Source organism: Scyliorhinus torazame, chromosome 12, assembly GCF_047496885.1.
Source record: "Scyliorhinus torazame isolate Kashiwa2021f chromosome 12, sScyTor2.1, whole genome shotgun sequence".
Classification (NCBI taxonomy): Eukaryota; Metazoa; Chordata; class Chondrichthyes; order Carcharhiniformes; family Scyliorhinidae; genus Scyliorhinus; species Scyliorhinus torazame.
This window is the reverse complement of record NC_092718.1, coordinates 224100772-224172860: the sequence shown is the minus strand read 5'-3', so window position 1 is coordinate 224172860 and position 72089 is coordinate 224100772. Positions and strand designations below refer to the sequence as shown.

General features: G+C 51.3%; 1 long non-coding RNA gene across 1 annotated transcript; it reads left to right on the top strand.

Annotated features, from left to right (window-relative positions):
- The first annotated feature begins 25885 nt into the window (after positions 1-25885).
- On the top strand, positions 25886-58618 carry LOC140387295 (uncharacterized). Its single transcript, XR_011933839.1, has 2 exons — positions 25886-26044; positions 56548-58618. It is a non-coding gene; the product is annotated as an uncharacterized lncRNA (long non-coding RNA).
- The last annotated feature ends 13471 nt before the right edge of the window (positions 58619-72089 follow it).

The window sequence follows — 72089 nt, the reverse complement described above, 5'->3', positions numbered from 1 at the left end:
AATCGCAAAGTAACAACCGCAAAGTAACAACCGCAAAGTAACAATCGCAAAGTAACAACCACAAAGTAACAACCACAAAGTAACAATCGCAAAGTAACAATCGCAAAGTAACAACCACAAAGTAACAATCGCAAAGTAACAATCGCAAAGTAACAATCACAAAGTAACAATCACAAAGTAACAATCGCAAAGTAACAACCGCAAAGTAAGAACCGCAAAGTAACAATCACAAAGCAAATACTCAGCTCTATTGGCAAAACAGACAGTGAAAGACCTGATGGGCCGAATGGCCTCCTTCTGCACTGTAAATTCTACGAAAGCACCAACTTGCATTTCTATAGCGTCTTTCACAGCCCCAGGACTTCGCAAATCTTTGACAGCCAGTGAAACGTTATTTGAAATGTTGGCACTGTTGTAATGTGGGAAACATGCAACCAATTGACACACAGCAAGATCCAACAAACAGAAACGGCAAGAAAATCTGGGTCTTCTTTGCGACATTGACCAGTCAGAGGAGATCATAATGAAACTCAACTGTGCTCTCATCAGACAGGACCTCGAACTCTGGGTCCCAGAGCAATTTCAGAGTTAAACCCTTCAAAGATTATCACAGAGGTGACATTGGAGAAGTGTGGACTAGTAAACAGAGAATACACTTTTACATTGTAGTGATAGAAAAGTAAGTCTGATCTCTGGAGACTCCAACAAGGACTGGGTTAGGCGGAAAATCACTCTGGGAGCTGGAGCACATTGTTCCCTAACGACGGCCACAGGACCTAGTGAGATCATTCACGAAATGGGATGCGAGGAGGGCAGTCAGGAGAATGTAGGCTGTCCACGCCACTCATTTAAAAAAAGATTCAACCATTCTATCTTTCAGCGCCTGCACGCCAGCTGTAATTTCACCTGTTCACCACCCTCCCTCTGCTGAACCGGTTGGCATCAATCCCCAGTTTGCCATTCACTACTTTCAACTCTTTTGAAGTCCTGCCCTAATCTAATCCCAACCTTGCAACATAGCTTAGATTAATTTGGCTAATCGGTCTTTTGGTTACTTTCTTCCTTCCTTCAAAACTGTAAACTTTCTGTAATGCAGGAAATGCAGCAGCGAATTTACACCCAGCTTGTGAGCAGGGATTGTGAGCAGGGATTGTGAGCAGGGATTGTGAGCAGGCAGTCAGCCTTCGTCACCTTGTTGAGGGATAAACACTGGCCAGGAGACGTGATGAATTTGTTTGTTGCTGTAATAACCCTCACAAGACCCACAGGGACACGCGAATCGACCCCGGTGGGACCCAGGGAATACAAGCCCCACCCACCCATTTAGTGGGCAGAGGTCCGTCAGCTGGGGTTTGTGGGAATCGTCCTATAAAAGCAGGCCTGGATTGGGGCTGGCTAAAACCGGGAGTCCCGATCGGGACGTTGGAGCTGTAAGCCGCGTGGCAACCTTTACTTTTGATGTCAAAGTAAATCTCTTTTGGATTTACCTTCTGAGGCCCCTGAGCTTTTACACTGGCGATGAGGAAAACAGCAGCTGTGGTGCTGGGAATCCTGACCAGCACAAGAATGGGGTTGGGTGAAAATTTTAAAATGACACTTTTCGGAACGTCTTTGATTTGATGCAGGGTGTGGAAGTCTGGGCCCAGTAAACTGAACTGATGCGGTATTTATTCCAGACAAATGGGATTGTTGGAGATGGTGGCAAAAGGTGATAGCCCTGACCGCCTGTGGGCCCTGACCTGAGGCGTAATTAACAGCCTCACCTACCCGACAGTTCCGCACTCAAAAACCTTTAATAAACTCGCAGAACATGTTGCGAATCATTATGCCCCAAAACTGTCGGTAATCATGCAGCGATACCGCTTAAACACGCCAGGTGAACACTTGGGGAAGCGGTTACGGAGTTTTGACGCATTTTCACAGGTTAGCCAAACATTGTGACTTTGGCTCATCCCTCCCTGAGACGTTACGAGATCGGTTGGTGTGTGGCATGAACAATATGGTGTCCCAAAGAAATCTATTAGCGGAATAAGTTTTAGATCTAAAAATGGCCAGAGTTGTCGCTCTCCCACGAGAACGTGGAAAAGGGGGTTCAGGAATTCCAGGGTTCCATAGACTACGACATGCACAGCGTTGGTCGGTCCCCACTCTGACGAGTGACACCCCCCCCCCCCCCCCAAAGACAGGACTCGCACAACCCAGTCCCCTCCAAAACAGCGCCATGGTCAGGCCCGATAGCCAAGGCCCACCACAGCCTGATGGGACATCTTCCCAGAGGATAATGAGGATTACCCACAGCTTATATCCGGGGTGTCATCGGCATGTGTAATTTTCCAGCGAGTGATGAAAAATATCCTCCAAGAGCTCCCAGGGTGACTGTCCACCTGGACGATGTACTTAGAACATAGAACATACAGTGCAGAAGGAGGCCATTCGGCCCATCGAGTCTGCATCGACCCACTTAAGCCCTCACTCACTTCCACCCTATCCCCGTAACCCAACAACCCCACCTAAACGTTTTGGTCACGAAGGGTAATTTATCACAGCCAATCCACCTAACCTGCATGTCTTCAGACTGTGGGAGGAAACCGGAGCACCCGGAGGAAACCCACGCAGTCATGGGGAGAACGTGCAGACTCCGCACAGACAGTGACCCAGCGGGGAATCGAACCTGGGACCCTGGCGCTGTGAAGCCACAGTGCTAATCACTGTGCTACCGTGCTTATCACAGGAGCCACCGAGAAAGAGCACTTTGGCAACCTAGAAGAGATCCTTTGACAGTTTTCCGATGTGGATGTTCACCTGAAAAGAGGCAAGTACGTCTTCCAGGTGAAAGAGGTCACATATTTGGGATACTGTGTCGCTAAGGCGGGTTGCACCCAGGAGAGGAAAACGTCTGGCCCATCAAGGAAGATCCGACACCTGAGAGAGTGACAGAGCCGACGTCGTTCCTGGTACTTGTGAACTATTACGGGAAGTTAATCCCAAACCTGGCTGTGGAGCCTCTTCACGCGTTCCGAAAAAAGAACCAGAAATGGGTGTGGAAAGCATCACATGTGGAAACATTTATCAGGGTGAAGCAGCGACTGTTATCTTCAAAATGGTTCACACATTACAACCTGCCAAAGCCACACATCCTCATGTGTGACATCTCTCCACATGGCGTTGGGGCAGTGGATAAGCCGATAGCCTCCGCGCCCAGAACCCTGGCCGACGCGGGCACCATTTGCGCAGATTGAAAAAGTCTGCCCGTGGTTTTGCAGGTTAAGAAATTCCACCAGTCGATGGGCGTTATTTTACTGCAATCATGGACCACAATCTCCTGCTCGGCCTAATCAAGGAGTATAAACTGATACCGCCAATCGCCTTGGCCAGGATCCGACAGTGCGCTTTGCTGTGCCCAGGTGCACAGATTGAGCATGTGGACGCTGCCCTTAGCCGGCCCCGCTGCCTGTAAGCCTCCTGTTCCCGCCTGTAGTGGATGAAGTTGTGCTAGCATTATACTTCAACACATTCCCTGTCACAGTCACTCAAATCCGTGGCTGGACCCAAAAGGACATGACATTGCCGAATCTGCGCCACATCGTCCTACATGGCGGATTGCAGGGGAAGCTCCCGGAGCAACTGCGGGCCCACGAGGCAAAACAGCAGGAGCTCAGCGTGGAGGCCAGCAGCAACCTGGTTGTCCCGAGGCCCAGGTCAGTGAACCATCGCGCGGGACTTGCATAGCGGACACCCAGGGGTTTCTCGAATGAACATACTCACCAGGAGCTTTGTGTGGTGGCCCAGGACTCGACGGCGACATCGAGGGGCTGGTACAGCAATGCACAGCTGGCCAGGAGCAACAAAAACCCCCTCCATCAGCCTCGCTCCACCCGAGGCAGTGGCCAGGAGCACCAGAAACCCCCTCCATCAGCCTCGCTCCACCCGAGGCAGTGGCCAGGAGCACCAGAAACCCCCTCCATCAGCCTCGCTCCACCCGAGGCAGTGGCCAGGAGCACCAGAAACCCCCTCCATCAGCCTCGCTCCACCCGAGGCAGTGGCCAGGAGCACCTCTGGGTGTGGTTACAGGCCGACTTAGCAGGACCCTACTTGGGATCAATGTTTCTGCCCCTGGTCAACGCCCACTCAAAGTACACAGGCGTACACCGAATGCCTCCCACCACTTAGCGAGGCACCATGGAGACATACCGCCAATCCTTTAGCACCCACGGGATTCCAGAGGGGATTACCACTGACAATGGGACCCGCTTTACCAATGAGAGATTTCAAGAATGTATTCGCACTAATGTTGTGAAACACATCCGAACCGCCCCATTTCACCCGTCCTCCAACAGTCTGCCAATCCAGACATTTATCCAGGACATGAAAAAACAGAATGCAGGGCCCACGGCCACAAAGTCAGCATGGTTCCTGTTTACATACAGGACTACGTCACACACTGCAGCTGGGGTAGCGTCAGCAGAGTTGATGATGGGCCAACGGCTCTGGACCCGCCTAAGTTTGACCTTCCCAATCCTTGGCAGGAGGGTGGAAAGGCAGAACCTCCAGAAGAAATATCACAATCAATGAATGCGTGACAGAGGATTTAAACCTGGGGCCGTGGTCCACATTTGGAATTTCGGGGACGGTGCCCAGTGGATCCCAGGGAGCATTGAGATATGAACAGGACCGGTCTCTTACAAGGTCAACACGGAAGATCGGGGGCGCTCAACGGCGCAGTGGTTAGCACTGCTGCCTCACGACGCCGAGGACCCGGGTTCAATCCCAGCCCCGGGTCACTGTCCGTGTGGAGTTTGCACATTCTTCCCGTGTTTGCGTGGGTTTAACCCCCACAACTCAAAGATGCGAAGGTAGGTGGATTGGCCACGCTAAATTGCCCCTTAATTGGAAAAAGGGAAAAGGAACACTGGAGGTTGAACTGTGCAAAAACACGTGGATCAGCTCAAGGCAGGGTGCCCACCACAGAGCAAACCACACTGGATGGATAGCCTCGCCCCTCCGTCTGCCTTCCTCGAACCAAGGGGCACCCTCCCCCACCAGAGACCTGTGCCCAGGGCAGCAGGATGCAGACAATTCAGCATCTCAGATGCACACTGAATCATCAGTACTTTTGGAGCACATTATGGTCGGATACAGATCTCCAACCGGGCCCCCTCATTGTTCCCTGCGAAAAGATGCTCCGTGACATCCTGCACCTGTCCTGGGAGTGTTTGATGGGGCCAGTGTAGAGGGAGCTTTACTCTGTATCTAAGCCCGTGCTGTACCTGTCCTGGGAGTGTTTAATGGGGACAGTGTAGAGGGAGCTTTACTCTGTATCTAACACCGTGCTGTACCTGTCCTGGGAGTGTTTGATGGGGACAGTGTAGAGGGAGCTTTACTCTGTATCTAACACCGTGCTGTACCTGTCCTGGGAGTGTTTGATGGGGACAGTGTAGAGGGAGCTTTACTCTGTATCTAACCCCGTGCTGTACCTGTCCTGGGAGCGTTTGATGGGGACAGTTTACAGGGAGCTTTACTCTGTATCTAACCCTGTGCTGTCCTTGTCCTGGGAGTGTTTGCTGGGGACAGTGTACAGGGACTAGATTTTCCATCTTTTCAGTGCTGTTCCTGCCCTAAACGGCTGCCCGAGATGAAAATTATCCTAATTGGAAACAGACACATGGATTTAAACGCAACAGCATCAGCACATCTGGCAGCCAGACACGTGGACAAGGAAGAAACAGATCAGAGGGTGGAAAGGAAAAAAATCTCCCCACAACTGCTGATTAAGGAATAACTTGAATGTGTGCATGTGTGTGCAGGTGTGCTTTTGTGCTTGGGTGTACATGTTTATATTTGAGAGTGAGAATGGGGGAGGAGGCGAGGCCCCAATATCCAGTCAGCTGAATGCCTGGTTATACAATGACAGACCCGTCCCCACCAGTACTGTACCCCAGTGTTATACGGTGACAGACCCGTCCCCACCAGTACTGTACCCCAGTGTTATACAGTGACAGACCCATCCCCAGCAGTACTGTACCCCAGTGTGATACAGTGACAGACCCGTCCCCACCAGTACTGTGCCCAGTGTTATACAGTGACAGACCCGTCCCCACCAGTACTGTACCCCAGTCTTATAGTGACAGACCTGTCCCCACCAGTACTGTACCCCAGTGTTATACAGTGACAGACCCGTCCCCACTAGTACTGTACCCCAGTGTTATACAGTGACAGACCCGTCCCCACCAGTACTGTACCCCAGTGTTATACAGCGACAGACCCGTCCCCACCAGTACTGTACCCCAGTGTTATACAGCGACAGACCCGTCCCCACCAGTACTGTACCCCAGTGTTATACAGTGACAGACCCATCCCCAGCAGTACTGTACCCCAGTGTGATACAGTGACAGACCCGTCCCCACCAGTACTGTGCCCAGTGTTATACAGTGACAGACCCGTCCCCACCAGTACTGTACCCCAGTGTTATAGTGACAGACCTGTCCCCACCAGTACTGTCCCCCAGTGTTACACAGTGACAGACCCGTCCCCACCAGTACTGTACCCCAGTGTTATACAGTGACAGACCCATCCCCACCAGTACTGTACCCCAGTGTTATAGTGACAGACCCGTCCCCACCAGTACTGTACCCCAGTGTTATACAGTGACTGACCCGTCCCCACCAGTACTGTACCCCAGTGTTATACAGTGACAGACCCGTCCCCACCAGTACTGTACCCCAGTGTTATACAGACAGACCCGTCCCCACCAGTACTGTACCCCAGTGTTATACAGTGACAGACCCGTCCCCACCAGTACTGTACCCCAGTGTTATAGTGACAGACCTGTCCCCACCAGTACTGTCCCCCAGTGTTACACAGTGACAGACCCGTCCCCACCAGTACTGTACCCCAGTGTTATACAGTGACAGACCCATCCCCACCAGTACTGTACCCCAGTGTTATACAGTGACAGACCCATCCCCACCAGTACCGTACCCCAGTGTTATACAGTGACAGACCCGTCCCCACCAGTACTGTACCCCAGTGTTATACAGTGACAGACCCATCCCCACCAGTACTGTACCCCAGTGTTATACAGTGACAGACCCATCCCCACCAGTACCGTACCCCAGTGTTATACAGTGACAGACCCGTCCCCACCAGTACTGTACCCCAGTGTTATACAGTGACAGACCCGTCCCCACCAGTACTGTACCCCAGTGTTATACAGTGACAACCCGTCCCCACCATTACTGTACCCCAGTGTTATACACTGACAGACCCGTCCCCACCAGTACTGTACCCCAGTGTTATACAGTGACAGACCCGTCCCCACCAGTACTGTACCCCAGTGTTATACAGTGACAGACCCGTCCCCACCAGTACTGTCCCCCAGTGTTATACAGTGACAGACCCGTCCCCACCAGTACTGTACCCCAGTGTTATACAGTGACAGACCCGTCCCCACCAGTACTGTACCCCAGTGTTATACAGTGACAGACCCGTCCCCACCAGTACTGTACCCCAGTGTTATACAGTGACAGACCCGTCCCCACCAGTACTGTACCCCAGTGTTATAGTGACAGACCTGTCCCCACCAGTACTGTCCCCCAGTGTTACACAGTGACAGACCCGTCCCCACCAGTACTGTACCCCAGTGTTATACAGTGACAGACCCATCCCCACCAGTACTGTACCCCAGTGTTATACAGTGACAGACCCATCCCCACCAGTACCGTACCCCAGTGTTATACAGTGACAACCCGTCCCCACCATTACTGTACCCCAGTGTTATACAATGACAGACCCGTCCCCACCAGTACTGTACCCCAGTGTTATACAGTGACAGACCCGTCCCCACCAGTACTGTACCCCAGTGTTATACAGTGACAGACCCGTCCCCACCAGTACTGTCCCCCAGTGTTATACAGTGACAGACCCGTCCCCACCAGTACTGTACCCCAGTGTTATACAGTGACAGACCTGTCCCCACCAGTACTGTACCCCAGTGTTATACAGTGACAGACCCGTCCCCACCAGTACTGTACCCCAGTGTTATACAGTGACAACCCGTCCCCACCATTACTGTACCCCAGTGTTATACAGTGACAACCCGTCCCCACCAGTACTGTACCCCAGTGTTATACAGTGACAGACCCGTCCCCACCAGTACTGTACCCCAGTGTTATACAGTGACAGACCTGTCCCCACCAGTACTGTACCCCAGTGTTATACAATGACAGACACGTCCCCACCAGTACTGTACCCCAGTGATATACAGTGACAGACCCATCCCCACCAGTACTGTACCCCAGTGTTATACAGCGACAGACTCCCCCCCACCAGTACTGTGCCCCAGTGTTATACAGTGACAGACCCATCCCCACCAGTACTGTACCACAGTGTTATGCAGTGACGGACCCGTCCCCACCAGTACTATACCCCAGTGTTTATCAGTGACAGACCCGTCCCCACCAGTACTGTACCCCAATATTATAGTGACAGACCCGTCCTCACCAGTACTGTACCCCAGTGTTATACAGCGACAGACCCGTCCCCACCAGTACTGTACCCCAGTGTTATACAGTGACAGACACGTCCCCACCAGTACTGTACCCCAGTGTTATACAGTGACAGACTCCCCCCCACCAGTACTGTGCCCCAGTGTTATACAGCGACAGACCCATCCCCACCAGTACTGTACCCCAGTGTTATACAGTGACAGACACGTCCCCACCAGTACTGTACCACAGTGTTATGCAGTGACGGACCCGTCCCCACCAGTACTGTACCCCAGTGTTTTTCAGTGACAGACCCGTCCCCACCAGTATTGTACCCCAGTGTTATCCAGTGACAGACCTGTCCCCACCAGTACTGTACCCCAGTGTTATACAGTGACAGACACGTCCCCACCAGTACTGTACCCCAGTGTTATACAGTGACAGACTCCCCCCCACCAGTACTGTACCCCAGTGTTATACAGCGACAGACCCATCCCCACCAGTACTGTACCTCAGTGTTATACAGTGACAGACCAATCCCCACCAGTACTGTACCCCAGTGTTATACAGTGACAGACCCATCCCCACCAGTACTGTTCCTCAGTGTTATAGAGTGACACACTCCCCCCCCCCCCAACCAGTACTGTACCCCAGTGTTATACAGCGACAGACCCATCCCCACCTGTACTGTACCTCAGTGTTATACAGCGACAGACCCATCCCCACCAGTACTGTACCTCAGTGTTATACAGTGACAGACCCATCCCCACCAGTACTGTACCCCAGTGTTATACAGCGACAGACCCATCACCACCAGTACTGTACCTCAGTGTTATACAGTGACAGACTCCCCCCCCCCACCAGTACTGTACCCCAGTGTTATACAGCGACAGACCCATCCCCACCAATACTGTACCCCAGTGTTATCCAGTGACAGACCTGTCCCCACCAGTACTGTACCCCAGTGTTATACAGTGACAGACCCGACCCACCAGTACTGTACACCAGTGTTATACAGTGACAGACCCGTCCTCACCAGTACTGTACCCCAGTGTTATACAGTGACAGACCCGTCCCCACCAGTACTGTACCCCAGTGTTATAGTGACAGACCTGTCCCCACCAGTACTGTCCCCCAGTGTTACACAGTGACAGACCCGTCCCCACCAGTACTGTACCCCAGTGTTATACAGTGACAGACCCATCCCCACCAGTACTGTACCCCAGTGTTATACAGTGACAGACCCATCCCCACCAGTACCGTACCCCAGTGTTATACAGTGACAACCCGTCCCCACCATTACTGTACCCCAGTGTTATACAATGACAGACCCGTCCCCACCAGTACTGTACCCCAGTGTTATACAGTGACAGACCCGTCCCCACCAGTACTGTACCCCAGTGTTATACAGTGACAGACCCGTCCCCACCAGTACTGTCCCCCAGTGTTATACAGTGACAGACCCGTCCCCACCAGTACTGTACCCCAGTGTTATACAGTGACAGACCTGTCCCCACCAGTACTGTACCCCAGTGTTATACAGTGACAGACCCGTCCCCACCAGTACTGTACCCCAGTGTTATACAGTGACAACCCGTCCCCACCATTACTGTACCCCAGTGTTATACAGTGACAACCCGTCCCCACCAGTACTGTACCCCAGTGTTATACAGTGACAGACCCGTCCCCACCAGTACTGTACCCCAGTGTTATACAGTGACAGACCTGTCCCCACCAGTACTGTACCCCAGTGTTATACAATGACATACACGTCCCCACCAGTACTGTACCCCAGTGATATACAGTGACAGACCCATCCCCACCAGTACTGTACCCCAGTGTTATACAGCGACAGACTCCCCCCCACCAGTACTGTGCCCCAGTGTTATACAGTGACAGACCCATCCCCACCAGTACTGTACCACAGTGTTATGCAGTGACGGACCCGTCCCCACCAGTACTATACCCCAGTGTTTATCAGTGACAGACCCGTCCCCACCAGTACTGTACCCCAATATTATAGTGACAGACCCGTCCTCACCAGTACTGTACCCCAGTGTTATACAGCGACAGACCCGTCCCCACCAGTACTGTACCCCAGTGTTATACAGTGACAGACACGTCCCCACCAGTACTGTACCCCAGTGTTATACAGTGACAGACTCCCCCCCCACCAGTACTGTGCCCCAGTGTTATACAGCGACAGACCCATCCCCACCAGTACTGTACCCCAGTGTTATACAGTGACAGACACGTCCCCACCAGTACTGTACCACAGTGTTATGCAGTGACGGACCCGTCCCCACCAGTACTGTACCCCAGTGTTTTTCAGTGACAGACCCGTCCCCACCAGTATTGTACCCCAGTGTTATCCAGTGACAGACCTGTCCCCACCAGTACTGTACCCCAGTGTTATACAGTGACAGACACGTCCCCACCAGTACTGTACCCCAGTGTTATACAGTGACAGACTCCCCCCCACCAGTACTGTACCCCAGTGTTATACAGCGACAGACCCATCCCCACCAGTACTGTACCCCAGTGTTATACAGTGACAGACCCATCACCACCAGTACTGTACCTCAGTGTTATACAGTGACAGACTCCCCCCCCCCCCACCAGTACTGTACCCCAGTGTTATACAGCGACAGACCCATCCCCACCAATACTGTACCCCAGTGTTATCCAGTGACAGACCTGTCCCCACCAGTACTGTACCCCAGTGTTATACAGTGACAGGCCCGACCCACCAGTACTGTACCCCAGTGTTATCCAGTGACAGACCTGTCCCCACCAGTACTGTACCCCAGTGTTATACAGTGACAGACTCCCCCCCACCAGTACTGTGCCCCAGTGTTATACAGTGACAGACCCATTCCCACCAGTACTGTACCCCAGTGTTAAACAGTGACAGGCCCGTCCCCACCAGTACTGTACCCCAGTGTTATACAGTGACAGACCCATCCCCACCAGTACTGTACCCCAGTGTTATACCCCAGTGTTATACAGTGACGGACCCGTCATCGCCAGTACTGGGACTTAGTTGCACTGTCTGATGTGTCACTTTTCTGAAGACATGAAACCAGGACCCTGGCAGCACGGTAGCACAATGGTTAGCACTGTTGCTTCACAGCGCCACGCTCCCAGGTTCGATTCCCAGCTTGGGTGACTGTCTGTGCGGCGTCTGCACGTTCTCCCCGTGTCTGCGTGGGTTCCCTCCGGGTGCTCCGGTTTCCTCCCACAAGTCCCGAAAGACGTGCTGTTAGGAGAATTGGACATTCTGAATTCTCCCTCAGTGTACCCGAACAGGCGCCGGAATGTGGCGACTAGGGGCTTTTCACAGTAACTTTATTGCAGTGTTAATGTAAGCCAACTTGTGACAATAATGATGATTATTATATGATCTTTATTGTCAGGGGACAGTAACACTGGGGTACAGTACTGGTTAGGTGAATATAAGGTGCTCTCCGGTGACTATTTCGCAGAAGAGTTAGTGAATTCTCTCCAATGCCCTGCGCGACAATTGTTTAACCATCAATAAAATCTGGTCATTGTCACATTGTTGCTTGTTCCTTCCCCGTGAAAGGAGGATTGGGCTCAGAACCTGCCCTTCCATTTTAAGGAGCAGCCTTGCAGACAGTGTAGAGGGGCTGTGAGAGGCTGAGGAAGAAACACAGGAGTCAATCACAGGGAATAGTGTGTTCAGTGCCGTGGTAACACAGATGGTGCATACTCCCTGATCACCCACACGCAAGAGGGGATGCGGGTTACAAGGGTGATGAAGGGAGAGAGTAAAAAGGAAGAAAGAGAGATGGAAAGAGATAGAGAGGGCAGGAGGGAGGAGGAGATGGGGAAAAGTGAGAATTCATAACTTTGCAAAGAGCGAGAGAGAACAGGAATAGGAAAAGAAAGTGTCGGCTAAGTAAGTGGCCACGCACATGCCAGGGGACGGAGAAAGTGAGTGGGGAGTGAGGCCGAGTTGGGAGAGGAAGGCAGAGAGTGGAATAGGGAGGGGTATAAAGAGGTTTTTCAAAACAAGACATCAGCACTGGTTCCAACAATTGGCTCAGGTTGGAATGGAAATGTTTGTATCAGCAGGGAGAAACTTCAGTTGATACATTTCTGGCAGTGGTCTCTGAAGCTTGGATAGGTGGTTTAATTCGGAAACGCGTTCCCTCTGTTCTAGCTCAGGTTTGCTTCAGTAAGACCTCAGCACATGGTTATTTTAAAATCGTAATTTCCGCACCCCATTTCCTCCCAATGTTCCTACCCTCAGGAACACACCACCAGATATTATTGGCTCCAAATAAGTACAAGGTATTCTTGGACAAGAAATATCACCATTAAAGAGCAAACACCCGGACACCCAGCTGCTATTAGTGAACTCGCACACAAGGAGTTAAATTTTGACGCTGACGGAGAAAGAGTGAAGTGAAATATTTTGGTCACAAGACTATGGAGGCCAAATACTCCTTGGAAAATAAAGGGTTTTAAAAAGGGTGAAGTTGCCAAGGGATCCAGAGATAGATATACAAATCACTAAAAGGCATAACCTCGGTTCATATGGGGAAAAAATTCCATCACAAGAGAGGTAGAGACGATTATTAATCAGTAAGGGAATCAGGCTATGGAGATAAGGAGGGGAAAGTGGAGTTGAGGATTATCAGATCAGTCAACATCTCATTGAATGGTGGAGCAGACTCGATGGGCCGAATGGACTACATCTGCTCCTAAGTCTTATGATATAGATACATTTAGGGGGAAGTTAGATAAAGATATGACAGAGAAAGAAATAGGACAGGGGATAGGGTTAGAGGAATTTGAGTGTGAGGAGGCTCATGTGAGGCATAAACACACATCAGGAGGCGGAGGAGCCATTCAGCCCCTCGAGTCTTGGGGACTTGGCTATTCAATTAGACTGTGGCAGATCCTTGTCGGCACGGTGGCGCAGTGGTTAGCACTGCTGCTCACGGCGCCGAGTATAGGGCCTCACAAAGAGGCAACATGGTAGCACAGTGGTTAGCACAGTTGCTTCACAGCGCCAGGGTCCCAGGTTCGATTCCCGGCTGGGTCACTGTCTGTGTGGAGTCTGCACGTTCTCCCCGTGTCTGCGTGGGTTCCCTCCGGGTGCTCCGGTTTCCTCCCACAGTCCAAAGATGTGCTGGTTAGGTGGATTGGCCGTGATAAATTGCCCTTAGTGTCCAAACAAAAGGTTGGGTGGGGTCACGGGGAATAGGGTGGTGGTGTGGGCTTAGGCAGGGTGCTCTTTCCAAGGGCCGGTGCAAACTTGATGGGCCGAATGGGCACTGTAAATTCTATGAAAACCATGTTGACTCTGCCTTGAATTGTCCCTCTGGCAAATGTTAACCTAACTGGACTATAGGTTCCTGCTTTCTGTCTCTCTCCATTTCTCAATAAAGCAGTTACATTTTCTGTCTTCCAATCTAATGCAGCCTCCCCGAACCTGGGGAATTTTGGCAAGTTAAAACCAATGCATCAACTATCTCATTAAACACTTCGACCCGAGGGGGATGCCACCCAGACCAATGGAATTGACCGGATGGACTGTAAATATTTTGGAATACCACATTGGTTATACCAGACTGCAATCAGTCATTAGTTTTAGTGCTTTCAGGAACAGAGCTGGTCACAAAACTCCACAAACTACCAGTTCCTCGGCCCAGACTCTTCCCGCAGGGTTCGTTTCATTGCATGTGGCTACACCCAGTTACCCACAAGAGCTCAGAACAAGGGCTGCATACAGAGGGAAGGGCCATCTATAAACACATTCATAAAATGGTGCGAATATTTCTCCCACCAGGACCCAGAGCGTTGCACTGGCACAGCATGCAGTCTGACATCATGGTCGACCAAACATTTATCCCTCTATCAACATCATTCAAACAGATGGCCTGGTCACTGCAGTTTGTGGGTGCTTGCTGTGTATGAATCGACTGCCTCGTTTCCTACACTACAGTGAATGAAGTGCTTCTGTAAAGCAAGTCTTTTCATGCATACTTGTCTCTGTTCCCATGGGCGGCAGGGTGGCACAGTGGTTAGCACTGCTGCATCACTGCACCAGGGACCCGGGTTCAATTCCAACCTCGGGTCACTGTCTGTGCGGAGTCTGCACGTTCTCCCCGTGTCTGCGTGGGTTTCCTCCGGGTGCTCCGGTTTCCTCCCACAGACCAAAGATGGGCAGGTTAGGTGGGGTTAGGGTGGGAGAATGGTAGGGTGCTTTTTCAGAGGGTCAGTGCAGACTCAGTGGGCTGATTGGCCTCCTTCGGCACTGTAGGGGTTCTATAATAATCCTATCAACTAGACACACTGAAACCATCAGTAACAGCACTGCAACATCAAAAAGACAGGACACTGAATGGTTCCCTTTCCCCCCATGCACAGGAGCTGACACTGACAATACACAGACAGTACAGTATCAGGCTGGGGTGAATCATTGCCTTTCACTCGCTGTGTAACATCTGTGGATTTTAAATGTAAACGGACTGCAAACTCCCACTGTGGCCCCACCCCAGTCTCTGAACTAGAGTCACGGCAAAAATGTTCAATTCCAAGCCATTTATAGATCTCTCCTTAATATGGCACATTTAAAATCTGCTGGATCTGTGTCAACACTGGAATATTCTGGTTTACAGAAATAACATTGTAAAAAGTATACTTTAACATCTGTGCTTCAGGAAAACAAAAGCAATGGAATGCAGATCACAGTGAGGGAGGATTACATCAGCCTGGGTCACCAAAGCTGAATATTTAGCAATTTCCAAAAAGCGAAATGGCTCTCCCTCCCTGGGACAGTGCAGTCTGGGTCCTCCCTCCCTGGGACAGTGCCGTCTGGGCCCTCCCTCGCTGGGACAGTGCAGTCTGGGCCCTCCCTCCCCGGGACAGTGCCGTCTGGGCCCTCCCTCGCTGGGACAGAGCCGTCTGGCCCTCCCTCGCTGGGACAGTGCCGTCTGGGCCCTCCCTCGCTGGGACAGTGCAGTCTGGGCCCTCCCTTGCTGGGACAGAGCCGTCTGGCCCTCCCTCGCTGGGACAGTGCAGTCTGGGCCCTCCCTTGCTGGGACAGAGCCGTCTGGGCCCTCCCTCCCCGGGACAGTGCCGTCTGGGCCCTCCCTCGCTGGGACAGTGCAGTCTGGGCCCTCCCTCCCCGGGACAGTGCCATCTGGGGCCCCCTCGCTGGGACAGTGCCATCTGGGGCCCCCTCGCTGGGACAGTGCAGTCTGGGCCCTCCCTCCCTGGGACAGTGCCGTCTGGGGCCCCCTCGCTGGGACAGTGCCGTCTGGGCCCCCCTCGCTGGGACAGTGCAGTCTGGGCCCTCCCTCCCTGGGACAGAGCAGTCTGGGCCCTCCCTCGCTGGGACAGAGCAGTCTGGGCCCTCCCTCCCTGGGACAGTGCAGTTGGGCCCCCCCCTCCCTGGGACAGTGCCGTCTGGACCCTCCCTCCCTGGGACAGTGCGGTCTGGACCCTCCCTCCCTGGGACAGTGCGGTCTGGACCCTCCCTCCCTGGGACAGTGCGGTCTGGGCCCCCCCCTCCCTGGGACAGTGCGGTCTGGACCCTCCCTCCCTGGGACAGTGCGGTCTGGGCCCCCCCTCCCTGGGACAGTGCGGTCTGGGCCCCCCCCTCCCTGGGACAGTGCGGTCTGGGCCCCCCCCTCCCTGGGACAGTGCGGTCTGGGCCCCCCCTCCCTGGGACAGTGCGGTCTGGACCCTCCCTCCCTGGGACAGTGCCGTCTGGGGCCCCCCTCCCTGGGACAGTGCCGTCTGGGCCCTCCCTCCCTGGGACAGTGCGGTCTGGACCCTCCCTCCCTGGGACAGTGCCGTCTGGGCCCTCCCTCCCTGGGACAGTGCCGTCTGGGCCCCCCTCGCTGGGACAGTGCCGTCTGGGCCCTCCCTCCCTGGGACAGTGCCGTCTGGGGCCCCCCTCCCCGGGACAGTGCAGTCTGGGCCCTCCCTCCCTGGGACAGTGCCGTCTGGGCCCTCCCTCCCTGGGACAGTGCCGTCTGGGGCCCCCTTGCTGGGACAGTGCAGTCTGGACCCTCCCTCCCCGGGACAGTGCAGTCTGGGCCCTCCCTCCCTGGGACAGTGCCGTCTGGGCCCTCCCTCCCTGGGACAGTGCGGTCTGGGCCCTCCCTCCCTGGGACAGTGCGGTCTGGGCTCTCCCTCCCTGGGACAGTGCCGTCTGGACCCTCCCTCCCTGGGACAGTGCCGTCTGGGCCCTCCCTCCCTGGGACAGTGCCGTCTGGGCCCCCCCTCCCTGGGACAGTGCCGTCTGGGCCCCCCCCTCCCTGGGACAGTGCCGTCTGGACCCTCCCTCCCTGGGACAGTGCGGTCTGGGCTCTCCCTCCCTGGGACAGTGCCGTCTGGACCCTCCCTCCCTGGGACAGTGCCGTCTGGGCCCTCCCTCCCTGGGACAGTGCGGTCTGGGCCCTCCCTCGCTGGGACAGTGCCGTCTGGGCTCTCCCTCCCTGGGACAGTGCGGTCTGGGCCCCCCCTCCCTGGGACAGTGCCGTCTGGGCCCCCCCCTCCCTGGGACAGTGCCGTCTGGACCCTCCCTCCCTGGGACAGTGCCGTCTGGACCCTCCCTCCCTGGGACAGTGCCGTCTGGGCCCCCCCTCCCTGGGACAGTGCCGTCTGGGCTCTTTCCTCTCTGCGGGACAAGCTTTTCTAAAGACCATTTTTCACAAACACACCCACAAAAGGAGACACGAGCAAATTTGGTTATGCTGACACGGAGATACACACAGAGGCAAAGAGGGGGAGACAGGCACTTATAGCCAGAGAGGGAGAGACGGGCATTTATAGACAGAGAGGGGTACAGGCACTTATAGACAGATAGGAGGAGACAGGCACTTATAGCCAGAGAGGGAGAGATGGGCACTTATAGACAGAGAGGGGGAGACAGGCACTTATAGGCAGATAGGAGGAGACAGGCACTTACAGGCAGATAGGAGGAGACAGGCACTTATAGACAGAAAGGGAGAGACAGGCACTTATAGACAGAGAGGGGGAGTCTGGCGCTTATAGACAGAGAGGGGGGAGACAGGCACTTATAGACAGAGAGGGAGAGACGGGCATTTATAGACAGAGAGGGGGAGACAGGCACTTATAGACAGAGAGGGGGAGACAGGCACTTATAGGCAGATAGGAGGAGACAGGCACTTATAGGCAGATAGGAGGAGACAGGCACTTATAGACAGAAAGGGAGAGACAGGCACTTATAGACAGAGGGGGAGACAGGCACTTATAGACAGAGAGGGGGAGACAGGCACTTTTAGACAGAGAGGGAGAGAGAGGCACTTTTAGGCAGAGAGGGAGAGAGAGGCACTTATAGACAGAGAGGGAGAGGCAGGCACTTATAGACAGAGATGGGGAGACAAGCACTTGTAGACAGATTGGAAGAGAGAGGCACTTATAGACAGAGCGGGACAGGCACTTTTAGACAGAGAGAGGGAAACAGGCAGTTATAGACAGAGAGGAAGAGGGAGGCACTTATAGACAGAGAGGGGGAGATGGGCACTTTCATAGAACAATACAGCGCAGTACAGGCCCTTCGGCCCACGATGTTGCACCGAAACAAAAGCCATCTAACCTACACTATGCCATTATCATCCATATGTTTATCCAATAAACTTTTAAATGCCCTCAATGTTGGCGAGTTCACTACTGTAGCAGGTAGGGCATTCCACGGCCTCACTACTCTTTGCGTGAAGAACCTACCTCTGACCTCTGTCCTATATCTATTACCCCTCAGTTTAAAGTTATGTCCCCTCGTGCCAGCCATTTCCATCCGCGGGAGAAGGCTCTCACTGTCCACCCTATCCAACCCCCTGATCATTTTGTATGCCTCTATTAAGTCTCCTCTTAACCTTCTTCTCTCCAACGAAAACAACCTCAAGTCCATCAGCCTTTCCTCATAAGATTTTCCCTCCATACCAGGCAACATCCTGGTAAATCTCCTCTGCACCCGCTCCAAAGCCTCCACGTCCTTCCTATAATGCGGTGACCAGAACTGTACGCAATACTCCAAATGCGGCCGTACCAGAGTTCTGTACAGCTGCAACATGACCTCCCGACTCCGGAACTCAATCCCTCTACCAATAAAGGCCAACACTCCATAGGCCTTCTTCACAACCCTATCAACCTGGGTGGCAACTTTCAGGGATCTATGTACATGGACACCTAGATCCCTCTGCTCATCCACACTTTCAAGAACTTTACCATTAGCCAAATATTCCGCATTCCTGTTATTCCTTCCAAAGTGAATCACCTCACACTTCTCTACATTAAACTCCATTTGCCACCTCTCAGCCCAGCTCTGCAGCTTATCTATATCCCTCTGTAACCTGCTACATCCTTCCACACTATCGACAACACCACCGACTTTAGTATCGTCTGCAAATTTACTCACCCACCCTTCTGCGCCTTCCTCTAGGTCATTGATAAAAATGACAAACAGCAACGGCCCCAGAACAGATCCTTGTGGTACTCCACTTGTGACTGTACTCCATTCTGAACATTTCCCATCAACCACCACCCTCTGTCTTCTTTCAGCCAGCCAATTTCTGATCCACATCTCTAAATCACCCTCAATCCCCAGCCTCCGTATTTTTTGCAATAGCCTACCGTGGGGAACCTTATCAAACGCTTTGCTGAAATCCATATACACCACATCAACTGCTCTACCCTCGTCTACCTGTTCAGTCACCTTCTCAAAGAACTCAATAAGGTTTGTGAGGCATGACCTACCCTTCACAAAGCCATGCTGACTATCCCTGATCATATTATTCCTATCTAGATGATTATAAATCTTGTCTCTTATAATCCCTTCCAAGACTTTACCCACTACAGACGTGAGGCTCACCGGTCTATAGTTGCCAGGGTTGTCTCTGCTCCCCTTTTTGAACAAAGGGACCACATTAGCTGTCCTCCAGTCCTCTGGCACTATTCCTGTAGCCAATGATGACATAAAAATCAAAGCCAAAGGTCCAGCAATCTCTTCCCTGGCCTCCCAGAGAATCCTAGGATAAATCCCATCAGGTCCCGGGGACTTATCTATTTTCAGCCTGTCCAAAATTGCCAACACCTCTTCCCTACGTACCTCAATGCCATCTATTCTATTAGCCTGGGGCTCAGCATTCTCCTCCACAACATTATCTTTTTCCTGAGTGAATACTGACGAAAAATATTCATTTAGTATCTCGCCTATCTCTTCAGACTCCACACACAATTTCCCATCCCTATCCTTGGCTGGTCCTACTCTTTCCCTAGTCATTCGCTTATTCCTGACATACCAATAGAAAGCTTTTGGGTTTTCCTTGATCCTTCCTGCCAAATACTTCTCATGCCCTCTCCTTGCTCGTCTTAGCTCTCTCTTTAGATCCTTCCTCGCTACCTTGTAACTATCCATCGCCCCAACCGAAACTTCACACTTCATCTTCAAATAGGCCTCCTTCTTCCTCTTAACAAGAGATTCCACTTCCTTGGTATACCACGGTTCCCTCGCTCGACGCCTTCCTCCCTGTCCGACCGGTACAGCTCTGCAGCTTATCTATATCCCTCTGTAACCTGCTACATCCTTCCACACTGTCGACAACACCACCGAATTTAGTATTGTCTGCAAATTTACTCACCCACCCTTCTTATAGACAGAGAGAGAGAGACAGGCACTTATAGACAGAGAGAGAGAGACAGGCACTTATAGACAGAGAGGGAGAGACAGGCACCTATAGACAGAGAGGGAGAGACAGGCACTTATAGACAGAGAGCGAGAGACTGGCACTTATAGACAGAGAGAGGGAAACAGGCAGTTATAGACAGAGAGGGGGAGACAGGCACTTATAGACAGAGAGGGAGAGACAGGCACTTATAGACAGAGAGGGAGAGACAGGCACTTATAGACAGAGAGGGAGAGACTGGCACTTATAGACAGAGAGGGAAACAGGCAGTTATAGACAGAGAGGGGGAGACAGGCACTTATAGACAGAGAGGGAGAGACAGGCACTTATAGACAGAGAGGGAGAGACAGGCATTTATAGACAGATTGGGAGAGACAGGCATTTATAGACAGATAGGAAGAGACAGGCACTTATTGACAGATTGGGAGAGAGAGGCACTTATAGACAGAGAGGGAGAGACAGGCACTTATAGACAGAGAGGGGGAGACAGGCACTTATAGACAGAGAGGGAGAGACAGGCATTTATAGACAGATTGGGAGAGACAGGCATTTATAGACAGATAGGAAGAGACAGGCACTTATTGACAGATTGGGAGAGAGAGGCACTTATAGACAGAGAGGGAGAGACAGGCACTTATAGACAGAGATGGGGAGACAAGCACTTGTAGACAGATTGGAAGAGAGAGGCACTTATAGACAGAGAGGGACAGGCACTTTTAAACAGAGAGGGGAAAACAGGCACTTATAGACAGATAGGAGGAGACAGGCACTTGTAGACATTGGAAAAGAGAGGCACTTATAGACAGAGCGGGACAGGCACTTTTAGACAGAGAGAGGGAAACAGGCAGTTATAGACAGAGGAAGAGGGAGGCACTTATAGACAGAGAGAGGGAAACAGGCAGTTATAGACAGAGAGGGGGAGACAGGCACTTATAGACAGAGAGGGAGAGACAGGCACTTATAGACAGAGAGGGAGAGACAGGCACTTATAGACAGAGATGGAGAGACTGGCACTTATAGACAGAGAGAGGGAAACAGGCAGTTATAGACAGAGAGGGGGAGACAGGCACTTATAGACAGAGAGGGAGAGACAGGCACTTATAGACAGAGAGGGACACAACAAGAGACTGATTGAGGTACATAAGAACAGGGACACATGTGATTTCATCAATAATTCAATAATGTTGGTATTTGAACCACATGGGCAGACTCGTGTTTAGGCAACACAACACAGAAAATAACACGGTGCAGGAAAGAAGGCTGTAATATGGAATGCACCGAGAAATACTGGAAGCACAGGCGCAATGAGGCAAATGGTCTCCTTGTATTCTGCAACATCAAAGACCTTATTGCATAAACCCTCACAATTTGTGTAGGGCATCCATCCTTTCTGATGCTTAATAAAATAAATGTCTCGGTACTCCAAATTACTCAGAGGCATCAGTCACCAGAGGAAAACATTTTCCAATGCTGGCCAGGAAGTGGATTAAAAATTGGTAGCAATGGTTTAAGTGCTTCAGGAAATGCTTAGCCAGTTGCACCAAATTGTGACGAAGCCGCTCCGGCCAGGGAACGGCAGGCCAGGGCAGGGCAGGTGAGGGCAGGGCAGGGTAGGGTAGTGTAGGGCAGGGCAGGGCAGAGAAGGCCAGGGCAGGGCAGGCCAGGGCAGGGCAGGCCAGGGCAGGGCAGGGCAGGGCAGGGCAGGACAGGGCAGGACAGGGCAGGGTAGGGTAGAGCAGGGCAGGGTAGGGTAGAGCAGGGCAGGGTAGGGTAGAGCAGGGCAGGGTAGGGTAGGGCAGGGCAGGGCAGGGCAGGGTAGGGCAGGGAAGGGTAGGGCAGGGAAGGGTAGGGCAGGGTAGGGCAGGGCAGGGCAGGGTAGGGCAGGGCAGGGTAGGGCAGGGAAGGGTAGAGCAGGGCAGGGTAGGGCAGGGCAGGGTAGGGCAGGGCCGGGTTGGACAGGGCCGGGTAGGGCAGGGTAGGGCAGGGTAGGAAAGGACAGGGTAGTGAAGGGCAGGGAAGGGCAGGGCAGGGAAGGGCAGGGCAGGGTAGGGAAGGGCAAGGTAGGGTAGGGAAGGGAAGGGCAGGGCAGGGTAGGGCAGGGCAGGGTAGGGCAGGGTAGGGCAGGGTAGGGCAGGGTAGGGCAGGGTAGGGCAGGGTAGGGCAGGGTAGGGCAGGGTAGGGAAGGGTAGGGAAGGGTAGGGAAGGGCAGGGAAGGGCAGGGTAGGGAAGGGCAGGGTAGGGAAGGGCAGGGTAGGGAAGGGCAGGGTAGGGAAGGGCAGGGTAGGGAAGGGCAGGGAAGGGAAGGGCAGGGAAGGGAAGGGCAGGGTAGGGAAGGGCAGGGAAGGGAAGGGCAGGGTAGGGAAGGGCAAGGTAGGGTAGGGAAGGGCAAGGTAGGGTAGGGCAGGGAAGGGTAGGGCAGGGAAGGGTAGGGTAGGGAAGGGCAGGGTAGGGCAGGGTAGGGTAGGGCAGGGCAAGGCAGGGTAGAGCAGGGCAGGGTAGGGAAGGACAGGGTAGGGCAGGGTAGGGTAGGGCAGGGCTGGGCAGGGTAGGGCAGGGCTGGGCAGGGTAGGGCAGGGTAGGGCAGGGAAGGGCAGGGCAGGGCTGGGAAGGGCAGGGCAGGGATGGGCAGGGAAGGGCAGGGCAGGGCTGGGCAGGGAAGGACAGGGCAGGGAAGTGCAGGGCAGGGCTGGGAAGGGCAGGGCTGGGAAGGGCAGGGCTGGGAAGGGCAGGGCAGGGAAGGGCAGGGCAGGGAAGGGCAGGGAAGGGCAGGGCAGAGAAGGGCAGACCAGGCCAGGGCAGCTCAAGCCAGGGCAGGTATTAAGGATGGCAACAGGTAATGGAGGTGATCAGGCGGAACTGGGAACATTATAAAGTTGGGCCAAGGCTCTCAGCATCGGCAATTAAAGTGAAGGCGTTTAACCCGAGAGACTCCATACTGGGATTGATCATTGTTTCTTCCAGTCAGGGAGCAAGAAAGTGATTGATTTATTTATAGGGAGTCGCTCTGCCACCATTTATTGTCCATCCCCAATTGCCCTGGAGAGGATGGTGATGAGCTGCCTTCTTCAACCCCTGCTGTCCCTGGGGTGTAGGTATACCCACTGTGCTGCTAGGGAGGGTTGCAAGCATCTCAGTCTGTAGCTCTCTCTCCATCCCAACTTTACTATTGATATTTTACTAAATTGCCAGTGTTGCTCTGAACCTAATCCACAAACTGCAAACGGTGCTCCCTCCCCACTCTCTCCACCAACCCTTCCCCCACCCTCTCCTCCCACACTTCTGCCCCCCACCCTCTCCAATCCCCCAGCCTCTCCTCCCACTGACCCTCCCCCCGCTCCCCCACTCTGACCCTCCCCCCGCTCTGACCCTCCCCCCATTCTGACCCTCCCCCTGCTCCCCCCACTCTGACCCTCCCCCCACTCTGACCCTCCCCCCACTCTGACCCTCCACCCTCCTCACTCTTCTCCCCGACACTCTTTCCCCCCCCCCCCCTCTCTTAACCCGTGTTATAGCCCGCGTGGGTGATTAACTGCCCCGTGGATCTTGCCGAATACGAACTCTCCCGGTAAGGGGGCGGGGAACCATTAACAATGCTGGCTGTGTATAAATAGAGTCGGCCAGTGAGGCAGCGATTGGTGAAGACGCAGTTGGGAGATTCTGGAGCTGTACATAATATAGTTGTAGGAGATGCTGACGACAGGGGGACTGGAGAAGGGGGTAGTGTCGGCCGTTTACAGAGCTATTTTGGAAGATAAGGCACCAATGGAAGGGATCAAAGCAAAGTGGGAGGAAGAGTTGGGAGAGGATATGGAGGAGTGGTTCTGGTGTGAGGTACCCCGGAGTGTGAATGCCTCCACCTCGTGCGCGAGGTTGGGGCTGATACAGCTGAAGGTGGTAAACAGAGCACGCCTCACGAGGGCGAGGATGAGCCGGCTCTTTGAGGGGATTGAAGATGTGTGTGAACGTTGCCATATTCGGGGTGTCAGACCAGCCAGGTTTGGAAACGGGTGCGGAGGAAGATGTTGTAGCCTTCGTCTCGTTGATTGTCCGAGGATCCTGTTAGGGTGGAGATCAACCTCTCCACCCTGTGTCCTGGCGTGGCGGGTGGACCTGCTGGAATTCTTGACGCTTGAAAAGGTCAAATTTGAATTGAGGGGAAGGATGGAGGGTTTCTACAATTCATGGGCATTATTCATTACGCATAGAACATAACAGCGCAGTACAGGCCCTTCGGCCCTCGATGTTGCGCCGACCTGTGAAACCACTCTAAAGCCCATCTACATTATTCCCTTATCGTCCATATGTCTATCCAATGACCATTTGAAATGCCCTTAGTGTTGGCGAGTCCGCTACTGTTACAGGCAGGGCATTCCCCGCCCTTACTACTCTCTGAGTAAAGAACCTATCTCTGACATCTGTCCTATATCTATCTCCCCTCAATTTAAAGCTATGTCCCCTCGTGCTAGACATCACCATTCGAGGAAAAAGGCTCTCACTGTCCACCCTATCCAATCCTCTGATCATCTTGTATGCCTCAATTAAGTCACCTCTTAACCTTCTTCTCTCTAACGAAAACAGCCTCAAGTCCCTCAGCCTTTCCTCATAAGATCTTCCCTCCATACCAGGCAACATTCTGGTAAATCTCCTCTGCACCCTTTCCAATGCTTCCACATCCTTCTTATAATGCGGCGACCAGAATTGCACGCAATACTCCAAATGCGGCCGCACCAGAGTTTTGTACAGCTGCAACATGACCTCATGGCTCCGGAACTCAATCCCTCTACCAATAAAAGCTAACACACCGTACGCCTTCTTAACAACCCTCTCAACCTGGGTGGCAACTTTCAGGGATCTATGTACATGGACACCGAGATCTCTCTGCTCATCCACACTACCAAGAATCTTACCATTAGCCCAGTACACTTTCGAGAATTGGATCACATCGAACATTTCGGGGGGGGCTTTTTTCAATAAAGGGGCAATTTAGTGTGGCCAATCCACCTAGCCTGCACATTTTCTTTGGGTTGTGGGGGTGAGACCCACGCAAACATGGGGAGAATATGCAAACTCCACACGGACAGTGACCCAGAGCCAGGATCGAACCTGGGACCTCGGCGCCGTGAGGCTGCAGTGCTAACCACTGCGCCACCGTGCTGCCCGGACTGTATTCCGTTTGTCATTTGTTTATGTTAACATGCGGGCTAATGTCTGGGTTTGGTGGGAGGATGGGATCGTTGTTATTAATATGGGGATTGACATTACATTCATTATTGATTATTGTTTATTGCTGGGAGAATTTATTAATTTGGGAGAAAATGTGAAAAAGGAGAATAAAAATATTTTTTTAAATAATAGTAGTTGTAAAATAAAGTAAGATTTTGTTTCTACAAATCTAGTGTGGAGTCTTCCTGGCCTTCTAAAACCTCCTACCCTCTCCCCCTACACTTTACCCCTCATCCTTAACCCGCACTCTGACACCTCACCACTTCCAACCCTCCCGCTCAACCCTCTCCCACCCCCATTCTCACCACCCCACCCTCTATTCCAACCTCCCCCACCCCTCCAATATGGACTGGACCAAATCGACAGGGTGACTCTCACAGCAGTAAAACCTTCCAAACATGTGATCCGCCACTTAAAAGGGCTATAGGTACAAAGGAACAGCTGCACCTTCCTGATTTGGACTTAGATCAGCCATTCGTTCATCATCATTACATCAAAGTTTGGGACTGGGCACATCTTCATAAGATGATAGTGGCTCTGGAAGAAGCTGCCATCGTCTTGCCAAGGAGCAGTGAAGTGGACAATAGATGCTGGCCTTGCCAGTGATGGTCTGTCCGAGAATGAGCTTTCTAATTGCTGGGCTTTCTGGTAAGTGCTACTCGCAATCCAATTGGTCCTGTGCAAGGCCGGTTTGACGTGTTACCTGCGCAAGATATTAACCGGCTTCTACCCTTTCAAAAGTTGACTGACTTGCTGTCGATATTTGCCTTTAAGAGAATTGTACTTTTGTACTCTTACAGTTAGAGTGGCAAAATAATGAACTTGATGCCCCTTAAGCAGTGAAATTTCATTTAAAAGTTTTGATCCTAGGTCTCCTTGTGTCTCTTCTTGTGAATGTCACTGGCAGTTGGAAGCACTCCAGCACAGGTCTGCAATGATCACATCCCCATCTCTGACACCAGATAACCAAATCTCAGACAAATCAGCATTAAACTTGTCATTCTTCAATCTGAGAAATGTAGTGGCTGCAGTAACTAACTGTTCAACAACTAGAAAATAAAAAACGGCCTCACTCAGGAAACAAATTAAGTCTCAGCACAAGTGACTAACTCAGAACAGGTGACAAAGTGCTTAAGTTAACCCCCTTACCCAGGGGAGGGCAATTTTCCAGCAGATCTAGACCAGAGACTGAACCAGCCCAACCCAACCCAACCCAGTCTATCCCAACCCAACCAGTTGGGCAGCACGGTAGCATTGTGGATAGCACAATTGCTTCACAGCTCCAGGGTCCCAGGTTCGATTCCGGCTTGGGTCACTGTCTGTGCGGAGTCTGCACGTCCTCCCCGTGTCTGCGTGGGTTTCCTCCGGGTGCTCCGGTTTCCTCCCACAGTCCAAAGATGTGCAGGTTAGGTGGATTGGCCATGATAAATTGCCCTTAGTGTCCAAAATTGCTCTTAGTGTTGGGTGGGATTACTGGGTTATGGGGATAGGGTGGAGGTGTTGACCTTGGGTGGGGTGCTCTTTCCAAGAGCCGTTGCAGACTCGATGGGCCGAATGGCCTCCTTCTGCACTGTAAAGTCTATGAACCCAGCCCAGCCTAGAGCAGATTCCTGAAACCCTTCCAGTCCAGTCTGACCAGCTTATCCCAGTCGGGCCCAGTCTATCCCAGTCCGGCCTAGTTTATCCCAGTCTATCCCGGTGCAATGGGAAGCAGGACTCTCCCCCCTGCGGCCGCAGTGAAGCGGGTTTGGGGGCGGGTGTGGGAGCTGAGCCCCCCCCGGCCCCTCCTTACCCCGGCCCACCGACACCCCCCCCCCCCTCCCCCCGGCCCGCGCCCCCCCCCCCCCCACCCCACCCCCTCCTTACCCCGGCCCGGCCGCTGCGGAACTTCATCCCGGTCCCGGTGAAAACTCTCCCGGTAAATCCAAGCGGCCCCGGCGGCGAGACGGAGCCGCTCCCGCTCCGAGAATCCCTCAGTCTGTCTGTCTGCGCTCTCTCATTCTCCTCACACTCCCCCTCTCTCACACTCTCTCCCTCCCCTCTCTCTCTCACACACTCTCTCACCCTCTCCCTCTCTCACACACTCCCTCTCTCCCTGACACTCTCACACTCCCCCTCCCTCTCACACACTCCCCCTCTCTCTCTCTCTCTCTCACACACTCTCCCTCTCACACACTCCCCCTCTCACTCTCACACACTCTCTCACCCTCTCCCTCTCTCCCTGACACTCTCACACTCCCCCTCCCTCTCACACACTCTCCCTCCCTCTCACACACTCTCCCTCTCCCTCTCTCACACTCCCCTCTCCCACACTCCCCTCTCCCTCTCTCACACTCCCCTCTCCCTCTCTCACACTCTCTGACACTCACACTCTCTCTGACACTCACACTCCCCCTCTCTCTCACACTCCCCCTCTCTCTCTCACTCCCCCTCTCTCTCTCACACACAATCCCCCCCTCCCTCTCTCACACTCTCTCTGACACTCTCACACTCCCCCTCCCTCTCACACTCTGACACTCTCCCTCTCTCTCACACACACTGTCTCCCTCCCTCTCACACTCTCTCTCACACTCTCCCTCTCCCTCCGACACTCACTCTCACACTCTCCGTCTCTCTCTCCCTGACTCTCCTCTCTGACTGACACGCTCTCTCTCTCCCACCCACACTCTCTCTCTCCCACCCACACTCTCTCTCTCCCACCCACACTCTCTCCCACCCACACCGTTCTCTCTCTCTCTCCCACCCACACTGTTTCACTCTCTCTCCCTCGGATTCTCTACTGGATTTTCTCCACAAAAAAAACTGCCAAAAAATAACAGCAACAAGCCGACCAACCAGAGAACAGTAAACAGGATAGAGAGAGAGACTGACAGGCAAAATGAGACACAGAGAGAGACAGAGCAAAATAACCAGACTGGGGAGAGAGAAAGAGACAGACAGACAGAGAGAGAGAGGCAGGCTGTCAGAGAGAGAGTGTGAGACAGACAAACGGAGAGAGACAGAGCTGGCAGCCAGAGAGAGACAGCACTAACACTAGAGAGACAGCCAGAGATACAGTGAGAGAGGCAGTCAGAGAAGGCGGATGAGCAGAGATTCTGGATGGTAGCTGCAGAGAACAATATATATCCCCATAATTATGGACTTGTCAATTTTCTGCTATTCCCCTGCTGCTCCGTGGTGTAATGATTAGCAATCTGGCTGGCTTCTCTACTCTTATTCTGACATGGAGCGAGGACATTGTACTTGTTGATAGTGTCTGTGGGGCCTCCTTCTCCATTCTCCTCGCTTGTTCCCACTCTGCCTTTCCTGCACTCTACATTGCACTAAGGTGTGCTGTGCCCACATTCAGAGGAAATAAGCCAGAAGTTCTTCCTCCGAGCTTATGTTGTGGACTTTCTCTTACTCTCAGTCCAGCTCAGATCCACAGATTCAATTCCGAGACACTTCCTGCAGTCGTGGGAACCGGGACAGTTTCACTATCCACAGGCTCCTACATATATATATATATATATATATTATTCTTTCAGGGATTTTAGCATCACTGGCAAGGTCAGCATTGATATTCCATCACGATGGCCTCAAGAAAGTAATCGTGAACTAATTTCTTGAATTGCTGCAGTCCATCTAGCCTGTGCAGCACAGTGCTGTCAGTAACCTCATTGCAATGTTAATGTAAGCCTACTTGTGACACTAATAAAGATTATTATATGATAAATACACAATGTAAATACATCGACATCTGGTGAAGCGACGGAGTGCAGTGCTATATAAATCTATCTAAATGACCTGTAAATAGGGACAGAGTGTAACATAACAAGATTTATGATACTAAACCAGGAGGGAAAGCAGGCCGCGAAGAGGAGGCGAACTTACAGGCAGATAGATAGGCTAGGAGATTAGGTCAAAATCTGCCCGTTGCAGTTTAACGTGGATAAGTGTGAGGTTATCCATTTTGGCTGAAAAAAATACAAAGGCAAATTATTATCTTAATGGAAAGCAAATTTAAAATGTGTCTGGGCAGAGGGACCTGGGTGTCTTTGTTCATGAATCGTAGAAAGTCGGTATGCGGGGCAGCCTGTAATTAAAAAGGCAAATGGAATGTTAGCGTTTATTGCAAAAGACCTGGAGTATAACAGTCGAGAAGTGTTGTTGCAATTGTATAGGGTGTTGGTGAGACAACATCTGGAGTATTGTGTCCAGTTTTGGTCTCCTTATTTGAGGAAGGATGTGGTGGGATTGGAGGCAGTTCAGAGGAGGGTCACCAGATTGTTTCCGGGGATGAAAGGGTTGATGTATGAGGAGCGATTAAACAGTTTGGGCTCATACTCGCTGGAGTTTAGAAGGATGAGAGGGGATCTGATCGAGGTGTATAAAATACTAAGAGGGATTGATAAAGTAAACGTAGACCAAATGTTCCCCCTTGTGGGGCAATCTAGAACGAGAGGTCACAGATAAAGGTTGCGAGGCGATGGATTCAGAACTGAGATGAGGAGGGACTACTTCTCGCAGAGGGTGGTGAAATTGTGGAACTCGCTGCCCCAAAGTGCGGTGGAGTCTGTGTTATTAAATGGTTTCAGTAAGGAGATAGGTATATTTCTGTTTTTTAAAACAGGTTAAAGGGATTTGGGGAACAGGTGGGGAGGTGGATTTGAGACCAGGAGGAGATCAGCCCTGATCTGATTGAATGGCGGAGCGGGCTCAAGGGGCTGAATTGCCAGCTTCTGCTCCTAATTCCTATGTTCCTATACATTGGTGGTGCCGGGATTTGTGGAAGGGGTGCCAGTCAAGTGGGCTGCTTTGTCCTGAACGTCTTGAGTGTTGTTGGAGCTGCGCTCATCTAGGCAAGTGGAGAGTATTCCGTCACACTCCTGACTTGTAGATGATGGAGACGCATAGAGCACTGTGCAATACTTAATACTGAACAGTATACTGAGCTGATACACTGTTCACTATTAGATATTAGGCAGTGATATTCTGTGTTGTGCATGTTTCACTGGGCCTCTTGACTGCTGGCTCTGGTAAATCTGACAAGTTCATCATTGCTGCTGTCATTGTTCAAATGTCATGTACTGGAAGACAGTGAGATCACCAAGTGTCCCTCTGTCAGAGATGGCCAGCATCCAGCACTTTGTAGCCACAGCCTCAATGTTGACCAAGTGCTGCTGCAGGCTGGGACGGGCTGCTTCATTACTGGAGCAGTTGTGAGTGGAGGTGAAAATTGGAATCATCAAACCCAGCACCACATCGGAACACATGGCAAAGGGAAAAACATTAATAAAGCAAAGGATGGTCTGTCTGAGGATATGTCCCCAAGGAATAGAGATGTCTACACTGCTCTCTGACAATCTCAACCACCCTCTTCTGAATCAGGTACGGCTCCTGCACTGCAAGCTTTTCTTTTGATCCCCATTGACCCACTTTCTCCAGAAATATATCCAATTATCTCAAACTCATCCCATTGTAATAATAATAATCTTTATTGTCACAAGTAGGCTCACATTAACACTGCAATGAAGTTACTGTGAAAAGCCCCTAGTCGCCACACTCCGGTGCCTGTTCGGGTACACAGAGGGAGAATGCAGAATGTCCAAATTACCTAACAGCCTGTCTTTCGGGACTTGTGGGAGGAAACCGGAGCGCCCGGAGGGAACCCACGCAGACACGGGGAGAACGTGCAGACTCCACACAGACAGTGACCCAGTGGGGAATCGAACCTGGGACCCTGGCGCTGTGAAGCAACAGTGCTTCACTGTAATAAATGCATGTATACACAAATGCCAATTCCTGATAACTTATTTGACAATTCTATTATCATTTTGTGTAGAAAATAACTTCTTTCTTGCTGTTCCAGACTATTAAAACAGGTGAAGGATAGAAGTGGAACCTATCTTTACAAACTTTTACAAGCACTTATTTAACCGTTACAGATTACAAGCAAGCACCTCCTGGCCACTATTTATAGGGGTATAAGTGAATGCCCTGTTAATGCCCACAACCTGCCAACAATTAAACACAATAAATATACAATTAACACATGGCCCAATCAGCAACATTCCAAGTTCCTACCCTCACATTCCTCATCATGCTGTATGTCTCTATTCTGGGGAACTGGCAAGGGGAGTATAACTGGTGATTTGTCAAACACAATAAATTTCTACAAAAACAAACACCAAAACCACGAAATTTGGTGAATTAAATATTTGTGTTTGTACACTGCTTTCTCTCCTTTTGAAGTCCATGGACTAATAATGTTCTGTCTCAGAGGGATTTAATGTATAAATTTTCAATGCAGCGCTCCGTGCCAGAGATCCAGGGCTGCATTACAGTTTGAAAAATGGTGGTAACTACAGGACCATTTGCAAAAATGAAATATTTCTAGCTCCAAGACTGCTTGTGTTCCACAATGCTGTTTGAACTCCGGGACAGCGTGGAGCTCACACCAGCCAGGAACTTGTGCCCTCCTGTCACGGGAAATCTGTTGAGGAGATTCCATTGGACCTTTGAAATAGGGATCAGTTGGAATTGTCAGAGGCTTCCCCTCAACCACTTTGTGCTATTGTGCTATCATCCTGCTGATCCCCATTTGTGGAAGATGGTACCATTAATTGCCCTGTCAAGATGGATGGAGAGCCCCCTTCTTGTGCTACTACAGGTGTACCCAGAGTGCTGTTAGGGAGGAAGTTTCAGGATTTTGACCCAGTGACAGTGAAAGATCGACAATGTCGGTCCAAGTCAGGATGGTGAGAGATTTGGAGGGGACTTTGCTTGGTGGTGTTCTCATGTGTCTGCTGCTCTTGTCCTTCTAGGTGGCAGACACATGTTTGGAAGGTGCTGTTAAGGAAGCTTGGTGAGCCTCTGCAGTGAATCCTGTAGATTAAACATACTGCTGCCATCATGCAGATGCTACAAAGTTCTGTAGAGGGACAGGTAGTATTGAGGAAGCAGGTGGGCTGGAGAAGGATTTGGACAGGCAAGGAGAGTGGCAATGAAGTGGCAAATGAAATACAATGTGGAAAAGTGTGAGGTTATGCACTGTGGAAGGAGGAATTTAGGCATAGACTATTTTCTAAATGGGGAAATGCTTCGGAAATCAGAAGCACAAAGGGACTTGGGAGTCCTTGTTCACGATTCTCTTAAGGTTAATGTGCAGGTTCAGTCGGCAGTTAAGAAGGCAAATGCAATGTTAGCATTCATGTCAAGAGGGCTAGAATACAAGACCAGGGATGTACTTCTGAGGCTGTAAAAGGCTCTGGTCAGACCCCATTTGGAGTATTGTGAGCAGTTTTGGGCCCCGTATCTAAGGAAGGATGAGCTGACCTTGGAAAGGGTCCAGAGGAGGTTCACAAGAATGATCCCTGGAATGAAGAACTTGTCATATGTGGAACAGTTGAGGACTCTGGGTCTGTACTCGTTGGAGTTTAGCAGGATGAGGGGGGATCTTATTGAAACTTACAGGATACTGCGAGGCCTGGATAGAGTGGACGTGGAGAGGATGTTTCCACTTGTAGGAAAAACTAGAAGCAGAGGTCACAATCTCAGACTAAAGGGACGATCCTTTAAAACCGAGATGAAGAGGAATTTCTCCAGCCAGAGGGTGGTGAATCTGTGGAACTCTTTACCGCAGAAGGCTGTGGAGGCCAAATCACTGAGTGTCTTTAAGACAGAGATAGATAGGTTCTTGATCAATAAGGGGATCAGGGATTATGGGGAGAAGGCAGGAGAATGGGGATGAGAAAATATCAGCCATGATTGAATGGGGGAGCAGACTCGATGGGCCGAGTGGCCTAATTCTGCTCCTATGTCTTATGGTCTATGCACTGGTAATGGAAGAGGGTGGAGAATACGGAGGGAGTGGCAGGGCTACAATTAAGCAATAAACTAATCTGCCCTGGATGACTATGTTTCATGAACATTACTCCAGAAAAATACAGAGTATGCCATCACATTTTCATTTGAACATGTAAATGATGTACACATCTTGAGAAGTGAAGAGATGAGCTGCGTGTTGCAGATTACGCTGCTATTGTAGTCATGGTGTAGTGTTATGGCGGGTGCAGCTCAGCTTGGATGTTGCTGGAGGGGTAGTAGGGGCTTCGATGCTGGTCACTACCTGGCAGTGACCAGGTGAAAATGTCTCCCGTTGATGGCTAGTCTACGTCTGGAGGATGTCCATGTCCTGGGGGGAAGGGGGAAGAGAGAGAGAGGAGGAGGGGGGTTTAACTGGCTGGCCCCTTATCAAACTGTGTACTCCTTCTCCAAACAAGAGAAAAACAAATCCAATTTTGACAAATGTGTTTCACTGGGCAGTGATTTGGGATCAAGGCCTGAACTTTCTGAACTTAAAGGGAGCAGCTCGGATGAGGAAGTGCAGCTGGGACCTGGTCCAAATCAAAGCCTCACCGACATGGAATGTTGTCCTATCTGCTTTTTCCATTAGCTGTTCAGAGTGACTCACTTTCTCACACTGACCGGGGGCCTGACTTACAATCAGAAGAATAGAAATAGCCCCACATCTGGACCAGCCATCACCCAGGGCATCCAGACAGGGGCCGTTTAACAATAGAAAGTACTTGCATTTGTGCAGAGCGCCTCAGCTGGAGCACATTCCAACACCTCCCAGTTGATGAGGTATCTTTTCTGAAGGGTGGCCACTGTTGAGAGGTAGAAAATACAACGGCCAATTTGTGCCCAGTGAATTCTCTCAAACTGTGATGACGACCAGATTATCTGTTTTGATTATGCTGACTGAGGGATATTAGGCAGGACACTGGGGCAAACTCCCCTACTCGTCTTCCAATAGTATCCTGGCATCTTTTACAGACACCCGATAGGCCAGATAGTGCTTTGATTTAATATTACATCTGAAAGACGGATTCTCCAAGCGTGCAACACTCTTTCAGTTCTGCACTGGAAGTGTTGAGAGAAAATGCTTTTGCACAGAAAATTGAAAGAATGTTCCAGATATCTGCTAGAATAGGTCATGTTCCAGATATCTGCTAGAATAGGGAGACAGTTTTTCCCCCCAAAGAAATGAACATAATTTGGTGTCAGATGCATATTCGCTGGTCCCCAAGATGGCGGGTCCCAGGGCTTTCCTGCAGTTCACTCGGCACATTTTGCGCCACATCTGTACCCTGCAGTCCCATCCACGAGTCGCACATCTGCACCCTGCAGTTCCGTTCGCTAGTCGCACATCTGTACCCTGCAGCCCGCCCGCTAACCACACATCTGTACCTGCAGCGCGTCCGCCAGTCTCACATCTGTACCCACAGCCTATCCGCTAGCTGCACATCTGTACCCGCAGCCCATCCGCGAGTCACACATCTGTACCCACAGTCCATCCGCTAGCCGCACATCTGTACCCGCAGCCCGTCTGCTCGTCGCCCATCTGTACCCTGCAGCCCCGTCTGCTAGTCACACATCGGTACCCGCAGCCCATCTTCTAGTCGCACACCTGTACCCGCACATCTGTACCCTGCAGCCCAGTTCGCTAGTCGCACATCTGTACCCGCAGCCCATCCGCGGGTCGCACATCTGTACCCGCAGCCCGTCCACTAGTTACACATCTGTACCCACAGCCCATCTGCGGGTGGCACATCTGTACCCACAGCCCATCCACTAGTTACACATCTGTACCCGCAGCCCATCTGCGGGTGGCACATCTGTACCCGCAGCCCGTCCACTAGTTACACATCTGTACCCACAGCCCATCCACTAGTTACACATCTGTACTCGCAGCCCATCTGCGGGTGGCACATCTGTACTCGCAGCCCGTCCACTAGTTACACATCTGTACTCGCAGCCCATCTGCGGGTGGCACATCTGTACTCGCAGCCCGTCCACTAGTTACATGCCTTAATCAGCAGCCCGTCTGCTACTTGCACAACTTCAAAAATATTTCAATGGTGTAACGGATTTGTTTCGACTGGTGGCCTTCAATGGTGTTATTTTAATGTAAATAATTCTTCATGTTTTAGACACAAAAATACAGCAGTTTGCATCCAAGCTAAATTAATCAATGAGGAAATCATAATATATTGTGGTACTTGACACTATTTATGTTGTAAAATTCACAAACTCACTTCTATTGAAAAGAGGCGCTGTGCGAGAATCAGTGCGTATTCACTGAATCAAAGAAACCAAAGTTGTATTTATAGCGCATTTAATCACATCGAGGATATTCCCAAAGAGAATCATACAACTAATTAATTTATAATTTGCACTCACTGTTGTGTGTAAATAAACTAATTATTGGAAAGGATTCAGAAGGATCCAGGTGTGTAACATTGCTGTCAGAAGCAGTCTTGCATTCACTGATTCCATTCCAGCATCTTACTGTCTGTCTCCAGGAATGAGAAACTTGAACTCGGAGTCAAATACCAAAAACCAAAAGAATCAACTTTGTCTCCAGACACACCACCTCCAGCGTTTGTCTCCAGACACACCACCTCCAGCGTCTCGGAGATTCAGCAAGCGTAAGGGGGTCCCCAAAGTGAAGGAAGGTCTTGCATTTCTATAGTGCATTTCACTACCCCAGCAAGTCCTAAACCATGTCAAAGACAGTGCAATACTTTGAAGTGAATTCACTGTCGTAATGTAGGAAATGGGGCAGTCAATTTGTGCACGGAGAGCTTTCACAAAGAGCAAGATAATGACCAGGTAATCTGTTTTGGCTAGGACACTGGGGAGAATCTTCCTGGTCTTCTTTATATCGTGATCAGAGAATTTGTTATATCCACTAGAGAGGATAGACAGTGCATTAATTTAACATCTCATCCCAAAGATGGCACCTCAGACAGTGCAGCACTCCCTCAGTACTGACCCTCTGACAGTGCAGCACTCCCTCAGTACTGACCCTCTGACAGTGCGGCACTCCCTCAGTACTGACCCTCTGACAGTGCGGTACTCCCTCAGTACTGACCCTCTGACAGTGCAGCACTCTCTCAGTGCTGAGCCTCTGACAGTGCAGCACTCCCTCAGTGCTGACCCTCTGACAGTGCAGCACTCCCTCAGTACTGACCCTGTGACAGTGCGGCACTCCCTCAGTACTGACCCTCTGACAGTGCAGAACTCCCTCAGTACTGACCCTGTGACAGTGCAGCGCTCCCTCAGTACTGACCCTCTGGCAGTGCAGCACTCCCTCAGTACTGACCCTCTGACAGTGCAGCACTCCCTCAGTACTGACCCTGTGACAGTGCAGCGCTCCCTCAGTACTGACCCTCTGACAGTGCGGCACTCCCTCAGTACTGACCCTCTGACAGTGCAGCACTCCCTCAGTACTGACCCTCTGACAGTGCGGCACTCCCTCAGTACTGACCCTCTGACAGTGCAGCACTCCCTCAGTACTGACCCTCTGACAGAGCAGCACTCCCTCAGTACTGACCCTCTGACAGTGCGGCACTCCCTCAGTACTGTTATCTATTAATCGCTTTTCCCAACAAAACCAAATAAACTTGTGTCCTGGGCACAAAACCAGGCAGCCTTGGGGATTCTGCTGCATGCAGTGTGCCTCCTAAATAGTCAGTTTAGTCCATCAAAGCATGGGACCTCTGAATCCGAGTCAGCCAAGGACAATGTAGGTTAGTAAACACGGCGAGGGGGGGGGTTAACAAAGCTTGGTCTGAGTTGGGATTGGGGACAGGTCAAGCTGACTTTCAGACTGGATACAGGTGACACTCACTAGCCAACGGAGGAAATTGGTCTGGAGGTAGCATAGACGTAAATTTCATAAATGCTATTACTGTACCCCAGGAACAGACAGTAAACCAAGAAAAATATTTGTACACTTTTTTCATATTCCCTTGTAAACATTCTTATTGTCGATGTGAAAATGATCAATGACCATGTGGTGTTTAAAATAATCTGCAAATATTTAGGTACATCATCATAAACTGGGTCACCCCTGACTGCACAACTTTCAATGCCCAGTCTGACTGGGGACACTGCGCCTGATAATGGTTTCTCAATTCCGATGCTAATGCTGTCTGCAGCTCCGAGACAAAACACAAGGAGAAAGAAATGTGGCAGTCAGTCTTGTGATGGCTGTAACATACACAAAACAATACCCCATCTCTCTGAGCCATCAATGAATAGGAACGGATTTACAAAGAGGCCCAAACAGCAGCAACATGGTCACTACAACACCAAGCTCGCAATTAAACACATTTTGAAAAAATGACTTTCCATTTCTTTTTTATATACATATAATTTTCATTCGAGTTTTTTTTTAACCAATAATGCAATACATTTTCAAAACACAACTGTACAGGACAGGCCAAATATTGCTGCAAACGTAAAAACAGAGAAAGACAGGATAAATTCAAACAAGTCTTTAAGAACTAGTGTCTCGAATTATAGACCTGATCAGTTAGAAAATGGGGGTGAAAGAGGAGAAGACCATATCAATATGATAGGATAATTTATCAAGATGCACATCTTTGTGCAAAGCGAGATCGCGACTTGCAATATGACTCATGGGAATCCCAACGGGAGCAGGTCAGATAAAGCGCAGCCCAGGAATATGAGATAGGGGTCCCACACTTTATGGAATGTATCAGACTTAGAACGGAGCACAGGTGTCAGGAATTCCATAGGAATACATTCCATGACTACTTTATGCCAATTTTGAATTGAAGGATACTTGTCAATGATCCAGGAGCAGAGAATATTTTTCCAAGCTGCAAACGTCCGGATCTTACACAGCCTTTTCTCATTAACGTCAATACGTCTCCTATCTGGAAGACGCAGAATGAGAAACAAAGGATAAAATTATGAAGCCCCACCAAATATCCTCTCAAGCACCTTAACCACATCAGACCAATAGGATTGAATCTAGACACAGGTCTATACGCAGTGTACATAATCACCCTCGACTACCAGGCACTTTAGGCACATCGGGGTATAGTAGAATTAAACCGCTGTCTCAAGTGATATTCAAGTGGCGCAGTATCTTGAATTTAGTCTCCTTCATCCTAGCACACAGAGATTTTATTGGCATAATCCGATACAGTCCCATGTCTCCTCATCAATATTCATTGCTGAGACTTTTTTTCTCAGGACCGGAAGGTGCCCAATTTACTAACACAGGATCTAGAACACAAGGGATCATAAAACTTGCTAATTAACTGTTGAGGCACCTCGGAAACCAGGATTATTTTTTCTACCTGGGAAAGAGAAGTGTCAACGCGCGGGATTGTCTTGTTAAAGATAAAGTCTGAGTTGCAAATACTAAAAAAAGGAGTGCCTTGTAATGTCAAATTGTTGGCATAGTTACTTGAAGGATGACAAAGGACGCACCACACGTCTTCCAGCCTACATATACTTCTATCTCTCCAAATATCGATTCCATGGTCCATAAGACCCAATGGGAAGTCCAGGCTGCCTTGGATGGGAGAGAACGCAAGTCATTTTAGATCTCCCTTCTAACGGACAGACCATCCTCCTCTGTCGAAGAGTATTAATAAATAATAGGATTTTCACATCTAGCAGAATCCAACCTAAAGTCTCCATAAAATAACAAGAAAACAAATAGGGGCGGCATGTTGACACAGTGGTTAGCACTGCTGCCTCACAGAGCCATGGTCCCAGGCTCAATTCCGCCTAGGGTGACTGTGTGGAGTTTGCACTTCACCCAGTGTGTGCGTGGGTTTCCTCCGGGTGCTCTGGTTTCCTCCCACAACCCAAAGATGTGCAGGGTAGGTGGATTGACCACGCTAAATTGCCCCTTAATTGGAAAAAAATAATTGGGTACACTAAATTTTAAAAAAAATCTAAGATGAGAGGCTAATTGGTACAATCTAATTTTCGGGACCCCAAACTCCCCTTTGAACCTGGGAGCTAAAACTTCTAACAAGGCATCTTTTTATTCCATATAAATGAACATATCGTTCCATTGATCTCCTTTAAGATCCTGGCAGACAGTAATATTGGCAACATCTGCAAGGGATACAACACTCCAGGCAAAACAGTCATCATAATAATAATAATAATCTTTAGTGTCACAAGTAGGCTTACATTAACACTGCAATGAAGTTACTGTGAAAATCCCCTAGTTGCCACATTCCGGCGCCTGTTCGGGTACACTGAGGGAGAATTCAGAATGTCCAATTCACCTAACAGCACGTCTTTCGGGACTTGTGGGAGGAAACCGGAGCACCCGGAGGAAACCCACGCAGACACGGGGAGAACGTGCAGACTCCGCACAGACAGTGACCCAAGCCGGGAATCGAACCCGGGTCCATGGCACTGTGAAGCAACAGTGCTAACCACTATGCCGTCGTGCCACCGAACGGCAGGGCAACTTGACAGATAGCGAGGAAAGCCAGCACTCGGTCAGATGGCGAAACCTGGGACTGAACCAGGCACCTTTAGATTTTCAGTCTAACGCTCACCCAACCCAGTCTGGTCCCCCTGAATGATACGCGGGAGAATTCCCTCTAAACTTCGCAGAAACACTTCAGACAACAATTTCCAATCAACATTCAGGGTCAAGATTGGCCAATAGAAAGCGCATCCTTCCGAGGTCCGGCCTGCCTTCAAAATCAGGGAAATGTTCATTTGCCGGCGTGTCGATGTAACTGATCTGTCTCAAATTAAGGTCCACAGGTCACTGAAAGGGGCAACACAGGTGGAGAAGGTAGTCAAGAAGGCATACGGCATGCTTGCCTTCATTGGCCGGGGCATTGAGTATAAGAATTGGCAAGTCATGTTGCAGCTGTATAGAACCTTAGTTAGGCCACACTTGGAGTATGGTGTTCAATTCTGGTCGCTACACTACCAGAAGGATGTGGAGGCTTTAGAGAGGGTGCAGAAGAGATTTACCAGGATGTTGCCTGGTATAGAGGGCATTAGCTATGAGGAGCGGTTGAATAAACTCGGTTTGTTCTCACTGGAACGACGGAGGTTGAGGGGTGACCTGATAGAGGTCTACAAATTTATGAGGGGCATAGACAGAGTGGATAGTCAGAGACTTTTCCCCAGGGTAGAGGGGTCAATTACTAGGGGGCATAGGTTTAAGGTGAGAGGGGCAAGGTTTAGAGTAGATGTATGAGGCATGTTTTTTTACACAGAGGGTAGTGGGTGCCTGGAACTCGCTACCGGAGGAGGTGGTGGAAGCAGGGACGATAGTGACATTTAAGGGGCATCTTGACAAATACATGAATAGGATGGGAATAGAGGGATACGGACCCAGGAAGTGTAGAAGATTGTAGTTTAGTCGGGCAGCATGGTCAGCACGGGCTTGGAGGGCCGAAGGGCCTGTTCCTGTGCTGTACATTTCTTTGTTCTTTGAATGAAAGGACATACCAATTAACAGGTCCTTAAATTCCCTGTAAAACGCACACCCAAAACCATGCGGCCCAGGGTTCTCACCCAGTTGGAGCCCCCTAATGGCGCCTGGCCATTTTAGGGATAGGAGGATTAAGAACCAATTGTTGATCGCCCAAGGTCATAGGAAGCTTAGGAGAACGGAAGGGCTGCATATGTGTCAGTACATCTCCGGACTGGCCCAATCTATACACTTCAGCATAAAAATGCTGAACAGCTCTGTTAAAAGTCTTTGGTTTTAATTAGTCTGCTACCACTAGAATCAGCCCTCTTCTTAGTCAGAAAAGCTAAGTATTTACTTGGCTTGTTCCCGAATTCATACAATTTTTGCTTTGCAAGTTTTAGACTCCTCTCGGCCAGTGGGTCAGCAAGGAATCTGCTGATTGGGCAGTGGGTCAGCAAGGAATCTGCTGATTGGGCAGTGGGTCAGTAAGGAATCTGCTGATTGGGCAGTGGGTCAGCAAGGAATCTGCTGATTGGGCAGTGGGTCAGCAAGGAATCTGCTGATTGGGCAGTGGGTCAGCAAGGAATCTGCTGATTGGGCAGTTGGTCAGCAAGGAATCTGCTGATTGGGCAGTTGGTCAGCAAGGAATCTGCTGATTGGGCAGTGGGTCAGCAAGGAATCTGCTGATTGGGCAGTGGGTCAGCAAGGAATCTGCTGATTGGCCAGGAATCACAGGCCACACGAGCTGTGTAAACCTCCCTCAACATCTGCCGGTTATGATTTCACTGAATTCAGCCTCCAACCGGTGCTGGCTTCCAGCATTCTCAGTCTTCTGTTAACTGCATAAGAAATAAGCAACTTCCCAGCATAAGCTTAATAAATAAAATAAAATAAATCATCACTTATTGTCACAAGTAGGCTTCAATGAAGTTACTGTGAAAAGCCCCTAGTCGCCACATTCCGGCGCCTGTTCAGGGAGGCTGGTACGGGAATTGAACCCGCGCTGCTGGCCTTGTTCTGCATTATGAGCCAGCTGTTTAGCCCACTTTGCTAAACCAGCTTTGCATGCCTCCCACAAAATAGAGCGGGCCACATCAGAAAGGGAATTGATTTGAGTAAAGAAGCTCAAGCTCCTTCTTAAAATACATAAAATAAAGGATTTTTAAAAATTAATTTGCGGGATGTGGGCGTCGCTGGTTAGGCCGGCATTTATTGCCCATCCCTAATTGCCCTCCAGAAGGTGGTGGTGAGCTGCCTTCTTGAACCGCTGCAGTCCCTGAGGTGTAGGTACACCCACTGTGCTGTTAGGGAGGGGGTTCCAGGATGTTGCCCCAGCGACAGTGAAGGAACGGCCGATATATTTCCCAGTCAGGACGGTGAGTGACTTGGAGGGGAACCTCCAGGTGGTGGGTTCCCAGGTATCTGCTGCTCTTGTCCTTCTAGGTGGTAGTGGTCGTGGGTTTGGAAGGTATTGTCGAAGGAGCCTTGGCAAGTTCCTGCAGAGCATCTATTCGCTGGAGTTCAGAAGAATGAGGTGGGCCCTCATAGAAATCTATAAAATTCAGGACTAGACGGGGTTGATACAACAAGGATGTTCCCGATGTTGGGTGTGTCCGGAGTCTGAGGTTCTGGGATAAACCATTTAGGACAGAGATGAGGAGAAATCTCTTCACCCAGAGAGTGGTTAGCCTGTGGAATTTGTTACCACAGGAAGTAGTTGAGGCCAAAACATTGCATGTTTTCAAGAAGCAGATGTAGCAAGTAGGGTGAAGGGGATCAAAGGATATGGGGAAGTGGGATTAGGATATTGAGTTGGATGATCAGCCATGATCATAGAATTTTACATAGAATTTACAGTGCAGAAGGAGGCCATTCGGCCCATCGAGTCTGCACCGGCTCTTGGAAAGAGCACCCTACCCAAGGTCAACACCTCCACCCTATCCCCATAACCCAGTAACCCCACCCAACACTAAGGGCGATTTTGGACACTAAGGGCAATTTATCACGGCCAATCCACCTAACCTGCACATCTTTGGACTGTGGGAGGAAACCGGAGCACCCGGAGGAAACCCACGCAGACACGGGGAGGATGTGCAGACTCCGCACAGACAGTGACCCGAGCCGGGAATCGAACCTGGGACCCTGGGGCTGTGAAGCAATTGTGCTATCCACAATGCTACCGTGCTGCCCGTAATGACACTTTGTGACAGTTGAGAAACGCTGCGGGATTGGGAGAGAGTTCTTGCAGTCAATATTGATGAGGAGACCTGGGGTAATATATGGGAATCTGCCAATAAAATTTCAGTCTGTAATAAAACAAAGGAGATTCAGTTCAAAATATGACACCGTCTGCAAATCACACAAGGCTTGAAACACAGGTTTGATCCTGCTATAGAACATAGAACATTACAGCGCAGTACAGGCCCTTCGGCCCTCGATGTTGCGCCGACCTGTAAAACCACTCTAAAGCCCATCTACACTATTTCCTTATCGTCCATATGTCTATCCAATGACCATTTGAATGCCCTTAGTGTTGGCGAGTCTACTACTGTTGCAGGCAGGGCATTCCACGCCCTTACTACTCTCTGAGTAAAGAACCTACCTCTGACATCTGTCTTCTATCTATCTCCCCTCAATTTAAAGCTATGTCCCTCATGCTAGACTTCACCATCCGAGGAAAAAGGCTCTCACTGTCCACCCTATCCAATCCTCTGATCATCTTGTATGCCTCAATTAAGTCACCTCTTAACCTTCTTCTCTCTAACGAAAACAGCCTCAAGTCCCTCAGCCTTTCCTCATAAGATCTTCCCTCCATACCAGGCAACATTCTGGTAAATCTCCTCTGCACCCTTTCCAATGTTTCCACATCCTTCCTATAATGCAGCGACCAGAATTGCACGCAATACTCCAAATGCGGCCGCACCAGAGTTTTGTACAGCTGCAACATGACCTCATGGCTCCGAAACTCAATCCCTCTACCAATAAAGGCTAACACATCGTACGCCTTCTTAACAACCCTCTCAACCGGAGTGGCAATTTTCAGGGATCTATGGACACCGAGATCTCTCTGCTCATCCACACTGCCAAGAATCTTACCATTAGCCCAGTACTCCGACTTCCTGTTATTCCTTCCAAAATGAATCACCTCACACTTTTCTGCATTAAACTCCATTTGCCACCTCTCAGCCCAGCGCTGCAGCTTATCTATGTCTCTCTGTAACTTGTAACATCCTTCCGCACTGTCCACAACGCCACCGACTTTAGTGTCATCTGCAAATTTACTCACCCATCCTTCTACGCCCTCCTCCAGGTCATTTATAAAAATGACAAACAGCAGTGGCCCCAAAACAGATCCTTGTGGTACACCACTAATAACTGGACTCCAGTCTGAACACTTCCCATCAATCACCACCCTTTGTCTTCTTCCAGCTAGCCAGTTTCTGATCCAAACTGCTAATTCTCCCTGAATCCCATGCTATATCTTCAGTGTGCCCAAGTGCCAGGTGGTCAAGGATGACTATATACACTGTGTAGTCGTGTAAAAATTCAATCCTATTGGTCTGGTGTACTTAAAGAGCTGGAGAAGATGTTCGATACGGACTAAGAATTTGATCCTTTATTCTTAACTCTGGGGCTCTCAGATAGGAGGATGATTTGACGTTAATGAAAAAAGGCCTTATAATATTCTAACCGTTGCAGCATGAAGAACATGCTTTGCTCCTGGATTATTAAGTATCCCTCAATTCAAAATTGGCATAAAATTATGGATTGTATCCGTATGGAATTCCTTACTTGCACATTCCGTTCTAAATTGGACATATTCCAAAATGTTTGGGATCCCTATCTCAAGTTTATAGCTTCCCCTTTGCCTGACTTGCTCCTACAAGGATTTCCACAAGATATGTAGCACCGTTTTGAATTCGGTATGTGATGGTGAGCGTCATGCAATCATGTTTACCTGGCCTTCTCCTCCCCCCTATTCTCTAGCTTATTAAAAAATATATATATATTGTTTAGTTGGAGGCACTAAGTCTAAAAACCAACTATGTTGCCATTCTCGTGTCATTTTCTGAACTTGTTGCGGTATTTGTAAAAAATGGAAAAACTCGAATAAAAATATGTTTTAAAAAGTTCAAGGTGAGGCGAAAGGCAGCTGGATGGGAACTGGTCAGTCATCGTGGGTCAATTAAACTCATACACTGGTCTGAAGTTCTCTGCAAGAGTCATCCCATATACACAACATGATTAATCCCAGGGCCCAAGAGATTAAAGGCTCATATATACCACAATAAAAATGTATCTAAATATTATGGGAAATGCAACATGAAAATGAAAAATGAAATGAAAATCGCTTATTGTCACAAGTAGGCTTCAAATGAAGTTACTGTGAAAAGCCCCGAGTCGCCACATTCCGGCGCCTGTTCGGGGAGGCTGTTACGGGAATTGAACCGTGCTGCTGGCCTGCCTTGGTCTGCTTTCAAAGCCAGCGATTTAGCCCTGTGCTAAACAGCCCCTAAACATGGTCTTCATGGAGATTGATGGTTTCAGTGTACATAGATGTTTTATTTGTTTTTGGGATGTGGGCTTCACTGACTAGACCAGCATTTATTACCCATCCCCAATTGCCCTTGTGAAGGTGGTGGTGAGCTGCGTTCTAGAACCGCTGCAGTCCCTATGGTGTAGGTACATCCACTGTGCTGTTAGGGAGTGAGTTCCAGGATTTTGACCCAGTGACAGTGAAGGTCTGGCGATATATTTCCCAGTCAGGATGGCGAGTGGCTTTGAGGGGAACTTCCAGGTGGTGGGGTTCCCAGGTATCTGCTGCCCTTGAACTTCTGAGATGGTAGTGGTCACGGGTTTGGAAGCTGCTGTTGAAGGAGCCTTGGTGAGTTACTGCAGTGCATCTGGTGGATGGGGCACACATATTGCTCCACTGTGCATTGGTGGTGGAGGGAGTGAAAGTGGATGGGGTGCCAATCAAGCAGAACTGCTATCTCCTCAATGGTGTCAAGTTTCTTGTGAGTTGTTGGAGATCAACTCTTCCAGATAAGTGGGGAGTATTCCATCGTGCTTCTGACTTGTGCCTTGTAGATGGTGGGCAGGCTTTGGGGAGTCAGGGGGTGAGTTACTCGCTGCAGGATTCCCAGCCTCTGACCTGCTCTGGTAGCCACAGTATGAAAATGAAATGAAAATCGCTTATTGTCACAAGTAGGCTTCAAATGAAGTTACTGTGAAAAGCCCCTAGTCGCCACATTCCGGCGCCTGTTCGGGGAGGCTGGTACGGGAATTGAACCGTGCTGCTCGCCTGCCTTGGTCTGCTTTCAAAGCCAGCGATTTAGCCCTGTGCTAAACCAGCCCCATGGCTAGTCCAGTTCAGTTTCTGGTCAATGGTAACCCCCAGGATGTTGATCGTGATAGAATTTAACAATGGTAAAGCCATTGAATATCACGGGATGATGGTTAGATCCTCTGTTGTAGGAGATGGTCATTGTCGGCACTTGTGTGGCGTGAATGTAACTTGCCACTTGTCAGCCCAAGCCTGGATATTGTCCGGGTCTCACTGCATTTGGACAGGGACTTCAGTAAAAGTAAAAATGTGGGTAGATTTGGGCGGAACAGATGGGCATCAGGTTAAGGGCAGTCAAAATAGTGCAATGAAGTTACTGTGAAAATCCCCGAGTCGCCACATTCCGGCGCCTGTTCGGGTGCACAGAGGGAGAATTCAGAATGTCCAATTCACCTAACAGCACGTCTTTCGGGACTTGTGGGAGGAAACCGGAGCACCCGGAGGAAACCCACGCAGGCAAGGGGAGAACATGCAGACTCCGCACAGACAGTGGCCCAAGCTGGGAATCGAACCCTGGCACTGTGAAGCAACAGTGCCAACCACTGTGCTACCGTATCGCCCTGGGGGCTGGGGGAGATGGAGGGAAATACCTATATAATGAATGGGCGACTGGGCATTCTCCCAATTCTGAAATCTTTCCCTACCATTATCATCAGATCATCTATAAACAACAGAAATCTATTGATGCCACTACTATTTATAAATGGTGCCATCAACATACTTGGAGCAGGATTTGAACTTGTGGTCTTCTGACTCGGGTACAAAACAAAAAGGGAGTGCTGCCCACTGAGCCAAGGCTAACACTGAATTCAGCAAGGTATGCGAGGAAGAGAGGGTGAAGAGGTTGTTCTCAAACTATCCATTCAGAGACTGTAGGATTTTAAAATCAGATGTTGTGATTTTGGAGGTACCAGAGGAGAGTTCAAGTCCAACACGACACCGATCCCATGGATAATTTGAAGACAACCAGTAGAGTTTTCCTCAGTGCCCTGGTCAATATTTATCTATCAACATCACCAAAAGCAGATCACCTGGACACTATCATATTGCACAGTAAGATCCCACATAGTGTGTGGCAAAAGGGGGATCCTTTGGCCAGACAACTAAAAGGTGAACCCTCAGAACCCACGCCCAGAGGCCTCAGGCTTACAGCCTCAAGCAGCTCCTTCTCCTGAGTTTTGGACACGATTTATAAACAAAACGTCAGGACAGCAACTCAAGTGGAAACACATTTCCTTTTATGGGAAAAATTATGAAATTCTCCACACGTGACCCAAGGCAAATATTTTAATACTTGAAGGAAATGGTTTGAGAAAAATTGCAGAAATTATAGCCATTAAATGAAGATAATGTTTTAATGATTTTTTCATATGTCTGAACACTGAGTAAATGTGATTTGTCACTCCCCCCGTTGCAGAGCCGATTCCCTCTCCCACACACGGCAGCTGTCAGGATTAAGAGTCCATATAAGGTCGAGTTGTACCCACAAGGTAAACAGTCATGAGGAAGGCTGGGCACAAAATCAGGTTGAACCTTCAGGCTCTGCTGTGTAAACAGTCACTAGTCCGACAGGAACCAGCACTATCCTCACTGCAAACCCAGCCTTTTGCAATTTGTCTCCAACACAATAAAACCATTGTAACTCAGCGGCTGCACCTCCAGCAGGGATAGAACACAAGACAGCCCAATTAGCAGCCAGACAAAGCAACTCTTCCTGTGCAATTCAGCAAACTGTGAAACCTAGTTTCAGTCAACAGTGTACATTTATATAGCACCTTTAACACAGGAAAATGGCCCACAGATAAGTGGGGAGTATTCCATCGTGCTTCAGACTTGTGCCTTGTAGATGGTGGGCAGGCTTTGGGGAGTCAGGAGGTGAGTTGAATCAGATCTGAAATGAGAATGATGCAGAGGTGGAGAATGGTGGTTTGGGGGGGGGGGGGGGGGGGGGGGGGAAAGAGATGAGAACACAAGAAATAGGAACAAGGCCATTTGGCCCCTCCAGGCTGCTCTGCCATTTAACACAATCATGGCTGATCTGACTGGGGCCTTAACTCCACTTTGCTGCCTGTTCCCCCAAACCTCGATTCCCTTGTCGTCCATCTCAGCCTTGAATATATTCATTGACCCAGCTTGTTGGTGTGGAGAATACCACAGAATCAACTTCGGAGATTTCTCTGTACCTGGGCACCCAGATCCCTCTGTACCCGGACACCCAGATCCCTCTGTACCCGGACACCCAGATCCCTCTGTACCCGGGGACCCAGATCCCTCTGTACCCGGGCACCCAGATCCCTCTGTACCCGGAAACCCGGATCCCCCTGTACCAGGGCACCCGGATCCCCCTGTACCCGGACACCCGGATCCCCCTGTACCCGGACACCCGGATCCCCCTGTACCCGGACACCCGGATCCCCCTGTACCCGGACACCCGGATCCCCCTGTACCCGGACACCCGGATCCCCCTGTACCCGGACACCCGGATCCCCCTGTACCCGGACACCCGGATCCCCCTGTACCCGGACACCCGGATCCCCCTGTACCCGGACACCCGGATCCCCCTGTACCCGGACACCCGGATCCCCCTGTACCCGGACACCCGGATCCCCCTGTACCCGGACACCCGGATCCCCCTGTACCCGGACACCCGGATCCCCCTGTACCCGGACACCCGGATCCCCCTGTACCCGGACACCCGGATCCCCCTGTACCCGGACACCCGGATCCCCCTGTACCCGGACACCCGGATCCCCCTGTACCCGGATCCCCCTGTACCCGGACACCCGGATCCCCCTGTACCCGGACACCCGGATCCCCCTGTACCCGGACACCCGGATCCCCTTGTACCCGGACACCCGGATCCCCCTGTACCCGGACACCCGGATCCCCCTGTACCCGGACACCCGGATCCCCCTGTACCCGGACACCCGGATCCCCCTGTACCCGGACACCCGGATCCCCCTGTACCCGGACACCCGGATCCCCCTGTACCCGGACACCCGGATCCCCCTGTACCCGGACACCCGGATCCCCCTGTACCCGGACACCCGGATCCCCCTGTACCCGGACACCCGGATCCCCCTGTACCCGGACACCCGGATCCCCCTGTACCCGGACACCCGGATCCCCCTGTACCCGGACAGCCGGATCCCTCTGTACCCGGACACCCAGATCCCTCTGTACCCGGACACCCAGATCCCTCTGTACCCGGACAGCCGGATCCCTCTGTACCCGGACAGCCGGATCCCTCTGTACCCGGACACCCAGATCCCTCTGTACCCGGACACCCAGGTCCCTCTGTACCCGGACACCCAGGTCCCTCTGTACCCGGACACCCAGGTCCCTCTGTACCCGGGGACCCAGATCCCTCTGTACCCGGACACCCAGGTCCCTCTGTACCCGGACACCCAGATCCCTCTGTACCCGGACACCCAGGTCCCTCTGTACCCGGACACCCGGATCCCTCTGTACCCGGACACCCAGGTCCCTCTGTACCCGGACACCCAGGTCCCTCTGTACCCGGACACCCAGGTCCCTCTGTACCCGGACACCCAGGTCCCTCTGTACCCGGGGACCCAGATCCCTCTGTACCCGGACACCCAGGTCCCTCTGTACCCGGACACCCAGATCCCTCTGTACCCGGACACCCAGGTCCCTCTGTACCCGGACACCCGGATCCCTCTGTACCCGGACACCCGGATCCCTCTGTACCCGGACACCCAGGTCCCTCTGTACCCAGACACCCAGATCCCTCTGTACCCGGACACCCAGATTTTCCATTATTTTGAGTGCTTTTCAAGGATTCTACCATGAAGCCAGATACAAAATACCTGTTCAAAATGGAAAACGAGAGGGCGGGGCAAAGTCGAGGAGAGAATCTCTTATCCCGAGCCGATTTACCCCAACGAGAATCAAACATTTTGTAAATATGAAGATGTTCTTCTGAAGGGGAACTCACCGTCTCCGTCTTTAGCAAAATCTCGGCACAAAGCTGCTGTCTGTGTAAAACCTCAGATACTTTGACCAGTTTATTGATCAAAGTTTTACCCAGATGTCTTTAATGACAAGGTGAACAAAGGTCAAACCAAGTATCAAATCAAACCGAGTTTATTCAGTACAATAGTATTAACCCTTAAATTAACCCAATAATAATCACTATGACCATTCCCATTTGTTGATGAGCTTGGCTGAGCCGCGGGTCCGATTCTCGGAGACTCGTGTTCCTCAGGGTCATCGACGCAAAGGTGGGTCTCGCTGGCTGCTTCCTTCCTTCTCTGGTCAGCCGTCACAATGGTCACGGTCACCTCCACGCCGAGACTTCGCGGGGGGGTGTCTCGCGTGACTAGCTTTATCCCCCTCCCTTTGCATCTTTCCAGAAACCTCTATGGCCTTTGGCCAATGAGGCCTCGGGAGGATGTCCCAACAACCAATAGATTAGATAATGACCGCTTAGGGTATGATAGCCTGCCCCATGGTGTCCACCTTCGGTGGTGTTACTCGTACGTAACCTTTTGCACACGGACACAGCATGGCGGGATGTCTGGACATCTGAAAGTCTGGCTCCATTTCGGCAACTCAAAAACAATTCGATGCACATCAATCGAACCGATTATCTCCCGATGGGTGGTTGACAAGGCAGGTCCAGACTTGTCCTGGCAGTTTATCGGAGTGTAGTGCAGTTGTCTTGGTCAAGTCTGAATTCCCAACAGCCTGCCTGAGGTTGACTGCAGTTTGATTTAAAGTGAATTTAAGATGTCCAATTTTATCAGGCCCAAAATCCAGGCCGTGCAAGGTTACAAAGCAGAAATGTTTAACTCTGAATTGGAGTTGCTCAGGTTTGTAAAATTGGTTGCACGTCTGAAAGTGGTGATGTGTTTAGTCCCATTCATCGACATGGTTTCCTGTCAGGTGACTGTCAATTCTCAGGACCAGCTTAAAACAGGAAACAGATCTCACTTTCTGAAGGGTCTGTTCATGGGAATCGCTGTAACTCCAAGCAAACGGCGCCATAAATAACTTGATACAATTCTTATTTTTATGTTAATATTTCAAGATGAATTTTTTCTAAAATCGGCACTGAATTTTGTTACTGGACCACAATGATGAAAACTGGACACATTCAATGTCATCTGCCAAGCTGAAACTCCAGAACAACATTTTTGGCTTATATTTGAAGATGCTCGCCAGATTAACCCTTGAATACAAATCAATGCAGAGGAGCAGAGCATTAGTAATTGGGGACTCTATAGTCAGGGGCACAGATAGGAGATTTTGTGGGAGCGTGAGAGACTCACGTTTGGTATGTTGCCTCCCAGGTGCAAGGGTACGTGATGTCTCGGATCGTGTTTTCCGGGTCCTTAGGGGGGAGGGGGAGCAGCCCCAAGTCGTGGTCCACATTGGCACCAACGACATAGGTAGGAAAGGGGACAAGGATGTCAGGCAGGCTTTCAGGGAGCTAGGATGGAAGCTCAGAACTAGAACAAACAGAGTTGTTATCTCTGGGTTGTTGCCCGTGCCACGTGATAGTGAGATGAGGAATAGGGAGAGAGAGCATTTAAACACGTGGCTACAGGGATGGTGCAGGCGGGAGGGTTTCAGATTTTTGGATAACTGGGGCTCTTTCTGGGGAAGGTGGGACCTCTACAGACAGGATGGTCTACATCTGAACCTGAGGGGCACAAATATCCTGGGGGGGAGATTTGTTAGTGCTCTTTGGGGGGGTTTAAACTAATGCAGCAGGGGCATGGGAACCTGGATTGTAGTTTTAGGGTAAGGGAGAATGAGAGTATAGAGGTCAGGAGCACAGATTTGACGTCGCAGGAGGGGGCCAGCGTTCAGGTAGGTGGTTTGAAGTGTGTCTACTTCAATGCCAGGAGTATACGAAACAAGGTAGGGGAACTGGCAGCGTGGGTTGGTACCTGGGACTTCGATGTTGTGGCCATTTCGGAGACATGGATAGAGCAGGGACAGGAATGGATGTTGCAGGTTCCGGGGTTTAGGTGTTTTAGTAAGCTCAGAGAAGGAGGCAAAAGAGGGGGAGGTGTGGCGCTGCTAGTCAAGAGCAGTATTACGGTGGCGGAGAGGATGCTAGATGGGGACTCTTCTTCCGAGGTAGTATTGGCTGAAGTTAGAAACAGGAAAGGAGAGGTCACCCTGTTGGGAGTTTTTTATAGGCCTCCTAATAGTTCTAGGGATGTAGAGGAAAGGATGGCGAAGATGATTCTGGATATGAGCGAAAGTAACAGGGTAGTTATTATGGGAGACTTTAACTTTCCAAATATTGACTGGAAAATATATAGTTAGAGTACAATAGATGGGTCGTTTTTTGTACAGTGTGTGCAGGAGGGTTTCCTGAAACAATATGTTGACAGGCCAACAAGAGGCGAGGCCACGTTGGATTTGGTTTTGGGTAATGAACCAGGCCAGGTGTTGGATTTGGAGGTAGGAGAGCACTTTGGGGACAGTGACCACAATTCGGTGACGTTTACGTTAATAATGGAAAGGGATAAGTATACACCGCAGGGCAAGAGTTATAGCTGGGGGAAGGGCAATTATGATGCCATTAGACGTGACTTGGGGGGGATAAGGTGGAGAGGTAGGCTGCAAGTGTTGGGCACACTGGATAAGTGGGGCTTGTTCAAGGATCAGCTACTGCGTGTTCTTGATAAGTATGTACCGGTCAGACAGGGAGGAAGGCGTCGAGCGAGGGAACCGTGGTTTACCAAGGAAGTGGAATCTCTTGTTAAGAGGAAGAAGAAGGCCTATGTGAAGATGAAGTGTGAAGTTTCGGTTGGGGCGATGGATAGTTACAAGGTAGCGAGGAAGGATCTAAAGAGAGAGCTAAGACGAGCAAGGAGGGGACATGAGAAGTATTTGGCAGGAAGGATCAAGGAAAACCCAAAAGCTTTCTATAGGTATGTCAGGAATAAGCGAATGACTAGGGAAAGAGTAGGACCAGTCAAGGACAGGGATGGGAAATTGTGTGTGGAGTCTGAAGAGATAGGCGAGATACTAAATGAATATTTTTCGTCAGTATTCACTCAGGAAAAAGATAATGTTGTGGAGGAGAATGCTGAGCCCCAGGCTAATAGAATAGATGGCATTGAGGTACGTAGGGAAGAGGTGTTGGCAATTCTGGACAGGCTGAAAATAGATAAGTCCCCGGGACCTGATGGGATTTATCCTAGGATTCTATGGGAGGCCAGGGAAGAGATTGCTGGACCTTTGGCTTTGATTTTTATGTCATCATTGGCTACAGGAATAGTGCCAGAGGACTGGAGGACAGCAAATGTGGTCCCTTTGTTCAAAAAGGGGAGCAGAGACAACCCCGGCAACTATAGACCGGTGAGCCTCACGTCTGTAGTGGGTAAAGTCTTGGAGGGGATTATAAGGGACAAGATTTATAATCATCTAGATAGGAATAATATGATCAGGGATAGTCAGCATGGCTTTGTGAAGGGTAGGTCATGCCTCACAAACCTTATTGAGTTCATTGAGAAGGTGACTGAACAGGTAGACGAGGGTAGAGCAGTTGATGTGGTGTATATGGATTTCAGCAAAGCGTTTGATAAGGTTCCCCACGGTAGGCTATTGCAAAAAATACGGAGGCTGGGGATTGAGGGTGATTTAGAGATGTGGATCAGAAATTGGCTAGCTGAAAGAAGACAGAGGGTGGTGGTTGATGGGAAATGTTCAGAATGGAGTACAGTCACAAGTGGAGTACCACAAGGATCTGTTCTGGGGCCGTTGCTGTTTGTCATTTTTATCAATGACCTAGAGGAAGGCGCAGAAGGGTGGGTGAGTAAATTTGCAGACGATACTAAAGTCGGTGGTGTTGTCGATAGTGTGGAAGGATGTAGCAGGTTACAGAGGGATATAGATAAGCTGCAGAGCTGGGCTGAGAGGTGGCAAATGGAGTTTAATGTAGAGAAGTGTGAGGTGATTCACTTTGGAAGGAATAACAGGAATGCGGAATATTTGGCTAATGGTAAAGTTCTTGAAAGTGTGGATGAGCAGAGGGATCTAGGTGTCCATGTACATAGATCCCTGAAAGTTGCCACCCAGGTTGATAGGGTTGTGAAGAAGGCCTATGGAGTGTTGGCCTTTATTGGTAGAGGGATTGAGTTCCGGAGTCGGGAGGTCATGTTGCAGCTGTACAGAACTCTGGTCCGGCCGCATTTGGAGTATTGCGTACAGTTCTGGTCACCGCATTATAGGAAGGACGTGGAGGCTTTGGAGCGGGTGCAGAGGAGATTTACCAGGATGTTGCCTGGTATGGAGGGAAAATCTTATGAGGAAAGGCTGACGGACTTGAGGTTGTTTTCGTTGGAGAGAAGAAGGTTAAGAGGAGACTTAATAGAGGCATACAAAATGATCAGGGGGTTGGATAGGGTGGACAGTGAGAGCCTTCTCCCGCGGATGGATATGGCTGGCACAAGGGGACATAACTTTAAACTGAGGGGTAATAGATATAGGACAGAGGTCAGAGGTAGGTTCTTTACGCAAAGAGTAGTGAGTCCGTGGAATGCCCTACCTGCTACAGTAGTGAACTCGCCAACATTGAGGGCATTTAAAAGTTTATTGGATAAACATATGGATGATAATGGCATAGTGTAGGTTAGATGGCTTTTGTTTCGGTGCAACATCGTGGGCCGAAGGGCCTGTACTGCGCTGTATTGTTCTATGTTCTATGTTCTATGTTCTAATGCGCCTGAATACCATGAATACGCCTTCTAATGCGTACATTATAAATTTAGATTATATTTAGAAAAAGATACTATGCAGGTATTTCTATTCAAGTACAGAGACTATAATCCTGGATTTTTAATATCTGCAAAGGACTATGGACATCCCATTTCCTTCACACCACCAGTAATATCCGTGCCTCTGGGTGCTCGGCTCCAAAGCTCTGGAATTCCCGCCCCACCTCTCTCTCCTCCTTGATGCTGCTACTTAACCTACCGCTTTCCAAAATTTCTGGTTACTTGTGTTAAGATCTCCGCCTTTCATTTAGTACGTATGGTTAGGGAGGATTTTCCTGGCTTTATAGCTTACCTAATGTACAGAACCAGCATAAGGGCAGCACGGTAGCATTGTGGATAGCACAATTGCTTCACAGCTCCAGGGTCCCAGGTTCGATTCCAGCTTGGGTCACTGTCTGTGCGGAGTCTGCACATCCTCCGTGTCTGCGTGGGTTTCCTCCGGGTGCTCCGGTTTCCTCCCACAGTCCAAAGATGTGCGGGTTAGGTGGATTGGCCATGATAAATTGCCCTTAGTGTCCACAATTGCCCTTAGTGGGGTTAGGGTGGAGGTGTGGGCTTGGGTAGGGTGCTCTTTCCAAGAGCCGGTGCAGACTCGATGGGCCGAATGGCCTCCTTCTGCACTGTAAATTCTGTGATTAGTTAAATATGCAAAGCAGCTACCAATCTACATCACAGCTGGGAATGGGAATGATTGGGATTTAGAGGTCTACAGCTAAATAGCCCAGAATCATAGAATGGGAGTACATCCATTCACCCGTCCTGTGTGTGCTGCGTCCCTGGGTGAGCTGCCCAATTAGTCGCATTCTCTCTATTCTGTCACCTGAGCCCGGTTACATTTCCTTTTCAGGTATTTCTCCAATTCACTTTTGAAGTTAGCACAGGTCCCGCTTCAGGTGGTTCAGGCAGCACATTCCAGAATTGGATTTCCCTCACCCCTCACCCCTCGGCACTCAATCAAAGTTTCTCAATTTAAAAAAAAGTGTTTTTAAAAAGAAAAGACTTTATAAAGATTAACATAAAAAGTTAAATGTTGGTGCGGGAGGAACCGGTTGAGATATTGAGGTGCTGACGGGATAGGTTGAGGATGGAGCACTGGCAGCCTCGCTCTCATTGCCACTAAACGTTTCCTTGTGCAAATCACAGGAAAAAATAAAGACGAGTTAAAATCAGGAGGCGGAATTCTCCCGTCCAGCGGCTAAGTGCCGGGGCCAACAGAGAATCTGCGGATGGTTCACGACGGGAAAATCGGTGCGAACCCCTCACCAATTCCGGTACCAGTGCGGGGCTAGCACCGGTGCCACGTCAACCACCTGTGGATTGCGCCGAAAACGGCGGGAGAATCACCGGGTTCCGGGCCAGGCAGTCCCGGAAAACTTGGCACCGGCCGTGCTAGAACCCTAACCCACCCACCCCGGCCCCACAGCCCACCCCCTGTCCATCCCCCACCACTCCCCCCCCCGGCCCGGCATGGGAGCACAGTGGTTAGCACTGCTGCTTCACAGTGCCAGGGTCCCGGGTTCGATTCCCAGCTTGGGTCACTGTCTGTGCAGAGTCTGCACGTTCTCCCCGTGTCTGCGTGGGTTTCCCCCGGGTGCTCCGGTTTCCTCCCACAAGTCCCGAAAGACGTGCTGTTGGGTGAATTGGACATTCTGAATTCTCCCTCTGTGACCCGAACAGGCGCCGGAGTGTGGCGACTAGGGGCTTTTCACAGTAACTTCATTGCAGTGTTAATGTAAGCCTACTTGTCACTAATAAAGATTATTATTATTTGCAGAAGCCCCCCCCCCGGCCAGCGGCACAGATCCCGGACGAGTGTGGCAGCGCTGAACACTATCCCACAGCCAGCACGTCGGGATCCCGACCACTGGGACCACACGTGGCCCACGCCGTTGGGAACTCGGCCCATCAGGGGTGGGCTGGCCGATGACCCCGCCAACTGCGCATGGCAGGAGTCCTGATGATGCCGACTGGGAGGGGGAGGAGCATCGCGAACCGGCGTCAAACTGACACCCGCCCCGAATCCGTCGGCGGAAGCTATTCTCCGTCCGATCCCGATCTCATCTCGACGTCGGAGCATTCCGCCCAGGGTTGTTGTAAAAGGGTTAGCAATTTAAATTGAACAATTTGGAATTGGAGTCAGCAAAAGGATTTCACCCCAAAAGCGTCATGTGCAGTTTATCTACTGATTACCACGGTTTCCCTCAGGGGAATTTAACACGAGGCTCTTCGGTTCGCAGAGAGCAGCACATAGATCTTCACCATCTCATCCCTAGTTTGTGCTCACGTATGCACTTCAAACTAACTCAATGCCCAGTCTCTAACCCCAACTCTACCCCTCTTCCTAAAACACACAGTAGCAATTCATCAGGCAAACATACACAGCAGAAGCAAAACATGTCCATCAGACATGCATTGAAAGTTATCAGAATGTTGAGGTTATAGTAAAGAGCTCAATGCAGCTTTGCCGCAGTTTTATAACAAGCCTATCGCCCAGTCTTCCTGCAGGCAGTGAGGGGAAACAGCTTAGCCCACATAACGGAAACGTAATCAGTTCCAGCACATTCTTCCTGTCTGTGTTAAACTGGAAGCTTTATGCTCGCAGCAACAAGCTGCAGATCAGAATGTTCACACTGGCTCACTCAGACTCGTTAGCACAGGTTAGCGGCAGAATATAAATGCAAGTTATTATAATAAAGTTCCCTTTACACTGCCCCTCCAAACACTCCCCAGGCAGGTACAGTATAGGATTAGATAGTAAAGCTCCCTCTACACTGACTCTGGTCTCACTCAAAGTGTTCAGCTCTACTCTGACACTTCTGTGAATCGGATTTAACCGTCCACAGTGCACCTTGTCTAAGGTCTGTAACTGCTGTTCGAATCCCACCGTGGCAGGTGGTGGAAGTTTGATTCAATTAATTAAAGAAACAAGCTATTGCAGTTTTGACGACTCACATCTCATTGAGGCCTCTTGACCAGTTCCACATTTACACAGACCAGGTAGGAAAGGATATTCTTTACAAGTGAATATCTCCTGACACCGGATACGGATATACAGCCAGAAATTATTCAAATAGGTGCCATGTCATTAAATTAGTCATAAAGAATGTCAGAGGCAGGATGGGACATCCTGAAAGATTAGTAACGGGAAATAATCCACAAGCCTCTGCGGTGTATGATTCTGGTGTTGTCAGTGAGATTTCACTGAAGTGAAACAGTGGTGTGTGATTGGGTATAGCTCAACTGTGAGAAGCAGCAACCAACTGAGTGGAACACGAGGGTGTGCAACTGCAGTATGGCCTGCCAGAGAGGCCAGGTGTACATCACACCCAAGGCATGATTTTCCCTCCAGTAACCACACAGGACTCTGAATACATCACATACCTGCACCATCACCACGGCCAACTACTTCCTCTTCCACGACATTGACAGACTTCATTCCTGCCTCTGAATCACAAGTTACTGGATTCCAGTCCTACTCCAGAAATCAAAGCTGACCCTCCAGTCCAGTACTGAGGGAGCACAGTAGTGTCAGAGATGCTATCTTTCAGTTGAAATGTTACACCGTGACCCCCATCTAACTCCTCAAGAGGACACAAAATATCCAATGGCATTATACTGCAGAAGAGAGTTCTCCCCGGTGGCCAATATTTATCCCCCATCAACATCACAAGGACAGACGATCGGGTTACTATCTCCGTACTGTTTGTGGAGGTTTGCTGAATGTGTATCGACTCTCATTTCAAACAGTGACCGTACTTCAAAAACTACTTCATTGGCTGGGAAATGCTTTGAGATATCCCAGCGGTAAAAAGCGTTTTCTAAATGTAAACCTGCTTTTCTTTTTACGTGGATTGTTGTCATATTTTGTTTTAGATATTTCCTGCAAAGCATCTCAGGATGTTTTATTTGTGCTAAAAGCACCAAATAGATTGTTGGTATATCCCTGTATCAATCCCAAATTAATCCCACTACCCGATCAATCCCATTGTCCGATAGCAATCCCAAAATAATCCCACTATCCCGTTCACTCCCATTGTCCGATATCAATCCCAAAATAATCCCACTATCCCGTTCACTCCCATTGTCCGATAGCAATCCCAAAATAATCCCACTATCCCGTTCACTCCCCATTGTCCGATATCAATCCCAAATTAATCCCACTGCCTGTACTCTCCCCATAGTCTGTATCAATCCCAAACTAGTCCCACTGCCCCACTCTCTACTCACAGCCCTGTATCAATTCCAAACTAATCCCATTGACACACTCTCTCCCCATAGCCCTGTATCAATCCCAAACTAGTCCCACTGCCCCACTCTCTACTCACAGCCCTGTATCAATTCCAAACTAATCCCATTGACACACTCTCTCCCCATGGCCCTGTATCAATTCTAAACTAATCCCATTGACACACTCTCTCCCCATAGCCCTGTATCAATTCCAAACTAATCCCATTGACACACTCTCTCCCCATAGCCCTGTATCAATCCCAAATTAATCCCATTGACACACTCTCTCCCCATAGCCCTGTATCAATCCCAAACTAATCCCATTGACACACTCTCCCCATAGCCCTGTATCAATCCCAAACTAGTCCCTCTGCCCCACTCTCTACTCACAGCCCTGTATCAATTCCAAACTAATCCCATTGACACACTCTCTCCCCATAGCCCTGTATCAATTCCAAACTAATCCCACTGCCCCGCTCTCTCCCCATAGCCCTGTATCAATCCCAAATTAATCCCATTGACACACTCTCTCCCCATTGCCCTGTATCAATCCCAAACTAATCCCACTGACACACTTTCTCCCAATAGCACCTGTATTTGCGTGGGTTTCACCCCCACAACCCAAAGTGGATTGGCCACGCGAAATTGCCCCTTAATTGGCAAAAAAAAGAATTGGGCACTTTAAATTTATTTTTAAAAATGCTAATGGGAAATGGCTGAATGATATTATTTTGAATTTGGAGATGACAAGATTCAGTGACATCACCAAGACAGAAAAGAGGAGGATAATGTGCTGAGGCAGGAAATAGAAATGAGAAGAGGTTTCGGCCAGGTTTTAAACATTGTCCTGAGTGGGAGCAGTTCTGATTGAGGGAGGTGGAGTATTGCAGATCCAAACACCTGGCTAAAGAGGAGTTAATGTTGGTAAAACTGAGCCTTGGAAGGAGGCCATCAAACTTCCACCAGTTGGCATCGATCATTTCTTCCAGGAAGCCTAATACGCCCTGACACACAAACTGAGCACCCACCTCCGGGAGAAAGATCAAATGCCATCACTCTCTGGAGCCACAAAAACACGGCATTCCTCCCACACTCTGAGACAGAGTCGAAGGGAATGAATGAACTGCAGCCTCGAGTCACCTAGTCCATAAACACAAACAGACAATTCACAGGAGCCACATTTCAGTAGGGAGTCACTCTGTTGAACTCCAAAGGCAGAGAGGATCTGTGGCATGGGGCACAGGGTGACGCAGTCAAACAGTGAGGTGGCCCCTCTGTATCCTGCGCTTATCCTCCTTGGTTAAAATACCTTTCCCCCTTCAAATGGAGGAAAAATTGGGTTTTAACAACATTTTTTACAACTTCATATATATGTCAAGAACAAACATTCCCAGGCTAGATACAGAGTAAAGCTCCCTCTACACTGTCCCCATCAAACACTCCCAGGACAGGTACAGCACGGGGTTAGATACAGAGTAAAGCTCCCTCTACGCTGTGCTCATCAAACACTCCCAGGACAGGTACAGCACGGGGTAAGATACAGAGTAAAGCTCCCTCTACACTGTCCCCATCAAACACTCCCAGGACAGGTACAGCACGGGGTTAGATACAGAGTAAAGCTCCCTCTACGCTGTGCTCATCAAACACTCCCAGGACAGGTACAGCACGGGGTTAGATACAGAGTAAAGCTCCCTCTACACTGTCCCCATCAAACACTCCCAGGACAGGTACAGCACGGGGTTAGATACAGAGTAAAGCTCCCTCTACACTGTCCCCATCAAACACTCCCAGGACAGGTACAGCACGGGGTCAGATACAGAGTAAAGCTCCCTCTACACTGTCCCCATCAAACACTCCCAGGACAGGTACAGCACGGGGTTAGATACAGAGTAAAGCTCCCTCTACACTGTCCCCATCAAACACTCCCAGGACAGGTACCGCACGGGGTTAGATACAGAGTAAAGTTCCCTCTACACTGTCCCCATCAAACACTCCCAGGACAGGTACAGCACGGGGTTAGATACAGAGTAAAGCTCCCTCTACACTGTCCCCATCAAACACTCCCAGGACGGGTACAGCACGGGGTTAGATACGCAGTAAAGCTCCCCCTACACTGTCCCCATCAAACGCTCCCAGGACAGGTACAGCACGGGGTTAGATACAGAGTAAAGCTCCCTCTACACTGTCCCCATCAAACACTCCCAGGACAGGTACAGCACGGGGTTAGATACAGGGTAAAGCTCACTCTACACTGTCCCCATCAGACACTCCCAGGACAGGTACAGCACAATGTGAGATACAGAGTAAAGTTCCCTCTACATTGTCCCCATCAAACACTCCCAGGACAGGTACAGCACGGGGTTAGATACAGAGTAAAGCTCCCTCTACACTGTCCCCATCAAACACTCCCAGGACAGGTACAGCACGGGGTTAGATACAGGGTAAAGCTCCCTCTACACTGTCCCCATCAGACACTCCCAGGACAGGTACAGCACAATGTGAGATACAGAGTAAAGTTCCCTCTACATTGTCCCCATCAAACACTCCCAGGACAGGTACAGCACGGGGTTAGATACAGAGTAAAGCTCCCTCTACACTGTCCACATCAAACACTCCCAGGACAGGTACAGCACGGGGTTAGATACAGAGTAAAGCTCCCTCTACACTGTCCACATCAAACACGCCCAGGGCAGGTACAGCACAGGGTTAGATACAGAGTAAAGCTCCCTCTACACTATCCCCATCAAACACTCCCAGGACAGGTACAGCACAGAGTTAGATACAGAGTAAAGCTGCCTCTACACTGTCCCCATCAAACACTCCCAGGACAGGGACAGCGCGGGGTTAGATACAGAGTAAAGCTCCCTCTACACTGTCCCCATCAAACACTCCCAGGAAAGGCACAGCACGGGGTTAGATACAGAGTAAAGCTGCCTCTACACTGTCCCCATCAAACACTCCCAGGACAGAAACAGCATGGGGTTAGATACAGAGTAAAACTCCCTCTACACTGTCCCCATCAAACACTCCCAGGACAGGTACAGCACGGGGTTAGATACAGAGTAAAGCTGCCTCTACACTGTCCCCATCAAACACTCCCAGGACAGGAACAGTACGGGGTTAGATACAGAGTAAAGCTCCCTCTACACTCTCCCCATCAAACACTCCCAGGACAGGTACAGCACGGGGTTAGATACAGAGTAAAGCTCCCTCTACACTGTCCCCATCCAGCACTCCCAGGACAGGTACAGCACGGGGTTAGATACAGAGAAAAGCTGCATCTACACTGTCCCCATCAAACTCTCCCAGGACAGGTACAGCACGGGGTTAGATACAGAGTAAAGCTCCCTCTACACTGTCCCCATCAAACACTCCCAGGACAGGAACAGCACGGGGTTAGATACAGAGTAAAGCTCCCTCTACACTGTCCCCATCAAACACTCCCAGGACAGGTACAGCACGGGGTTAGATACAGAGTAAAGCTCCCTCTACACTGTCCCCATCAAACACTCCCAGGACAGGTACCGCACGGGGTTAGATACAGAGTAAAGTTCCCTCTACACTGTCCCCATCAAACACTCCCAGGACAGGTACAGCACGGGGTTAGATACAGAGTAAAGCTCCCTCTACACTGTCCCCATCAAACACTCCCAGGACGGGTACAGCACGGGGTTAGATACGCAGTAAAGCTCCCCCTACACTGTCCCCATCAAACGCTCCCAGGACAGGTACAGCACGGGGTTAGATACAGAGTAAAGCTCCCTCTACACTGTCCCCATCAAACACTCCCAGGACAGGTACAGCACGGGGTTAGATACAGGGTAAAGCTCACTCTACACTGTCCCCATCAGACACTCCCAGGACAGGTACAGCACAATGTGAGATACAGAGTAAAGTTCCCTCTACATTGTCCCCATCAAACACTCCCAGGACAGGTACAGCACGGGGTTAGATACAGAGTAAAGCTCCCTCTACACTGTCCCCATCAAACACTCCCAGGACAGGTACAGCACGGGGTTAGATACAGGGTAAAGCTCCCTCTACACTGTCCCCATCAGACACTCCCAGGACAGGTACAGCACAATGTGAGATACAGAGTAAAGTTCCCTCTACATTGTCCCCATCAAACACTCCCAGGACAGGTACAGCACGGGGTTAGATACAGAGTAAAGCTCCCTCTACACTGTCCACATCAAACACTCCCAGGACAGGTACAGCACGGGGTTAGATACAGAGTAAAGCTCCCTCTACACTGTCCACATCAAACACGCCCAGGGCAGGTACAGCACAGGGTTAGATACAGAGTAAAGCTCCCTCTACACTATCCCCATCAAACACTCCCAGGACAGGTACAGCACAGAGTTAGATACAGAGTAAAGCTGCCTCTACACTGTCCCCATCAAACACTCCCAGGACAGGGACAGCGCGGGGTTAGATACAGAGTAAAGCTCCCTCTACACTGTCCCCATCAAACACTCCCAGGAAAGGCACAGCACGGGGTTAGATACAGAGTAAAGCTGCCTCTACACTGTCCCCATCAAACACTCCCAGGACAGAAACAGCATGGGGTTAGATACAGAGTAAAACTCCCTCTACACTGTCCCCATCAAACACTCCCAGGACAGGTACAGCACGGGGTTAGATACAGAGTAAAGCTGCCTCTACACTGTCCCCATCAAACACTCCCAGGACAGGAACAGTACGGGGTTAGATACAGAGTAAAGCTCCCTCTACACTCTCCCCATCAAACACTCCCAGGACAGGTACAGCACGGGGTTAGATACAGAGTAAAGCTCCCTCTACACTGTCCCCATCCAGCACTCCCAGGACAGGTACAGCACGGGGTTAGATACAGAGAAAAGCTGCATCTACACTGTCCCCATCAAACTCTCCCAGGACAGGTACAGCACGGGGTTAGATACAGAGTAAAGCTCCCTCTACACTGTCCCCATCAAACACTCCCAGGACAGGAACAGCACGGGGTTAGATACAGAGTAAAGCTCCCTCTACACTGTCCACATCAAACACTCCCAGGACAGGTACAGCACGGGGTTAGATACAGAGTAAAGCTGCCTCTACACTGTCCCCATCAAACACTCCCAGGACAGGGACAGCGCGGGGTTAGATACAGAATAAAGCTCCCTCTACACTGTCCCCATCAAACGCTCCCAGGACAGGCACAGCACGGGGTTAGATACAGAGTAAAGCACCCTCTACACTGTCCCCATCAAACACTCCCAGGACAGGTACAGCACGGTGTTAAATACAGAGAAAAACTCCCTCTACACTGTCCCCATCAAACACTCCCAGGACAGGTACAGCACGGGGTTAGATCCAGAGTAAAACTCCCTCTACACTGTCCCCATCAAACACTCCCAGGACAGGTACAGCACGGGGTTAGATACAGAGTAAAGCTCCCTCTACACTCTCCCCATCAAACACTCCCAGGACAGGTACAGCACGGGGTTAGATACAGAGTAAAGCTCCCTCTCCACTGTCCCTATCAAACACTCCCAGGACAGGTACAGCACGGGGTTAGATACAGAGTAAAGCTCCCTCTACACTGTCCACATCAAACACTCCCAGGACAGGTACAGCACAGGGTTAGATACAGAGTAAAGCTCCCTCTACACTGTCCACATCAAACACGCCCAGGACAGGTACAGCACGGGGTTAGATACAGAGTAAAGCTCCCTCTACACTATCCCCATCAAACACTCCCAGGACAGGTACAGCACGGGGTTAGATACAGAGTAAAGCTCCCTCTACACTCTCCCCATCAAACACTCCCAGGACAGGTACAGCACGGGGTTAGATACAGAGTAAAGCTCCCTCTCCACTGTCCCTATCAAACACTCCCAGGACAGGTACAGCACGGGGTTAGATACAGAGTAAAGCTCCCTCTACACTGTCCACATCAAACACTCCCAGGACAGGTACAGCACAGGGTTAGATACAGAGTAAAGCTCCCTCTGCACTGTCCACATCAAACACGCCCAGGACAGGTACAGCACGGGGTTAGATACAGAGTAAAGCTCCCTCTACACTATCCCCATCAAACACTCCCAGGACAGGTACAGCACGGAGTTCGATACAGAGTAAAGCTGCCTCTACACTGTCCCCATCAAACACTCCCAGGACAGGAACAGCACGGGGTTAGATACAGAGTAAAGCTCCCTCTACACTCTCCCCATCAAACACTCCCAGGACAGGTACAGCACGGGGTTAGATACAGAGTAAAGCTGCCTGTACACTGTCCCCATCCAGCACTCCCAGGACAGGTACAGCACGGGGTTAGATACAGAGTAAAGCTGCCTCTACACTGTCCCCATCCAGCACTCCCAGGACAGGTACAGAACGGGGTTAGATACAGAGAAAAGCTGCCTCTACACTGTCCCCATCAAACTCTCCCAGGACAGGTACAGCACGGGGTTAGATACAGAGTAAAGCTGCCTGTACACTGTCCCCATCCAGCACTCCCAGGACAGGTACAGCACGGGGTCAGATACAGAGTAAAGCTGCCTCTACACTGCCCCCATCAAACACTCCCAGGACAGGTACAGCACGGGGTTAGATACAGAGAAAAGCTGCCTCTACACTGCCCCCATCAAACACTCCCAGGACAGGTACAGCACGGGGTTAGATACAGAGTAAAGCTCCCTCTACACTGTCCCCATCAAACACTCCCAGGACAGGTACAGCACGTGGTTAGATACAGAGTAAAGCTCCCTCTACACTGTCCCCATCAAACACTCCCAGGACAGGTACAGCACGGGGTTAGATACAGAGTAAAGCTCCCTCGACACTGTCCCCATCAAACACTCCCAGGACAGGTACAGCGCGGGGATGGATACAGAGTAAAGCTCCCTCTACACTGTCCCCATCAGACACTCCCAGGACAGGTACAGCACGGGGTTAGATACAGAGTAAAGCTCCCTCTACACTGTCCCCATCAAACACTCCCAGGACAGGTACAGCACGGGGTTAGATACAGAGTAAAGCTCCCTCTACACTGTCCCCATCAAACACTCCCAGGACAGGTACAGCACGGGGTTAGATACAGAGTAAAGCTCCCTCTACACTGTCCCCATCAAACACTCCCAGGACAGGTACAGCACGGGGTTAGATACAGAGTAAAGCTCCCTCTACACTGTCCCCATCAAACACTCCCAGGACAGGTACAGCACGGGGTTAGATACAGAGTAAAGCTCCCTCTACACTGTCCCCATCAAACACTCCCAGGACAGGTACAGCACGGGGATGGATACAGAGTAAAGCTCCCTCTACACTGTCCCCATCAGACACTCCCAGGACAGGTACAGCACGGGGTTAGATACAGAGTAAAGCTCCCTCTACACTGTCCCCATCAAACACTCCCAGGACAGGTACAGCGCGGGGTTAGATACAGAGTAAAGCTCCCTCTACACTGTCCCCATCAAACACTCCCAGGGCAGGTACAGCAAGGAGTTAGATACAGAGTAAAGCTCCCTCTACACTGTCCCCATCAAACACTCCCAGGACAGGTACAGCACGGGGTTAGATACAGAGTAAAGCTCCCTCTACACTGTCCCCATCAAACACTCCCGGGACAGGTACAGCACGGGGTTAGATACAGAGTAAAGCTCCCTCTACACTGTCCCCATCAAACGCTCCCAGGACAGGTACAGCACGGGATTAGATACAGAGTAAAGCTCCCTCTACACAGTCCCCATCAAACACTCCCAGGACAGGTACAGCACGGGGTTAGATACAGAGTAAAGCTCCCTCTACACTGTCCCCATCAAACACTCCCAGGACAGGTACAGCACGGGGTTAGATACAGAGTAAAGCTCCCTCTACACTGTCCCCATCAAACATTCCCAGGACAGGTACAGCACGGGGTTAGATACAGAGTAAAGCTCCCTCTACACTGTCCCCATCAGACACTCCCAGGACAGGTACAGCACGGGGTTAGATACAGAGTAAAGCTCCCTCTACACTGTCCCCATCAAACACTCCCAGGACAGGTACAGCGCGGGGTTAGATACAGAGTAAAGCTCCCTCTACACTGTCCCCATCAAACACTCCCAGGGCAGGTACAGCAAGGAGTTAGATACAGAGTAAAGCTCCCTCTACACTGTCCCCATCAAACACTCCCAGGACAGGTACAGCACGGGGTTAGATACAGAGTAAAGCTCCCTCTACACTGTCCCCATCAAACACTCCCGGGACAGGTACAGCACGGGGTTAGATACAGAGTAAAGCTCCCTCTACACTGTCCCCATCAAACGCTCCCAGGACAGGTACAGCACGGGATTAGATACAGAGTAAAGCTCCCTCTACACTGTCTCCATCAAACACTCCCAGGACAGGTACAGCACGGGGTTAGATACAGAGTAAAGCTCCCTCTACACTGTCCCCATCAAACACTCCCAGGACAGGTACAGCACGGGGTTAGATACAGAGTAAAGCTCCCTCTACACTGTCCCCATCAAACATTCCCAGGACAGGTACAGCACGGGGTTAGATACAGAGTAAAGCTACATGTACACTGTCGCCATTAAACACCCCCAGGGTTTGATTGATTGATTGATTGTCACATGTACCTAAGTACAGTGAAAAGTATTTTTCTGCGGTCAAGGGAACGTTCACAGTGGACAAAAAGTCAATGATTAATGACTTGGTCTTGCCAACATTTCGAAAGAGGTTGTTTTTGGTACATCATGCAACCAAGTGATCTATTGCTTGGTTAGATAGCATTAAACTCCATCTGTACTCTCCCAGGGTAGGTACGGTATGGGTTAGATGCACTCTTTACAAGTCTTATCAAATACCCCAAGATTGACTTCATAGGTTGTCAACCATGTATTTTCTGGTTCTCTAATGTTGTGTAGTATGCACCCAAGAACTAGGACTTGGGAGTTTGAACCTTTATCATGTTCAGTGGGCGCGTCACAATTTTAGGTTCTAATGGATGGAATGCAGGCAAGTTCGTCATCCATGAAGAATTGGAACAATTAATAAGAGTCCTAACAGCACTGTGGATGTACCTACACCACACGGACTGCAGCGGTTCAAGAAGGCAGCTCACCACCACCTTCTCAAGGGCAATTAGGGATGGCCGATAAATGGATGGCATAGCGACCAATGCCCACATCCCATGAATGAATAAATGAATGGTTATCTACATTCTCATACACATTATATACACACCCTGAGACATCCTCATGGTTATCTACACATTAATGCTTGAACATGTAGACTGTTATCTACACTGCACGCTTGGGCAAGTGCACACAGACACACAAACACCACTCTGAATCAGTGAATGGTGAATTTGCAGAAAGACCAGGAGAGTATTTAAGGAGCAGGCCTGAGATCAGAGGAATGTGACCCCAGGCTCAAAACAACAGAACAAGATTCAACAACTACTCGATGTAATCAGATTTCTCAATCAGTCAGATAGTCCTGGCGTGAAATATTTGACAAAGAAGCTGGTGATCACAGCCCCTTGTGTTTTCAGTAGTGTGAACTGAGACACGTGGGGACAGGAGAGACATCAGAAATGTTGGAGGTAAAGATCTGAATCTATGTTCTTGGGCTTCTACCAGCCCCCTAGTCACATGATACAATAGTAATGGAGTTGTTGACTAATCACAGTGATTAATCACAATAGACCCAGACAGGAGGTGAGGAGAAATGGAGAGGAAAAGAATGAAACAGAGAGAGAGAGAGAGACACAGAGGCACGCACACACAGCACGAGTGATAGTTTGGTGCATTGTTCAGTCAAAAATTTAGGTTAAGCTTTCTGCCCAATGTCTCAGTGTCGGGTCAGCTGGTGTGAACTCTAGAAGATGTTGCAACAATTTTCTCTTGCTCCTTCGGGGTATTCGGCTGATATCTCTGCAACACAGGGTGTGGCGATATCCAGTGCTCAGAAGGTGAAGGGTCGTGGGCCCAAACTTGGCAACTGCTTACCATTGCCATAAGACCAGAAGACATAGGAGCAGTAATAGGCCATTCGGCCCATCAAGTCTGCTCCGCCATTCAATCATGGCTGATACGTTTGCTGTCTCAATTATCATTCATTATCAAAGCATGTAGATCTTTCACAAAGTGACTAATGACAAAAAACAAAACATCTCTCTCAAAAGAAAGAGAAAGTTGCAGCCATTCTAAAAACTTATTGGTGACAATCCACTTCCCCTGGAACTGTACATACAAGAGGACCTTAGCACTCAGGATTTCCCAGAGAATGAAGATTAGTTTCAAGAACACTGCAAGCATCACACAGGAAAATAAACACAGGAGCATTTAAAACATCGTGAATTTCTCGATTTGTTTTGGGACAGTTTGCTGTTGCAGATGAGGAAAAAAAGGCTCTCTGATTGGCAGTTAAGGCTCATGCAAATACGGAATGATGAGAGTTTTCTCTTTTTAAAAATATTTTATTACGTTTGTCCCATTTTGTCACTAATCCAAGAACACCCTCGGAGCAATGGTCAGAATATTATCCAATTCAGACCCGTGATTCTCCTGCCCGGGAGACCCAGAATTACAAATACAAGATTAGACTTGGAGGCACTCTCAAAATTCCTCTCCAGTTCTCGAACTACACCTGACCAATAGGATTGAATTGTGACACAAGCTCATAGAAAATGTATATAATCGCCCTCGACTACCTGGCACTTTCGGGATAAGGCAGGATCAACCTGCGTCTAAGACCAGGTGCAATAGTACGGTACACCTTGAATTGGGTCTCCTTCATCTTATCGCGAACCAAACTTTACCGGCATAGTCTCATGTTACTTCATCAATCTTGGTGGCCGAGAGTTAGCACTACTGCTGGTTAGCACTGCTACCTCACGGCGCCAATGACCTGGGTTCGATCCCGGCCAAGGCTCACTGTCTATGTGGCGATGCGGGGCGCCGGGCGATGCGGGGCGCTGGGCGATGCGGGGCGCCGGGCGATGCGGTGCGATGCGGGGCGCCGGGCGATGCGGGGCGCTGGGCGATGCGGGGCGCCGGGCGATGCGGGGCGATGCGGGGCGCCGGGCGATGCGGGGCGCCGGGCGATGCGGTGCGATGCGGGGCGCCGGGCGATGCGGGGCGCTGGGCGATGCGGGGCGCCGGGCGATGCGGGGCGATGCGGGGCGCCGGGCGATGCGGGGCGCCGGGCGATGCGGGGCGATGCGGGGCGCCGGGCGATGCGGGGCGCTGGGCGCTGCGGGGCGCTGGGCGATGCGGGGCGATGCGGGGCGCCGGGCGATGCGGGGCGATGCGGGGCGCCGGGCGATGCGGGGCGCCGGGCGATGCGGGGCGCCGGGCGATGCTGGGCGATGCGGGGCGCCGGGCGATGCGGGGCGCCGGGCGCTGCGGGGCGCCGGGCGCTGCGGGGCGCCGGGCGCTGCGGGGCGCCGGGCGATGCGGTGCGATGCGGGGCGCTGGGCGATGCGGGGTGCCGGGCGATGCGGGGCGCCGGGCGATGCGGGGCGCCGGGCGATGCGGAGCGCCGGGCGATGCGGGGCGCCGGGCGATGCGGGGCGCCGGGCGATGCGGGGCGCCGGGCGATGCGGGGCGCCGGGCGATGCGGGGCGCCGGGCGATGCGGGGCGCCGGGCGATGCGGGGCGCCGGGCAATGCGGGGCGCCGGGCGATGCGGGGCGATGCGGGGCGCTGGGCGATGCGGGGCGCTGGGCGATGCGGGGCGCTGGGCGATGCGGGGCGCTGGGGGGCGCTGGGGGATGCGGGGCGCTGGGGGGCGCTGGGCGATGCGGGGCGCCGGGCGATGCGGGGCGCCGGGCGATGCGGGGCGCCGGGCGATGCGGGGCGCCGGGCGATGCGGGGCGCCGGGCGATGCGGTGCGATGCGGGGCGCCGGGCGCTGCGGGGCGCCGGGCGATGCGGGGCGCTGGGCGCTGCGGGGCGCCGGGCGATGCGGGGCGCCGGGCGATGCGGTGCGATGCGGGGCGCCGGGCGCTGCGGGGCGCCGGGCGCTGCGGGGCGCCGGGCGCTGCGGGGCGCCGGGCGATGCGGTGCGATGCGGGGCGCCGGGCGCTGCGGGGCGCCGGGCGATGCGGGGCGCCGGGCGATGCGGGGCGATGCGGGGCGCCGGGCGATGCGGGGCGATGCGGGGCGCCGGGCGATGCGGGGCGCCGGGCGATGCGGGGCGCTGGGCGATGCGGGGCGCTGGGCGATGCGGGGCGCTGGGCGATGCGGGGCGCTGGGCGATGCGGGGCGCTGGGCGATGCGGGGCGATGCGGGGCGCTGGGCGATGCGGGGCGCTGGGCGATGCGGGGCGCCGGGCGATGCGGGGCGCCGGGCGATGCGGGGCGCCGGGCGATGCGGGGCGCCGGGCGATGCGGGGCGCCGGGCGATGCGGGGCGCCGGGCGATGCGGGGCGCCGGGCGATGCGGGGCGCCGGGCGATGCGGTGCGATGCGGGGCGCCGGGCGCTGCGGGGCGCCGGGCGATGCGGGGCGCCGGGCGATGCGGTGCGATGCGGGGCGCCGGGCGCTGCGGGGCGCCGGGCGATGCGGGGCGCCGGGCGATGCGGGGCGATGCGGGGCGCTGGGCGATGCGGGGCGCTGGGCGATGCGGGGCGATGCGGGGCGCCGGGCGATGCGGGGCGCCGGGCGATGCGGGGCGCCGGGCGATGCGGTGCGATGCGGGGCGCCGGGCGCTGCGGGGCGCCGGGCGATGCGGGGCGCCGGGCGATGCGGTGCGATGCGGGGCGCCGGGCGCTGCGGGGCGCCGGGCGCTGCGGGGCGCCGGGCGATGCGGGGCGCCGGGCGATGCGGGGCGCCGGGCGATGCGGGGCGCCGGGCGATGCGGGGCGCCGGGCGATGCGGGGCGCCGGGCGATGCGGGGCGCCGGGCGATGCGGGGCGCCGGGCGATGCGGGGCGCCGGGCGATGCGGGGCGCCGGGCGATGCGGGGCGCCGGGCGATGCGGGGCGCTGGGCGATGCGGGGCGATGCGGGGCGCTGGGCGATGCGGGGCGCTGGGCGATGCGGGGCGCTGGGCGATGCGGGGCGCTGGGCGATGCGGGGCGCTGGGCGATGCGGGGCGCCGGGCGATGCGGGGCGCCGGGCGATGCGGGGCGCCGGGCGA